At 33.0% G+C, this 72,089-nt stretch overlaps 3 protein-coding genes across 5 annotated transcripts; 2 read left to right on the forward strand and 1 right to left on the reverse strand.

The window, feature by feature from the left end:
• Positions 1 to 3,010: 3,010 nt before the first annotated feature.
• Positions 3,011 to 18,797, forward strand: LOC8282877 (ultraviolet-B receptor UVR8). Of its 3 annotated transcripts, none has more exons than XM_015721628.3 (13): positions 3,011 to 3,166; positions 3,338 to 3,556; positions 3,664 to 3,850; positions 5,142 to 5,288; positions 7,885 to 7,966; positions 8,740 to 8,895; positions 11,422 to 11,595; positions 15,653 to 15,724; positions 16,068 to 16,139; positions 16,295 to 16,413; positions 17,912 to 17,997; positions 18,093 to 18,145; positions 18,539 to 18,797. In XM_015721628.3, the coding sequence occupies exons 2-13, from the start codon at positions 3,466 to 3,468 to the stop codon at positions 18,611 to 18,613; spliced, it is 1,314 nt and encodes a 437-aa protein (XP_015577114.1). In that variant the 5' UTR covers positions 3,011 to 3,166; positions 3,338 to 3,465; the 3' UTR covers positions 18,614 to 18,797. The 3 variants fall into 3 exon arrangements, with proteins under 3 accessions (XP_015577114.1, XP_015577115.1, XP_002522929.1); XM_015721629.3 differs by having other exon boundaries at positions 3,070 to 3,213; XM_002522883.4 differs by having other exon boundaries at positions 3,093 to 3,224.
• A 4,214-nt stretch (positions 18,798 to 23,011) lies between these two features.
• On the reverse strand, positions 23,012 to 25,201 carry LOC107261545. Its single transcript, XM_048376923.1, has 4 exons — positions 24,641 to 25,201; positions 23,668 to 24,552; positions 23,299 to 23,352; positions 23,012 to 23,209 (listed from the first exon to the last, which is right to left on the reverse strand). Exons 1-4 carry the CDS (start codon positions 25,199 to 25,201, stop codon positions 23,012 to 23,014), a joined length of 1,698 nt encoding a protein of 565 aa, XP_048232880.1.
• Positions 25,202 to 54,419: 29,218 nt separating this feature from the next.
• On the forward strand, positions 54,420 to 68,035 carry LOC8282875 (beta-galactosidase 10). Its single transcript, XM_048377006.1, has 19 exons — positions 54,420 to 54,837; positions 55,022 to 55,117; positions 55,220 to 55,332; positions 55,426 to 55,492; positions 55,629 to 55,721; positions 57,262 to 57,405; positions 57,664 to 57,752; positions 58,565 to 58,670; positions 58,803 to 58,890; positions 59,279 to 59,397; positions 60,292 to 60,456; positions 61,839 to 62,035; positions 62,349 to 62,458; positions 63,336 to 63,445; positions 64,752 to 64,859; positions 66,021 to 66,131; positions 66,245 to 66,456; positions 67,060 to 67,396; positions 67,625 to 68,035. The coding sequence occupies exons 1-19, from the start codon at positions 54,664 to 54,666 to the stop codon at positions 67,733 to 67,735; spliced, it is 2,550 nt and encodes an 849-aa protein (XP_048232963.1). The 5' UTR covers positions 54,420 to 54,663; the 3' UTR covers positions 67,736 to 68,035.
• The last annotated feature ends 4,054 nt before the right edge of the window (positions 68,036 to 72,089 follow it).

Genomic DNA, 72,089 nt, shown 5'->3' on the forward strand with positions numbered 1-72,089 from the left:
CGCCACTAGGCAGTGGTTTCGGGCGTGCACTCAAGTGTCTTTAGCCACTACGGCACTGTAAGGCTTTCAATCTAATTGGGAACACGCTAACTTGTCATTGAGACTAGCACAGAGATGGGAGTCACCACCCGGGTAATCACCGGAACACTTTTACTAATGAGTGGCATTTCTCAGATTCCATAAGGAAGCTTACCATAAAATCCAGAGATGGATTCAGAAGCCAACTTTCTTATTTTTGTATATTAATCTTTAATTTTATTGTTTAACAAATTATTTCATATAAATGCAAGCAATTTATATACAGGTATACCAAATAACACACATAATTCACCTAAGTCTAGCCCATTTTATTCAAGCTCAGCCCATATAGGAGTTGTTAGCCTAGTTTATTAGTTAATTTATGTATGTAAGCCACCTAGTCCAGCCTACTTATATATTTTGCTTTTCATTTCTAACCTTTGGACCTAATGAACTACTTATTATGGTAAGGCTCGTTCATTATGATCCTAATTCTAATGAAGCTCAATCCTAACTAAAGCATGCCAAGGCTCGCTAAGTCTATTTAGATTTTAGGGTTTTAGACCTAGTTAATATTGATGAGCCTATTAGACTACAATATTCATGTTGTATCTAGTTTTAACCTTAAGTCTATATGGCCTATGTTAATTAATCAATCACATAAACACATATTTGATACTCATACAGTAAGCAAAATAAACAAAATAAAAGCAGAAAATAAGCTTAATTATTACAACCCGGCCTACAACTAAAATTGCGCAGGAAAAAGGCCTAAAAACTAATACAAAACATCAAAATCATCCAAAAGGCAAAGAATTTGGGGCTAAAGGTTGCACAACTGATTGGCTCTAGAGTTCTTATTATCATATTCAAAATCCAATTAACATGCAGATTCACAGAAATCCTAATCTAATCATACTGATCATAAATAATAACCTAATCATGTTTCTAATTTAATAAATAACAAAAAAATAAAAAAAAGAACGAATGAACCAATTTTAGGAAGATGATGGATGCATGTTTGAAGGAATCCTTAAGCTGTCATTGTAGTTGATGAATCTGCGAGTCTCAAGGGATGAGGATGCATTTGAGTCAAAGACTGGGTAGGAATCCAGCTCTAGATCTAGTGCTAAAAACTTCTGTCGATTCAAATAAAACAAGTTTTCAAAAAAGAGTTCTTTCTGTAGTGGCTTCTATCTTAGTGGCTTAAGTTCTTAAGAACGATAATATTTTCTCTTTGTATGTTCTCTCTGTTTCTTTTTCTTTTCTTTATCTTTCTCAGTGTTTTTTTCATGTTATCAGTTGCTAATTGCCAATTGCCAGTTTCTTTTTTTTTTTTCCAAATTCCAATTAACCCTAACCCTAATCACCTCTTTCTATTTATAAAGGTAGAGTTTTAAGAGAAACCCTAAAGGAGACGATAATTTTAAAAATAATATTGATAAATATCCAATTTTAATTTTTTTAAATCTAAATAATTATCATTAAAAATCATAATTATCATCAAAGAACCTTCTAGAATCTATATTTGAACGTAAAATCGTTAAGAAAAACGATGTTGGATTGCAAAAAACCCAATTAGCTCTATATAGAGAAAGTTTAGAAAATCTTGCAATTAGGTTCCTAAATTTATAAAATTATCATTTTGACCCTCGAACTTTATTTTTCTTAACAATTGAGTTCAAAGGTAATTCCAGCTGGATTAACCTCAATCCTAGCCTCGGATTCGCCTGTCCTTCATATCTGAGACCCGAGAAGGCAGTAACTTTCATCATAGGGCTATTCGTTTTTCCCTCGATATCTAGATTCGGAAAAAGGGATACTGATAGAAAGTTGTAATAATTTAGTTCGCTTTCCTTTGTTTTTTATTTTATGTTTCTGTAAATGGATGAACAAATACCTACTATGTGATTGATAATAAAAATTGGACATCTAGACTTACGGCTACTAATTGAGCTTTGACATATAACTTGTAGCCCATTAGGTTAAAGGATGGTAAACTAGACCTAAAGTATAAATTCATTTGGCTTAGCAGGTTTTGTCATATTAATGAACTAATCCACTTAGATTAGAAAAATTGAATTAGACCTTGGCATGTAAATGTAGCCTATTTAGAATAAATACTTTGTAACTGAAGTATAATTTATAATGGAACTAGACTAGGTGGACCTCTTTGTATATAAGAATAAAATTTAGGCTAATCATATAGATGAGTAATTGCGCTAAATCTACAGTGGGCTAAATTTAGGTGGACCTTACATGCTGTAATACTTGTTGTGTAAAAATTATTATGTTGCATTTATAGGGAGTAGCTATAACTAATAAAATTGAAAGTATGAATACACAAATAAGGAAGTTGACTTTTGGATCCATATTTAGATGTGACGAAACTTTCTTATGGAATCTAATGCGCCACTTAATTAGTAAAAGTTTCATAGAGAATTACTCAGATGGTGACTCTCTTTCTCCACGTTAGTCTCAATGACTAGTTAATGTGTTACTAAATAGATTAAAAAGCCTTGTTGTACCGCAGTCGCTAAATACACTTAAGTGTATACCGAAAACTACCGCTCACATATATATTAATTGATAAATAAATAAATTATTCATTAATTAATAAGTTAATAATTATTCAATAATTAATTCATTAATTTTTTACTTAGTTATCCTAAACTCTATGAAATAAAAAGTAAAATTAATTAAATTAATTAAAATTTAATAAATTTATAATTAAAATTCAAGACAATTCAAATTACTAACTCAATTCAAAATTCTAATTATTCAATCTAAAAATGTAGTGTCAAAAAAGACTCAAACCTAGTCCAATCCGCATATAAACTTACCAGAATTCATAGTTATTGAAATCTAAAATTATATGAATTCAAAATGATCCAAACTCGACCAAATCTAAAATGATTCGAAATTCAAAACTTTTTTGTTCAACCCGACTTGACCCATCCGTTTACCATCACTAATGGTAGCAACAACAATTATTGGCGTGTGGTGGAGAGTGAAATAAGAAGGACAGGGAGCCGCAACTCACAAACGTCAAAAGAAATGGGCCCTTCCGACATCAATGCCGTATTTCCTCTATCACCTAACTGCCCAACTCCAGCTCCACGGCTTCCCTCTCTCATTCCCTGTAAATGTAATCTCAAAAATTCCCAACAGAAAGTCTCGCTCCATAATACTGCTGTATTTTTACTGTTAATTCTTCACTGATCTCTGTTCTTAGTCTCCCTCTATTTATTAATTCTTAACTAATTTCTGTCCTTGCTTGCTTACTTACATTGACTTATCTTGTATTTCTGTCTTATAGATATGAATTCTATGCCCTGCTCATAGCATAGAGCTCGAATTCAGTAGCAGAGAGTGGTTGCAAGAATTTGAGGTCCTTCTCTTTCTTTTTGTAACTTCAATCGTTCACCATCTCAGTCACAAGCAGCAATGGCAGAGGAGGGAGCCTCTGAAGTTACTGCTCCAGTTCGTCGTGTTCTTCTCATTTCTGCCGGTGCTAGCCATTCCGTCGCTCTCCTCTGTGAGCCCGTACTTCATTTCAATTTCACTTTGCTTGTGTGTTTCAGTGTTAAACTGTTTGAACTCACATCAATCAATTGAATAGTGAAAGTTGTTTAAAATTTACAGCTGGAAACGTTGTTTGTACATGGGGAAGAGGGGAGGATGGCCAGTTAGGACACGGTGATGCCCAGGATCGACTTTCTCCCACTATATTGAGTACATTGGAAGGCCTTGAAATTATATCTGTTATTTGTGGTGCTGATCATACAATTGCATATTCTGAGTCCCATACTGATGTTTATAGTTGGGGATGGTTTGTTCTTGAGCTCTTTATCATTATTCTTTTTTAAGTTTTTAAATATTCACTTAATTTCTTAGGAATTTTAAGCAGATTGTCTATTTCGCATAGTCTCCAAAGCCATTTTTTGAAGCTAGCCTAGATAGTCCAAGTATATGTTAACAGCTTATTGACCTGATCTCAAATAATTCGTTGGTTTCAAGAGTTGATAAACTTAAAATTTGTTTAAACTCAAACTAGTTGGACTATATGTGTAAGACGTGCATCTGCTTTTGTGCATGCTTGCAAATTTTGTGTTCCTTTTGACTTTTGGATATAGCTCGACTTTGTCAGCTTTTTGGATGACCTTCGGAAGACCTGTCTGTGTTTGCTCTGAAACTCCATGCTTTAGAACGAGGCATATTTATTTCTATTTGATGATATAATTTGAAAAGTTAGCCCAAATAGTATACATGTGAATTCAGGGATCAAGATTTGGAAAGTAATGTCTTCTAGTATGAAATGAATGCACGGGGAGTTTGTACTCAAATTGAACTTCAAAGAAATTATTAAGGAATTCTTCCTATTGTTCTTCATTTTTTTAACTACATTTTTTTTATTCCATCTGGCTGAAATATTCTACCTCTAGAAATACTTTTTCTTCGACATTTCCCTTCTTGGGTGGCGATAGGGCTCTGTATATAATTTGGGTTCTTGAGGAGGCTTATTAACCTTAATTAGCTCTAGACACATCATTCCATCAACCAAGACTTTCCTTTGTATATTACAGGCCATCAAGAGCTTTTGAGGTTGAACAGGTTTCTACGGATACCTTTCTAGGCTACCCATTTTGAGGGAAATAGTCTACTCTTCTAAATCCTGAAGGGAGCATGTATAGCCATATATCTTGACTGCCAATACTTATATTTTCATGCTAGTCAGATTGATTTATTCACATCTATTTTCATTCAAATAAATACTTCAATTCATATTTCTGATAAAAGCTTTAGTTCATATCCCATAGGCTCTTTCTAACTTTCTTTTAATTGTTGTTGCGATCTTGTTCAGATACTTTTGTAAATAGTAGTTGCTATGTGGGATCATCTTGTGCCTTTTCTATATATCTCATAAATCTGTTGTAAGAACCTGAGATGCAAACATTCTAGATTTTATGTTTCTTATTTCTTTTTGCTTTCATGCATTTTATATACCCAAATTTGAAATCCATTATCATGTAGGTGTCTAGTATGGATTATTGTTCAGTTATGTTTTTGTACGTTCTCATCCAAATTTCATATATAGCATGTAATTTAAGCATTTTCTGCAGGGGAGATTTTGGGAGGTTGGGTCATGGAAATTCCAGCGATTTGTTTACTCCTCAACCAATTAGACAATTACATGGTTTAAAGATAAAGCAAATTGCTTGTGGGGACAGCCATTGCTTAGCAGTGACAATGGAAGGCCAGGTGCAGAGGTTAATACTCTCTATTCTCTATTTCTGTGCCCCAGTATTTTGAATGATGCTGATGTTAATAACTCAGGTTACGGCTAGTGCAGTGCAGCTAGTGCTTGAGATACTAGTGCCTGCTTTGAATTTGCATGTTGAGCAGCATGACTGATATTAGTTGCTTGAACTCAAAGTGGGTTGATATTTAAAGTTCCACTTCCACCTCGTGGGATCCTACTATTTTATTCTTGTATTTAGTGTCCTAGCCTCATGTCCATTCTCCTTAAATAGGGAATAATGGAAAAACCTCAATGATTTTGTCTTGCTGTTTAATTTAGGCCAATATATATTATGGGAGGGAGAAATATTACAACATGGAGGATAAGTAATCCTTCTGAACCATCTAAGAGACAGTGATAAGGACAAAAGAGACTTGAAAAGGTAAAGTCCAATTTTGTTGATATTACTCAAGGATAATACTCCAAAATCCCCCTAAAGCCTTGCCCTTAAAGGAAAAATAAAAATGATCTTATCCCACAAAAGATTGAGACGATATTTGATTTCTAAAAATGCAAGCTTTCCTCATCTGAATGCTTTGTCAAAGCATAATGAAGGCATAAATCTAGAAAGCTGAGAGGGACGAGATGGGGGTAATACTTGAAAAATATTGGGAGCAGAAAAATCCAAAGACCAAATACGACCAACTGCCTTATCCAACAACAGAGCAGAGCCCAACAACAGAAGCAAAACTGGAAAATCTGTTATCTCACTATCGCTAAAGTTGTTTAAAGAAAGTGAAATTTTTAGGAGAATGTGCTGTTTACATGGCAGAAGTGTGAAACAGCAGCATTATGCAAAGTAGAGATACGTAGAGACGGAAGAACAGATGAAAGAAAGAATCTTGTCCACATTGAAATCCTCTCTAACCTAAATATTGTCAAGGAATTAAGTAACATTTACTTAGCCTTTTTTCTTATATGGATTGTTTTCACAGCAGGCATACAGCTAGAATAGCTGAAATCCCTTTTTTACGGGCACAGTTTTTCAGCAAATTAGAAGCCTGATTTATCTCCTAATCTGTCTGTACTAAAGCTGTATATATCGGGACTGAGTCTTTGATGTAATGTACAGAATTTAGTAGAGAATATATTCAGAAATTGTTATTCTTACTCTGAAATAGTCAAATATGTCAAACAGCACCTACTTTATGCTTAATTATTGAAACGAAGGAAAATCACAGGGGCATTAATTCCTGTTATAGCATACAATCCGTTGTGCTATAATTCACATATACCCTTAATAACTTCTATACTGAAGGGATTAAATATCTAATGGGAATAATTATTACCATTTCCCTACAAAGGCAAGATTTCTTAGACATGCAAACTTCTCAAGATTATAGGCCACTCTTTCTAGGACCATAAGCTAGGAAATTTTCTCTGGGGGATTCTAGATAAACAGGCTTGAATCCGAGTGTCAAATCCCTCTAAAGAAGGAGAAAAGCAAAAATCCTGTCTGACCTTTATGCAATCATAGAGAATACTGAGATCCAGGGTTCCTGCCTAAAAGGAACTCTCAAGTAAGCGAGCTCTGATCTCATATAATCTAGTGAGAAAGTTAATCTAGGAAAGCTCTTGCTGAATCAGGTTCATGCCTGCATTCTCAGTTATGATAACATTGAGCCTTGAGACCTTCTGAAAGATGTACTCCCTTGATTTTCATGTAATATTATAATTCAAATTGCTGCCACCACATTTATTTAGCAATTGTTAGTTGGGTGGTGGCGTAGTTATGTAGGACTTATTTGTGGAAGCTAGCGGAATTTGAATATGAAGTTCAGACCAGATTGTAGATGGATAAAGAAAAGAAAATTGTTTTCTGAAGACACTTAGACAATTCAGACGTCACATCCGAGGGTTCCTCCAGCTTCACACCTTAGGGAAGAATTGCATCACACAACTCAAGAAAATAGCAAATCTGCCATAATTTTGTATTAAATTTAACTGTCAACTGAAAAATAAACTATTACAAATCTAGGTACTTATAGACTAGACTAATCCTAACATAATTTGAGTTAGAAATCCTAAAGTACGAGAATTATAAACTAATACTAACTAGAAAATACTAAACCAGTTAAAACTCCTAAATCAGATTTAAAGTAAAAAATAAATACTCCTAAAATAAATTTTAACTATTGTTCCAACAAACTAGTAATTATGGAAATACCCCATGGGTAGTGAAATATACCAAAATTCTACATTTCTTGATTCTTTGAATTTTGTTTTTCTCGACTTCGTCGGACGCATCACATAGCATAGTCACTGATAATTCTAGTACATGTTTTGTTGGAACTAGTTTTCTTCTTCTATCAAAGAGATGCATAGCTGAAATGGTTTAAACAATTCTGCATTGCCTCATCTGCATCTATTTTTCTTCTGTCAAGTTAGTTTTATTCTACTTGTAGTTGTGTTTCAGGTAAGTCTTGTTTATAAGTAGGAGACTAGTTTAGTAAATCCTTGGGTGAAGGCTGTCCCATGACATATCCATGTTTCTTAAATTTGGTTATTTTTTGTGGGATAATGTTCTACTCTGTTGAGATTTCTTTTTTCCTTTTTCCTTGAAGTTGGGGACGGAATCAAAATGGTCAGCTTGGTCTTGGCACCACTGAAGACTCTCTTGTGCCTCAGAAAATTCAAGCTTTCCAGGTACTTTTAGTTCAACCAATGATTTTATGAGATTCTGCGCTTTGTAGGCTCTTGTTTATGTTTTAATTTTTATTAGTCCTTGATAGTTTGAGAGGACTATTTCTTGAACCACACGAGGCCATCCTTCCTCTTTTAAGCACCTTAGCAGGAGCTTTATTTACTTCAAGGAGTTTGGCACTAAGAGTTAGACAGGTTGACTTTATAGTGGAAATATGTCTACGGCCTTGTCATGAATGTATGCTTACTGCTTAATAAGTGCCATGTTTTTACACACTGTATTTTTGGGTGGAGGTTAAATTGTTTATCTTTTAGCAGTGAGATTTGTTCCTTAAGCTGATTTAGGTCAAAAGTGTGCACAAAGGCTAAACAAAATGATTAATCCTTGGATGTATGGACAAATGAATAAATCCCATGGAGAGGAGGTTTATGAATTTGTGTTTTTCATATTTAATTCTTTTTAGTGTGTTGTGTTTGGGTGGGGGCAATTATGGGAAAAAAGGGTGCTGATGCAGCCTATTTAAGATCTTGTATCCTTCTAATATCTTTGGACAAATGACTAAACTTCGTCAGATAGTTGAAGGGTTCCATATTAATGCTTCTGTCATGAGACGTGCAAGTAATGATAAAAAATTTAAAAAGGATGGTGAGCACCTCTGTGGTAGCCAAGAGATTGTACAATTCTGTCTCACCAGAGACAATTTTTCATCAACTGCACTAGGAGATATTGTCTTGCTGTGATATATGAACTGGAAATTGACTGTTGTCATTTGCAGGGAGTTCCAATTAAAATGGTTGCTGCTGGTGCTGAACATACTGCAGCTGTTACAGAAGATGGAGAACTATATGGATGGGGTTGGGGCCGCTACGGGAATTTGGGCCTTGGTGACAGAAAGGATCGTTTGGTGCCTGAGAAAGTATCTCTCCCACATGTATGTCTACAGACTGGTATTATATTTTCACTAGCATTATGCTCATGCACTCCATGTGTATATAATTACATATTTTAAATAAATGGTATAAAATAAAGTATAATTTATTATATTTTTCAAAACTTTATTTAATAAATAAAATCTAAAATAAAAGTTTCAATGAATGGTTTAACGAATAATGTAGATCCCAAATTATATTAGAGACCAATTATATGTGAATAAGAATATATATCGATGACTACTACAAAGGCCACCCAATTGCAAAACTTAAATAACTTCTATATACTATACAAAGGCTACCCAATTGCAAAAACTTGAATAAATTCTATATACTATTTACCTTTTTTCAGTACAAAGCCGAAAATCAAAAAGTAATAATAATAATAATATTAATTGTAATATCTGAAGCAAAAAAAATTATACATATGCCTTCTATAATCCATCAAATTCTGAAAGTACCATTATTTTCGATAAATAGGCTTGAGTAGAACTTATTCCCAAAAGCTAGCTTTACAGGAGAGGTGCCCAGTTCACATATATACACCATAACAGTTCAGTAATTTAGCGATGTGAGACAAATACAACTTCTAACACCCTCCCTCATGCTTAGGGCGACATACAAATGGGTCAAGTCTAAATCCATCATCGCAGACAAGAATCTGGCTCTAATACCATAATAAATGGGCTTGAGTAGAACTCATTCCTAAAAGCTAGCTGAAAAGAAGAGAGTGCCCAATTCACATATATATACCATGACAGTCTAGTAACTTAGTGATGTTGGACAAATACAACATCTAATAATTTTTAAGCAGATAACTAAATATTCTTAAATATTATATCATTATATGTAATAAGAAAATATATGGTCTCTTTATTAAGAATTAAAATCTTAAAAATAAAATATATAGAACTAAAAACATAATAAAATTAAAAGTCATTTCAGAAGGCATGAATTTTGAATATATGTAGATTAGAATATGCGTCTTTAAGAATAATTATTGTAATAAATTTAAAAATTTATTTTTGAACAGAAGTTTGTATTGAATGAATCTAAATTATCATATGTGTAGTCGGATTAACTAAGAAAACTAGACTAGATGTGTCTACCTGATATTTTTTATTATAGATTTAATTTATGTTTCCTTTAGCTTTCATATTCTTTAATAATTTTTTAACGTAATAATTAATAAAGAAATAATTAAAAAAAGAGATCATAGTGGCCATACATCAAATTAGTGACATTATGTAGTCACTAATTTCATTTTGGTATCTAATTTTCTGAATATTACTTATTATTTTATTTTTAATAAGCATTTCATAATATTGTTTTATTTGATTAGCATTTACGCTATGCATGGCAATGAAGAGGTGGAGGGAACGTATTTTAAAGGGATTGGAAGGAGAAAATTTACAATCTTGTGTTTGGTTACATAAAAATAATCATTGAAGGGAAGGAGGGAAATTAATTAAATTTTGAATATTTTTATTACAACAATAGAGACAAAAGGATAATTAATTAAATTTAATTTCTTTCCATGAGTTGAAATTTTTTACCCTACAATTAATTTCAACTTCTATAAGGAAAAAGGGAATATTCTCCTCCCCTCTTAAAAAATTTTAATAGCCAAACATGATTAAACTAATTCTGCTTCTATTCCCTTCCTTTCCCTTTCAATTTCCCTTCATCCATGCACAATATTAATACTGTAATAAACTTTTATGGAAACATGCCACATTAAAGCCACATGTATCTTTTCTATTGGAACTCTATATGATGTAGCTTCATAAAATATTAATAAATGGAATTTCATGAAAAACTTGGCCTACTTTATATATATGTTAAACATTACCAGATTGACTAATGTCATAACCCTCTATAGATAAAGGAGTGAGGACAAAATTATCCAATCTTTATGCATATGTTTACCATTTTCCCCTTGTTTAAAGACGCTAACTATTAAATTGTTAAGGTTATGGACTTTAGCAAAATCTAATAAGTGAAGGTAGCTTTAAAGAGAATAGTAGCTACCGTGGAGTCAATTATAACCCGTAGGCTTTATGCAATGGCTGTCCCATGTAGTTGTGGCTCGTAGGAAGGTTTTAGAACCTGCTTTGCTTTTAAAGTCATGTATTGTGAGTTAGGGGGCTTTGGTTTGGTTTTGCAAAAATGGTTGGCACGAGATTTCTTTTCTTTGCTTTCAAATATATCTTAAATTAGCTGTCTGCTAGGGAAGTTTGAAATGACATGGAGACGAATATGAGACAGAAGTATCTATTTTTTACAAGAATATGAACAGTAACATGGCCCTTGTAGAAGCTTTATTGCTACAAACTCGTTGTTGAACTTGTCAATTGAACTACTTGTCTAGTATTTCTCCAAGACACTTTGTTTGAGTAAGAAAGTCAGGTTGAACTACTTGTCTAAATGTATGGTTGCAATTGCTAATTCTTTGTTCAAATATGCATGTATTCCACTTCTGCTTTGTTGGTTTGATGATTGTATTAATGATGTAATGAAAATTGCAGGGAGAGAAGATGGTTATGGTTGCTTGTGGATGGCGGCATACAATATCAGTTTCTTCTTCTGGTGGATTATACACTTATGGATGGAGTAAATATGGTCAACTAGGGCATGGAGACTATGCAGATCATCTTATTCCTCATCAGCTTGAAGCATTGCAAGGCAGTTTTATATCTCAGGTAACCTTTCTCCTTCCTTTAAAATAGTAATAGTTTTCATATATTTTTGTAGATTAACCGAGTTTCAAGATTTTATTTCAAATAATAGTTTCCTTATCCAGTATGTTAGTTTTTTAATATATTAGATTTTATTTTTCAATTATTATTCGGTTATCCAGCCTCCACAACTTCCGTTAAGAAAAATTTAATTTCTTCAACTTAAAATGATATGGCTCAGTCTTTTTTTTTAATCATTGGTCTAATTTGTTAGTAATAATATATTAAATATAAACAGATGCTAAAATCAAAACTCAAAGATAAATAATAATTACCAAGATTATAAGGACAATAGTATACAAATATATGAACAACAAAGTAATAATATCGGACACAGATGTAAGAAAAATAGGACGCCAATAATCTGAGAATTTCTGAATTCAAAGAGAGACATTAAAGCATAAATTTTGGCACACCAGCATAACGAGATGAAGACACTAGTGAAGAGAAATTAGGACATTAGAAATCCGAGGCTTGTGTATCACACAATCTCCTTAAAATAGATTCGCCCCTCACCGTTGGTGTTTGAGGATGATATGACCTCTGTTTCCTAGGATACAACAGATCAACACAGTTGATGAACACCACAACAACTGTACCAACGAACTTGAAGTATATTTAAGCTTTATCACACTTGAAAGTAAAGAAGAGAAGATACGAGGATCTTTTTTCACTTTTTGAATGAAAGAAATATGGATGATATATATACGAAATGCTTAATGTAGGGAAATAACATTTGACATATCTTGAGACCTTTGATATATCATGATTAATTATAATTAATCTATGACCTTTGGCATTACCATGATTAATTCATAATTAATTTATGACCTTTGGCAATTTCATGATCAATTCATCATTAATCTATGACCTTTGATATATGATATCACCTTTGGTATTTCATATGACTTTTCCATGTCAATATTCAATAGGTATCAATTTATTATTTACCCATAATTCATTTTGAATGGGCCTTCTTCAAAATAAGTCATCATATATGTCACAGAAATTGTCAATTTTCCAACAATCCCCCACATGAATGAAAATTGATAAAAGAAACACAATTTTTTTATAAAAACCTGGTAATATAGCTCAATAGTCAAGCATAGGATAGGTAGGGTTAGCCTTTGAACCTTCCCTTATAAAATTGTATTTACTTTACTAGCTAAATAGTAGACTTGGTGTCCTTGAACTATTCTGTCATTTATGTAATGATGATACATTTCACACACGAGTTTTTCCTAACACACTTCAGTTCTCATTGTTATGTTCGTTTTGGCCATGAACATCTCCTTGGTTCTGTGAGAGTTTCTAAGGGATTGAACCCTAGACAACTCTCCTTTGAAGCGGCCCACTTCTCCCTTACATAGGTGATTTCTTATGACATCCTCCATAAGAATCACTAAAAGAAGATCCTTATTTCACGTCATTATCATTGTATTCATCATAGGAATAGGCAGAGGAATTACCCCCACAATGATCTAAGCATGTTTGTACAACTTAGTTTTCCCTTTGAACTTAGATCTTGGGATCTCTAGTCAACTAGGTTGGGTTTCCATTGCAATGACATCTTCTTGCATGGGCTTTAGTCCTATTCCGTTCGATGATTTATCAACTAACTCTCTGTTCAACCCTTTAGTTAGCGGATCCGCGATATTATCCTTTGACTTGGCGGCATAATAAGATGCCACATCATCCATATAAAAACAATATATTTGTTGAAGTCCGTGGCGGGTTTGAACTTGGTACCTCATAATCTTAAAGAGGGTTTTATTCACCAAGCTACTGTGATTTTTATGAGCTACTTTTTCAAATTACTATTAATATAACTCTTCAGAATCATTATTAGTATAAGAGTTGGGTTAATTAGCTCCATATTGTCTCTTTTTTGTAATGAGCTCAGCGTTATCTTATTCCAAGATGAAATTATTATATTTACTTATTTTTTAAACTAGATTTAATACATAAAATTATTAGTTTGAAATATGTAGAATTATTCTCTAAAAAGACAAGACTTAAAGTTATAATAAATATTTATCAATATTATTTATGTTATTAAAGTTTTTCATTAATTTAATATTTATTTATTTTATTACTTATTAATTTAATATAATCTATATAATTGAGCATATTTTAATTCAATTGTATTTTCAGTAGACAATTATGAGATTTATATAATATTTAATTTGAAAACATTTGTAATTTGGAATAACTCTAAAAGCCTTAAAAATCTACCAATTTTTCCTTATTTTTAGTCTTCCAAAGTTAAGAGCCTATTCAATGTGGATTATACCTAAGGGAATAAATTATTTGACTAAAGTAAAATAAATTGTTTTAAGGTTTTTTAATTTGCTTAGAAATAAGGCTATCTATTCTGGGTTTATTATTGAGTTTAATCACTTTGCTAATTGCTTATCAAAATCACAGTAGCAGCAACCATTGCGCTCCTATTCAATATGATAACATTGCAGCACTTCCAATACCAGTATACTTCAGATACTGTTATTTAAGAACCTGGATATGAGCATCATAGCGTACTTAAGTTGCACTAAAATTTTTTGTGTGGAGTTAAAAGTATGGTTGGTAGCTACTCGCTGGTTTTGCCTCATTTCCTGTAGTATATTCCTGCAAACCTCTAGCTTGAATGAACAATAAATAAGATCTTGACCAAACAAGGTAATTGGTTCAAAGAGATGGAAAAAGTTATGCCCATATGATATGATATCGTATCATAAAGATGGTGATCTCTCCTATGGTTATACTTTCTTTTAGAGAGGGGGTCTAGGAGGAGTTAGTATGCCTTAGTTCTATTTTTGGACGTGATATTGTGTCATAAAGATGGTTGTCTCTCCCTAGGTTATACTTTCTTGTAGAGAGGGGGTCTAGGACAAGTTAATATGCCTTGGTTCTATTTTTGCAGATCCACTTATTATTATAACGTTGTTTAAATTGGAAGAAGTCTAGGGTTTTGATAATTATTTCCTCCATAGTGAGTAATTGCAAAGTGCAATCTAAAATTACTTATGTAGCTTCCTTTTGGATTGGAGGAGAAACATCTCCCTTTGACTGTAAATGTTCCTCCCTTGCCCCCATTTACTAGTAGGATATAGCCACATATGATATATTGTGATTATAACATTTTGCAAGAAGTATAAAAATAAATATCGGCTGCTTGATTTTTCACTTTGGGTGTTGTGATTTAGTCAATAAATAACTTAAATCAATTAAGCCTTAATGCCAAACTAGTTATATAATGCAGTCAATACCCAATAGAGAAAGTTGCATATTATTTTCTAGAATAATTATGCTGGAAGTAATGTGATACAGAACCACAAAGGTCAAACAAACACAAATGAAAGGTACAAAGCTAAAGGAAAACATTGAAGATTCGTTGAAGGTTCATACTTTTCTTAAATTAATGAATTACAACTTGAGAAAATAGCTACCTTAGATGAGGTATCAAAGTTTGTAGAGGGAATGGTCTCCTTTTCATTATGACATTAAAGGAGCATGCTAGTGTAGAATTTGTGAGAGCTAGCGAACGTTCATGTATTGTTGTTAGTCTTCCATGCTTTTTTTTTTCTGCAACTATTATTAAACATAGATGTTATTTTCTTGACTTGATCTATGTCATGTTCACAAAGGAGTAATGCTACTGATGGCTCAAGGCTCTCCTTGTTTCCATTATGACATTCTTTTCCACTTTTTCCAATAATTTACATATATATGCTGATGTAGTGATTCTGACTGTAAGGAGATGTGAGTTATACTCATTCCTGTTAGGATTATTGTGCTTGGGTTTTGAATACCTCACTGTACAAAAATTGGAAGTTGAGCATCTACTCAGAAAAGAAAAGCGGAATACACACACACATATATATATATATGTAGTGCTTGGTTTTCCATTACCTCATATGTTAAACAATTGAAGTTGAGAATATAATATGGTGGATCTAATTGTCTGTTTTTCTAGATTCTATCATTTCAAGTTGTTTTTTTTTATTTTATTTTATTTTTCTAGATATCAGGCGGTTGGAGACACACTATGGCAGTCACATCTGATGGAAAACTTTATGGCTGGGGATGGAATAAGGTACTTCAATTTTTTTTCTTTTAATTTCTACTTATGATTCTATATCATTTAGTCAATTTTATGTTGGTTTCTTGGTGAAATATAAGTCCTTTAATAGTGAGATGTTATTGTTGACCGAGTGAAATGGGGACCCATGAAAAGTCTAAAAAAGAAAAAAAATGAATAGGAGCAATTAACTATTGTTTTGGCCATGTAAACATCTTGAACTATCTCCCCGTTCCATTATTGTTCTTTCTATATTTGGCTTTCTACTGACTAGTTTTATTGATTTGAATTCTTTGTCAGCTCTCAAGTTATTTATCTATTAGTTTATTTGTTGGCTTTGTCTTTCTTTTATGAACAGTTTGGACAAGTTGGAGTTGGTGACAATGTGGACCGTAGTTCTCCTGTGCAAGTTAAACTTCCCCTTGAGCAGGCACATTCTTGTTACTGTAGTTCTGGGTTTCTAGATAGTTGATGACATTGATTTTCAGTTCTGTAGGAAGTTCCTTCTTTTTAATTCTTTTTCAAGAGGGTTGTTCTCTGTCTCATAGTTCAATTTATGTGCATACTTATTTGGGCGCTTGGCAGAAAGTAATTCTGATCTCATGTGGCTGGAGGCACACACTTGCTGTTACCGAACGGCAGAATGTTTTTTCTTGGGGAAGAGGTACAAATGGACAGCTTGGTAACGGCGAGTGTACTGACCGGTAATAGCATAAACATATATATTGTTAAACATTTTCTTTGAAGTAGATTCTTTTCTTCATTTTGTTGTCTTTATCTATATGTGCTGTTAGAGAGCTTGGGTTTAAAAGATTGAGAAGAAAATAAACTTGTAACTTTGTAAGATTATTTGCAAGGCAAAATCAAGTATCGTGCATAGACTTGAGAAACAAATACTCTAAGGCTTTTACTCTGTAGTTAAGTATTAATTACTCTCAAATTTAACCGTAATAAGTATAGATTTGCCATTCCAAATGATAATGTCTTGTTAAAACTTCAAATTGAAACTTCATAAATCCTAAGTTTCTACCCAGGGTGTGTTTAGGATTGTTGTTGGGTGTTAAAAAAGCAAGCTTAGTATTTTTTTGATTTACTATATTGATTTTTTTAAAATATTTTCATAAAATGCTTTTCTCAAACTTGCTTTTGGAAAAACATTAATTTACTTTGCTTTTTACAAAAGTAATTTTCAAAACTCAAACAATAAAATAAAATAAAATAAATTGTTTTTCAACCTCAATGCTAAACAACCCTTCAGTCTACCAAACAATGTTTAACTTCCATACGTAACAGGGTGCTCATTGGCCTCTCCAACAAATCCTGAATTGCCAAATTTGAAAGACTAGGTACTAATAGATTGCAAGTAATTTTTCATGGTTTCCTCATGTTCTATGCAATGAAAGACATTCAACTTTGGTTTTGCAATGTCAATGTAAAAAAATCTTAAAAATTAACATGAATAAGCATGAAATTTTGAAACTTGCTTGACTTCTTGTTTAGTATGATGATGATACCGATAAAACTTTCTTCACTAATCTAAAATATGGTATTAGATGATATCAAGTGTTGAAATAAGCTGCACATGTGGTCTTCCAAATTAACTTTGTGTTAGAGTTGCGTGCCTTGCTCCCTTTAGATATTGATCGTCTTTAATAGCATCCTTGGATTCCTTTTAAATTTTAATATTTTCTTCTCTGTTGTAGATGTTGAGTTCTCTGTGCTTGAACTTCACACTATATATGTAATATGTCAGAATTGAAAGCTTTTTTCTCTTTCTTTTTTATGAGGTCATGTATTTTGCCTATTGAGCATGCTTTTCTTGCCTTGCTTGTTTCTGGATAAAGTTCTTAATTAGCAAAGCTATGACAGTAGCATTTAAATTTGCTTTCTCTTAGATAATTTGTTCTGTGGCTTATGTGTCGTACCTCACCTTTAAGACGCCTTATATATGTCTTCCTCACTGAATAATAAATGATGCATGAAGTTTGCCAAACTGCAGCTCTTTGTCAGCATGCACATGAAGTTTGCCAAATAGCATTGGGGGCTATTTGCCAAGACTATTGAGTGAACCTAAAATATCTCTACTATTTATTGATTACTCCACTGATGTCATATAGTCATCCAGTTGCTATGTTTCTGGAATAAACCTGTGTTGTTTCTCGAATGTCTATTAAACTAATAATATTTGTTTGGCTTTCAAAGGAATGTACCAGTGATCATAAAAGCTTTAAGTGTTGATGGGTCTTGTGGCCAGCACATAGAATCCTCAATGGTCGATTCATCATCAGGTGTTTGAACTCTCCTCATTATTCTGCTTTCATTTATACACAAAAAATTGCTTATGTTCTTGGATTTAAATTTTATATGATACTTCCCTTGGCAGGGAAAACGTGGGTGTTGCCATCTGAGAGATATGCTGTTGTGCCCGATGAATCTGTAAGCTCCTTTTTAACTTTTCTGGCCACTATCGAAGTTAGGAGAGAATTAAGATATATGTGCTTGTCTGATTATGTTCAAGATCTGGATTGTAGTATGCGAGACTGTTGAAAGTAAATCTTTAAGTGAATGCTATTACAGTTTAAGGATGGAAAACATGTCAATATGTATTTATAGTGAACCATCGGAAACAAAATATAAATTCCCTCTGCATTCCCTATCATATGCTGAATATTATCGTCAAAATTTAGCTCTAGAATTTTTTATATGTTCTATTTTCTTAGTTAATGCCCCTGATGTGAAGAACTGAAGAATATTTTAAATGGTATATGAGTCCTCCAGACTACCATATGTTTTTCTTTTTCCTGTTTTCTAAAGAAAATGCTGGTGCAGGCACAAACAGATGGTTCAGGCAAGGGGAGTGATGTAAGTGTTCCGGAGGGTGATGTCAAACGCATAAGAATTTGATATTCTAAATGCAGATCATGTAGCTGAATAACCTGATGTAGATAGTCTGGTCTCTGGCTTCCAGGATGACTCTGTCTAATAAGTCCATGTAAATTGTACTTCCTTGCCAGTGTTGCCTTTTGCTGTTGTACAATGTTAATGCGAGAAGTATGTCAATCCTATGCTGATTTAACTTTTTCTTTCATGCTAGTATTCTTGTGCCTTTTATTGTCCAGTCATTGCAGGCTTCCTATTTTTGTTGTGCCTTAGGATTCTTTAGTGCAATCTTTGTGTTGGCAGCATGATGGTGTTTTGTTCCCTCCACCAGTTTACCCCTTAACTCCTAAATATTTTACTTCTTACCTAGATCTGGTGTTTACATTACAACTAATAGAAAAGTGACACGTATATATGAGTATTACACTTTGGTAATAGATGATTGACACATATTCATTATGTGTCAATTATTTATTATTTTAGTATATAAGTGGAGACATGCACCAAATTTAAGTAAGACTTTCTTATATTTTCTTATTTTACTTTTTTTTTTTTTATATTTCTGTTAACTAAAAATCCGGTTAAGATTTAAACAATCTCTTATCACTTGGTATAATTAATGATCATAAAATGAAATTTCATTATTATTTTTATTCTTAAGAAATTCTTCCTTATTAACTGAATAAAATTTGAAAATAAAAATAAGTAATACAAAAACTCTTAAGTCTCTTTTCACTGTTCATTCTTCTATTTCTTTCCTTTTGTTAATGGCTATCTATCCACCATTAACATTATCAAAATTCCATTTCAACAAATGCCCATCCCACTCTCTCAATAACACCATTTTCATTTTCCCCCACTCTGCGCCATCACTTTATCAATCTACCCGAGTTGCTTTGTTACAAAAACTCTTTGCTGAATGGGTTGCCAAAATTGGATTCCATTTGGAGATAGTACATGATACGTATCTGTTAGCTAGTGTACTAGGTCTTCAGCATTTTACTCGATCTTTAGCATATTTCTTAGTTGAATTATTCTATTGTTATTCTAGCTCAGTAGTAGCTGCGTTTCCCTATTTTTAGCTTTGTTGGTTGAAATCCTAACCACCAGACTATTGTAAATAGTTGGTTTTGATTGAATAAAAGCACAATAATTATTATCAGTATTTCCTTCCCTTTAGCTTTCTCTTATTCTTGCTCCTGTCTTCTCTCTCTCTCTCTCTTTCAATTACTTTTAACAACCATCCTCGAACGATCTGTGTCTTAGGCAAACTCAAAAACAAGTATGTGAGAGTTCTCATTGATGGGGGCAACACTCATAATTTCATTGATCATGCCATTGTCACCAAATTTGGAGTACCAATTATGCGAGATAAGAAGTTCCAAGTCACAATAGCCAATGGTGACCAAATTGAATGCATGGGTCTTTGCCAAGCTCTTACTGTATACATCCAAGGCAAATCTATAATTGCTGATTGTTGTGTGCTTCCAGTGGCAGGTTGTCAAGTGGTTTTAGGAGTAGGGTGGTTGCAGGCCATTGGTCCCATAAAGATGGATTACAAGCAGCTAACCATGTCCTTTAAAATTTAAGGAGAACAACACATATTCCATGGACTTAGGCAAGATACGATAGAAGCTTTGTCTGAAAAGGAATCAAATTGCATTCAAGGTACATGATTCTTTTTCCAAATATCACTTTCCATTGATACTTATCCTCCAAAATCCCTACCATTAGATATATCTAAAATCCTAATCAAGTTCTCTGAGATATTTAATACACCTGCCCACTTACCCCCTAAAAGACCACATGATCATCGCATTCCCCTACAACCAAAGACTGAACCTATAAGTGTTCAGCCATACCGTTACCCTTACTACCAGAAAACAGAAATAGAGATGATGGTGAGAGAGCTGCTACAATCTGGTTTGATAAGGCCAAGCAACAGTCCATTTCCATCACCTGTCTTATTGGTAAAAAAAGCGGATGGCAATTGGCGATTTTGCATGGATTATCGAGCCCTGAATCACATCACAATCAAGGATAGATATCCCATTCCAGTAATTGATGAACTCCTTGATGAGCTCTATGGGCTAAATTTTTTCTCAAAGTTGCACTTAACGACGGGGTACAATCAAATTCGAGTAGATGAGAATGATATTTCAAAAACAGCTTTCAGGACGCACGAAGGGCACTACGAGTTCATGGTGATGCCATTTGGTCTTACAAATGCACCTGCCACTTTCCAAAGCCTCATGAATGACCTCTTTCGCACATATCTTGAGAAGTTCATTTTGGTCTTCCTTGACGATATCTTGGTGTATTCAAAAACATGGGAAGAACATCTATCACATCTTTGAATTATTTTTAAAATTTTGAAGGCTAACCAATTATTTGTTAAAGAAAAAAAAATGCAGGTTTGGTGTTTCTGAGGTAGAATACTTGGGTCATATAATTTCTGATCAAGGTGTAGCAGTAGATCCAACAAAAATATAGGTTGTTCTTGAATGGCCAACCCCGACCACTGCAAGAGAAGTACGTGGCTTCCTTGGGTTAGCAGGATATTATCGAAAATTTATTCATCAATTTGGTGTCAATTCAGCTCCATTAAATCATCTCTTATCTAAAGATCGGGTAAAATGCTGAAGACCTGGTACACTAACTAACAGATATGTATCAGTACACCATGTTGAATTCAAGGAAAAGAAAGGTTACTGAAGTTTTCATAAAGAAAAAAAATGAAAGTGAGGGACGATGGTGGTGATAGTAACGGTAGTGCTGATGCCGTTATGGTGGCTGATTTTGAAAGAGACAGTTATTAATTGAATTTGAAATTGTGAATTTTTTATCATTATAGGTGTCTGTTAGTTACTTGCTGCTTAGTTTTTAGTTTGTATATCTAGCTTTGCATTTTTTTATTTGGTATAAACTGTAGTTATCAAAAATTAAAAGATTTGGACATAATTATCACATAAAAGTTCATAATTTTTGAATCTTTAGATCAATAATTTTTAAGCTTAATTACAAAAGAATACTCGACCTTTGGTATTTTCTTCAATGTAATCACGTGTTTTTAATTGTAACAATGTCATGCCCGACCTTATCAATTTTTTCAAATCGATACATAAATGAGATTTTCAGTGAAGTTTATCCCACGTGGCTACCGGAGTTCTGGTAAATTAAACACGTAGAAATGGTGCGTTTTAAAGCCAAATCAGAAACTGTGAGTTTTGGACAAGAGAAATGGTGTGCTTTTGATATCTTAAATCGAAGCTCCTTGTTTCTTCAATCTCTAACCCTAATTTCCATCTGCATAACTGAATACTCCAATAAAAAGCTCTAGTTATTCTTATTCTCGTGCTTCATATGCCCCCAAATCCACATTTGTCTACTAGTTTGAAGCTAATGGTGTTGTATTAGGTTGATTGAAAGTAATTCATTCCTTGTTCTGGTAGTTTGATGCTTCATATGCGAGCTCGATAAGTAGTTCGATGGCTTCACCCTGACATACCAATGGCTTCCTTATATGAAAGAGGTGATGAATCATTTGAAGGCTGAAAGGGACGCATTAGAAGAGGTAATGAAGGTGAAGAAGGTAATGGAGAAACCGATGGTTGAGAAAGTATGTAGCTATAGAGAAAAGAAGGAATAGTTTGAATTACTGCAGAAAACTATTGATCCCTGTAGAAAACTATTGATGACTGCAGAAAACTATTGGTGAGCTCAATTCAAGTAACTCCAATTTGGTGAAGATATTTTATCATATGAGGGCAATGAATTTAGAGTTTGATTCTGAGAAGAAAAGGCCACAAGTGAGTGTCTTCTTTTGCAATTAAGCCAACTCAATTCAAGTAACTCTGATTTGGTGAAGATGGTTTATCACATGAGGGCAATGAATTTAGAGCTTAATTTTGAGAAGAAAATGCTACAGGAGAATGTCCTGATGTGGCATAAGTCAACTATTGGTTTGAGAAGACTTTGTATTCTACTATTGGTATTGTAATACCTATGAGTTTAGCTTAACTGTTAGTTTGAGAAAGCAGATGATGCTACCTGAAATGTTTGTATTGTGATTTGAACTAAAATGTTGAATAAATGACAATGTTAATTTATGATTATTAAGCATTTTTACTTATAACATGTAACTTGAAGTTGGATACCTTGCACATATATGGTACTAGTATAAATCATAAATAGAGAATACAAGTGTTTAAGAATAGTATTTTCTGATGAAAATAAAGGCATTATCTGCTTTCAAAACATTATGTTCACAGGTGTGAAAATAAAGACAATATTTGTCTATAAAAAATAGTATAAAGACTGCTACAAAGAAAGGCACAAGTCTGCAAATAAAATAACAGACACAATATTTGCCTAAAAAAGGAAATGTCATGCTCTACATTTAATCACAATAGTAATAACTAATCAAATTGCTCGACTCTCTTGAGTTCCAACAGGTGCAGCACCTCTCCCACCATTTTTAGCTCCTATGCCACGACCTCCACCCTCTCCTCTTCCATCTCTATTGTTTGCTGAACTTGCAATTGTTGGTCTGGCATAAGAGGGAACTAATTTACCCTTACTGTTTCCCGCTAGCTGCTTTGCCTTTGGAATTTCACTCTCCTTGATTCAGGCATCTAGAAACTAAACACAATTGTTCCATTAGACTAGGCATAAAATAATAAGAAATAAAAAAGTAGATATTATATTACCCTCAAATACATGTCGGAATCTTTAAAGATTCTTACTCCATAACCTTGGTTAACCTGTTCGTACAACCATAGTGAATATAAATTGGGCTTCCCACTATTTAAATGTAAACCAAATACAAGTGTTCAAATAACTTACTAATGCAATTTCTTTTTTCCTGCTTTAAGACCCATTTTTGGTTGTTAAGCTAGATTGAGGTCCATTTGAAGGTGTGCCAGCAAATTGACTTGATCCACTTGAGCTAGGGACATCAAACTGAGTTATTGGGGAAGTTGCAATAGATCCAAGTCTAAAAATTGCTTTTCGTGGCCTGCCATGCTTGACTGGCAGTTTATGAGGCCTTTTGAAAGATGGATCATTTTTCATCTTACAACTCCTTCACAAACTGCACAAGTCATTTGAATTCCTTGTCTGAACAGCTTATTAGGATTCTTTAGATCTTCAGTGATATCTCTCTTCCTATTCTTCTTAGGTCTGCCAGGTATTTTCTTAAATTTAGGTGCCTTGATTGGAAGCCTATCAACTTGTGGCCATATTTTTCTGCCATTCAGTGGCTCAAGAGCATTTTTGTAGGTTTCAATATAAGTTTCTACAATATAGTACTTGTCCATAAAGGTTGCACTATCTTGGTTCATCCAATGAATGCTAAAATAGGCATGGATACAAGGAATACCTGTTATCTGCCATGCTCTACAAGTACAAGTGTGCATATTTATATCAACCACAAACTGATCCTCTCCTATATTCACTTGGAACTTGCCACCAACAGCAGGTTTGCAAGTATATAATCTGCTACTGTACTTGATTTCTTCAAGCTTAGTTCTAATTCTAGGTGTGATGGAGTTAGTTAAACCACTAGCATGCATCAACTTACTGTGCATTCTCAATATTAATGCACATCTAATCTCTTCTAGCATGTCTATAATGGTCATACTCCTAAATTTCACAATGTAATCATTGAAGGTTTCACTGATATTATTATCAATCGCATCACACTTAGGAAGCTCACAGATAAATGACTTACAGAATTTGGATGGATCCCTCTGTAAAAAATTGTTATAAGCAGCTTCATTCTCTGCTTTAATATGATCAATGGCTTCCTTATAAGCAGCTTCATAAGTACTTCTAGCTGCACTCCAAAACATGTTTTTTAATACTTGCCCCTTAAACTCCTTCTTCCAATTATAATAAACATGTCTAGCACAATTTCTATGTTCAGTAAGATGTGCTAGGTTCTTTATAGCATTAATAAGACCCTGTACAATAAACCAAATATAAATATTCAGCAAATACTAATAACTAATATAAAACAAAACAGTAGTTAAAACTGTCAAGAAAAATCACCTTTTGTTGGTTTGATATAAAGGTCCTGCCTAAACTATCTATAATTTGCAGCTCCTCTAAAATAATAGTTAAAAACCAAGTCCAAAAGTACTCATTTTCGCATTCAACTACAGCCCAAAAGATGGGAAACATTTGATTGTTCCCATCTTTAGCAACTGCACATAATAATGCCCCACCTAAAAAAGGTTTCAAAAAACACCTATCAAATCCAATAATGGGCCTACAACACTTCAAAAACCCTTTCCTCAAGGAACTAAACCCTATAAAGAATCCTTTAAAAGTATAGTCTTCATCAAGGAGGAAATCAAATCTGCCTTCCTTATCCACCCTTAGCAATTCAGCTTTATAGCCTCTTAACTTAGCATAATGTTCCTGTGCAGACCCTCTTAGCATATTAAGTGCTTTCCATTTTGCCCTATAGCACTTTGTTCTTGACACTTGAACACAGAACTTATCAAGTAAGTCATCCTCCAAGTCCTTCACACTGCAATTGGCATTTCTTCTGAATCTATGTATATATTCCTTAGCTATCCATTCAGAGGTAGCTTGCCTATTTTTCATCTCCCTAGGACACCTATGCTCACCAACATATGTCTTAATAGTAAAGGTATTCTCTTTTTTAATCATGCTTTCATACAGTCTCCATGGGCATCCCTTGTCACAAAATCATTACATGAATAAGACACTGCAGACCATGATAAACTCAAATAAATTAATACCAAAATCACAGTACCCTAGAATGACAAACTCAAATAAATTTTGACAAACCCAAAAGTACAGTGATAAAAAATCGATTCATGCCCTACCCCACACATATCGCACTTATCTTGTTAATGTAAAAGCTTTTCTGTAAAAGCTTCTTAGAAAAGCCATTAACAATATAATAACTTACTTGTCCTTTTTCAGTAGTCGGTACTTTAAAGGACCATAATATCTAATCTTCTTTAATGTCTTTACTACTTCAAAGGACCATAGTGTCTTTGATTCTTCAAAGCACTACAATGTCTTTGCTTCTTCAAACAAATGGATTCAGTAACAAATGATTTCCTCTTTCACTTTCACTCTATTTAAAGAAATGGTTTCAGTAACAAATAACGGTTATTTCAATTTTAGGGATTTAGAATTTTCTTACACCATATACGCTGCCGTTTTTTTTTTCGTTTCTGATTAGGATGTAAAAAATGCATTGTTTCTCCTGTCCAAAATGCACAGTTTCTGATTTGACTTTAAAACGCATCGTTTCTACGTGTTTAATTTACTAGAGCTCTGGTAGCCACGTGGGATAAACTTCATCGGAAATCTCATTTATTTATCGATTTAAAAAAATTGATAAGGTCGCGTATGACATTGTTACAATTAAAAATACGTGATTAAATTGAAAAAAACGCCAAAGGGCGAGTATTCTTTTGTAATTAAGCCTAACTTTTATTATGTGTGTTTGTCATGTTACGATTTTTTTACATGCGTTTGCCGCGTCATTCAATTTTAACTAGTAAAAATAAAAAGTATTTTCAATTTTGATCAAAATTATCAAAATTAAAAAAATTAAATAAAGTCATTAAAATATATAAAATAATTGAGTTTTTCTTAAGCAATTAAGCCTAAATAATATCAATGACGATATTTAGCTTTAATAGTAAAAATAACTTAAATAGAATAATAACATTAGCTAATAAAGATGTCAAAATTCATTTATGAAAGGATACTATTATTATTTTCTATTCTGTTTAATAGTAATTTAACTAAAATCTTAACAGTATTTTAGTATAAAATTATAAAAAATAGGATAAATTGATATTATATTTAAATAACAAGAAATAAATAGTATAATATAATAAAATAGAAAGGATTAGGAGTAATTAAACCTTTCTTTTATCATCCTTCAGAAACCTAGCTTTATACATATTTAAAATTCATAACCATACTATCTCATTACTATAAATTGTGTACTATATATATATATATATATATATATATATATATATATATATATAAGTAAGAGAAAAGATAAAATTTTAACTGAATAAAATATCTCTATAATCAATTAATAATTAGTCTAATTTAATTATAGTTCTATTATAATTTCATATATATATATTCTTAAATCTATAATAAATTGATAAATTACTAAAATACTAAACTTTTTTCTTTATTAACATGATAATTTTAATTTAATATTTTCAATTAAATATTTATTAAAATAACATAATTTATTTATTTAAAAAATAAATATAAAATAACTACTCAACTAGAATAAATGATTTTTGATAAATAATAATTTTTAGAAAAATATAATTGAATAAAATAAACATATAAAGCTTAGTATTATAATGAATCATGAAAAAATTTAAATGTTTTGTGATATTATTTAAATTTCTTTGAAATCTAAGCATTCATTAAATCTGTAAAGTATATAATAACAATATATATATATATATATATAATCTTAATTAAAAATTATTGAACATACCAAGTACGTAGATATATGAACCATTTAAGAATTAATATGTCTTAAATGACTTCTAAATAAGATAACTTTTATGAATTTCTAAATTCTTTTGTCCCAATTTGTTTAGATCATCGATAATAAATTGATAGTAATCGTAGTAGATAATTGAAAATAAATAAAGGTGAGAAACTTATATTAAATTTGCTGAAAACTCATTAAATAAATGGTGCTTGGATAAACAGTAAATACGCAAGACATGAAATGACATTGATTTGTTGGAGTCGTAGAATTGCTTTTAGAGGTCCAAATGTTTGGTGGGGTTGATGTTGTTTTTATTGTTTTGATGCCCCATGTTAAGTTTTAGTTCGTTGTTTTTATAAAGTTCTCTAAGTTCCACTTATCTTGAAGTTACATTTTCCTTTTCAACTAGGAGAGCTTCGTTATTTCTGTTATTTGGGAAGTTAGAGTGCAGAATAGTTCCTGACTTGGTACAAACTTACATCCATATTCCCGGATCTATCCTCACTTGCTAACTCATTTTCTCTTCTGACTATTGCAATTAATACCTTTCGGTTAATTAATTGAATTAATTACTCAACTAATTAATATTCATAGACTTGCTAATAATCTGAACTTTTATTACTATTTGTACTAGACTTGGATCTAAAGAAATAATAATTTTAATAATTGGTCCTCTTATATATATATATATATATATATATATATATATATATATATATATATAAGAGGACCAATTATTAAAATTATTATTTCTATATATATGAAATATTTTCTTTAGAATCTATAACCTCATTTCCAAATCCAATCCAAATGTAATGAAAGTATAGGCTCAATTTATCAAACTAAAATAATGTTTAAGAAAATAATAAGTCCACATAAAAATAGATGGTTAATACAATATCAAAACACATAAATAATTCTTAAAACAACTATATATTCAGGACTATTAAACAATTTATATAAATAAATTAACAGGGTAAGCTAGTGTAACCTATTTATTCATTTATTTATTAATTTAAGTAAGGGATAAGTATATTTGGTCTCATGGTTGTATGGTTGTCGGCTCACCGACGCAAGCGGGAACATAAAATCGTGTGGAGCCTTCCCCATGTACAAGCTTTGTGTTGACAACTCACGTGCTGTTATTAAGTTATCACTTAAAAATATCTATGGAAATCACTCGCTCTTCGAAACTCGAAGATCTTAGATTCGTTTTTTTTTTTTTTTTTTTATAAAGAAAATCTCAGATTCGCTAACTTTGATGTTAATAATTGACCTGTCGGCGCAACGTTTTCGCGTATCATGTTTCACTAATTATTATTTTTTTCCTAATTTAGCCTCTGATATAGTATATTTATATATTGGTATATTAGATCATTCAACAGGTAAAACAATTTTATTTTTTCTGCAGTTTTATAAAAATTAATATTATTTTAATTTTATTAATTTATTGACATAATTAAATATTAAATTAATCAATTATATATAGTACTTGAATATTAATGAATTAAATATTTTATTTTTATTTATTGAAGAATTTACTCTATTTTTTAAATTTAATTGGTGGTACTTGACAATTATGAAATTAACTTCTATAATTAAAAGTTATAAATGAACTCATTGATATTCTAAATTAGTAGAATGATGTATAAAACTAATAAATATTTAAAATATTATTGATTGATTGTCTATAACTAAGACATAAAACTTATAATGGTAGAGTATTATAATAGTATTTGATGTGTCTTTTTTAGCATTCGCAAGCGTACGAATAGTTATTATAGTAAGAGTAAGTTCACAACGAGGTCGATTTCTCAAGGAACAATGAGACCACTTATTATAAAAATTAATTATCAACACAAAACAATAAAAGTAAATCTAAACACTCTAAATCAGTATTTTCGAGAGAGTAATATTTATAAAGTAAAGTAACTAAATAATAATTAAATATGCAATGCAAATTCAAATGCTTATGATATAAAACTATATGCTAAAATAATATTTAATCTAGCCATTTACTTAGTAATTTTCTCGTTTTACTTTAAGCCTAGATCTAATGAATGAGATGGTGATGTGCCTTTTTCTTAAGTCACTCAAACTAATGATGCAACCTAGGTTTCTTATATCAACATAGATTAAAGTAAAGATGATGTTTCTAATACTTTTAACCTAAAGATTTTCATAACAAATATTACTACTAACTTGATATGATGGTGAACCAATAATAATAGATGAAACTAATACATATATGAAGGTAAAGAAATCATTCATTAAATAAATAAATAACAAGATTCATACAAAAGTAAAAAGGCTAAACTAAACACTTATGAAGACTAGCCCAACAAATTTAATCCAATGATCATGGTATTAAATAGAAAGACATAAAACAAGAGTGAAATTTAAAGCTTCCTCTAGATCTAGAATTTCTTCAAGTAGGAAGAAGATTGGTTCTCACTCTCCACTTCTTGAAAAGCTCCTTAGATCTTAAAAAGAGTAATGAAAACTAAATTAAAATGTTTATGGAAGATAATTATGGAGAGAATAACAGTGGGCATGTGTAGAGAGCATATAGGAGAAAACTTCCCTCCCTTGTTTTAGGTTTTGCAGAGATATATATAGAGGAGAGTCCTCCTCTAAATAAATCTCCCTAGAGATGTATACCTAATATAAGTCTATCTAATATATAAGATTTTAAGTATCTTTATCTCCACCAAATACTATCCCATAAATAACTCTTAGTATAAATCCTAATAATTATACAAAATGACTAAAATATCAATTGGGCCTTGTAATTATTAATCCATGCGTCTTAATCTTGGGCCTTGACACGAACATGTCCAATTAAACTTCTTTTCGAGTATTTAGCTCCATATTTTCTTCTTTTGGCTAATATTACCTGAAATTAGACAATTAAACTTAAGTGAGGTAAAGACACATATTTTACCATTTTATATATAAAAATATATCATTAAAGCTCTAAAATATCCTTAAATATCTATATATAATTTGGATCGATCAGTATTCTAACAGGAGAATCAATGTCATTATTAAGGGCATACTGATGGAACTCAATTTTGAATTTTGAGAAGAATAATTGCATGATAAATTCAATGAATTAGTTATATCAAAATGAAAGGATCTGATTATCATATTAATCACTGTAATTGAAATAGTTCTATATTTGGTAAATTCAACCAATCAAAGTGTTAATATATAACATCTGATCAATTAATAGATCCAATCAGTAAATTATTGAAATGAGAATATCTTATTATTATATTGATAGATGTAATTAAGATAGTTTGATTATTAGTAAGTTCATTAAATTAATAGTTTGATTATATTTATAATGATCGATATAATTGAAATTGTGCGACTACTAGTAATATCAATTGAAATTGTGCGGTTATTAGTAATATCAATTGAACTAAGCAACCATTGTTCGATTATTAGCAAGTTTAATCAATTAGTTCAAGTGATTAATCCAATTGAAATATTTCAATTATTAGCAAGTTGAATTGATTAGTTTTTTTTTATTATTATGGGAGGAAAAGTGAAAGTTCAAACTTGAGACATCGATCCAAGTTTCATAAAGCTTTTCTACTAGGTCTAAAGTTTATTAGTTTAATTAATTTTATTGATTGATCCAAAGTAATTAATTTTTTATTCTTACAGTATGTTCAATTAATTTGTAATACCAATTTATTATGTTGACCTAAGGATCAATTGATCTCTATTTTAATTTTAACACCCAAATTGAGAGTTGCTAATGAATTATTTAAGTGTTCATATGATAGCATCTTAAGGGGATAAAGATTGGATAAAAGTGTCATAACCTTATCAAAGAGCATTTTGGAAGTACCTAAAAGCGCGAGGGCGCTTGAGAAGTGTGAGGGCAGTTTTCAAGTGGTCAAAGTTGACAGTCTATGTGAAAAGATATCCTAGAAAATTTCCAATCTTATGATGATACCTAGCAGTCAAAAGAGTCTTCTTTTTGAAAAGTGCGAGGGTACTTGTGGAGCACAAGGGCGTCTCAAATCAAGGAAAAAAACCAAATTTTAGCAAAGGGTTTTGCAAACTGAAGCGCTAGGGCGCTCCTAAGCACGAAATGGACATCCGCGAGGGTAGTTTATATAATTAATGCTAGGTCAGTAATCGTTATAAGGACAACCGCTATTGCAATGCCACGTGTCTGGAGCCGTTGCAGATCCAACAACTATATTTAGAAAGCACAAGGACGCTTTTCAAGCAGAAAGTTACTTTTTGTCAAATCATCAAGGTTTGCACTCTGTAACCTTTTTAAGGGATTAGTATGAGTATAAATATCCATTATAAATACACAAGACATAAGTGTGTAAAAATATTAGTACTCGAACTCTTACAAATTTATTTCTCAACTTACTACACTTAATTCTTTCTTTTTATAGTATTCTAAGTTGAATTTCTTTATTTAACTACACCAAAAAGAGTTGTTGTGTGAGTCTAGGTCTTAAAAATACAAAGAATTAGTTGTTGAGTTTTCATTAAATTTCAAGGGTTAAGGGACTTAGTGAGAGATTGATATACTAAGGGAAAATGTTTAGTGTTAGTCTGTTATAATACCAAGTTGTTTGTTAAGCTTGTTAAAACCCAAGGTTTGTAATCAAATTTGATTATAGTGAAATACTCAAGTGTGATATTGAGGAGTGAACGTAGGGAGGATTGTTCCCAAACCACTATAAATCCCTTCAATTTTTCTAATCCTAACTCTCTACTTATGTTCTTGTTGAACTATTGTGATTCTTGAGCTAGCATACTTCATCTAATTTATGCGGTTTGAAGTCACCAATTCAACCTCCCTTTTTGGTTCTAAAGGACAATACATTCAAGCTATTTTTTTTATAATTAACAAGTTCATTAATTAGTAATATTGATTAATCTAATTGAAATAGTCTAATGATTAATACGTTCAATTAATTAGTACTATTCTAGAAAATTATTATTTAATTATTTTAAGTTCCATTAATTAATAGAAACTTTTCATGAGTTAATCAATTCAATCTGTTAGACTTATAAAAGTTATTAATTAAGCATCACTCCTTCTTTAATGTTATATTTGGTTGAAATCTATAAAATAATTCATTTCATTTGAAAAAAAGATATGAGAGAGAAAGCAAAATTGAAATAATTAAGTTGAAAGAGGTTTTTTTAGTGTTGTGGAATATATTGACTTACTAATGTGGAATTTATTTGGAAATTCTACATATTTTCTTAGAATTTAGTTTAGTTATAACCAATTCCATATAAATTTAATTGTGTAAAACCTTTATTTCATTCAAAGCATAAAAACTTTAGATCTGCAAATAGGTTTTATAAATTTTATGAATTTCCAAACAAAACATAAGCCTAAATTCAATTAAAAGGATTGTTGACAAATCTAATTGCAACTGCTAGAGATCCCTTATTCAAATTATTGAATGATAAATTCAATATGATATTAATAAATCTTATATTTAGTTTTATGGATTTATTGATAATTTTAATTGGAATTGAAACATTATTTCAATTAAATTATATTTTTTTATTTTAAGATAATTATCTTGCTTGTCATTAATAGGAATAAATTTGTACATCTTAATATAAATTACATCATTATAAGAATGAATCGAAGATCATCAATCATGTTAACAAAGTCTTGAAATATTTTTTCGTTAGATGCGCTCCACTTGATGACTTCTTTTTTCTTTATATGAGTCTGATTAAAGAAGAATCGTTATAGATTTTTTTATCCAATTATCCAAATTTCCATTGAAGAAAATGAAAAACTCCCATGAAGAAAAATGAAGAAACTCCCATAAAGGTAGATATTAAAACTTCCATAAAGAAAGACATTAAGAACATACTTAATAGAAAAAACAAACATCATGACAACTCGGTCAATAAAGGTGAGCTATCAACAAGATCTTCAAAGGCTGACCCAATCTTTAAAGTACCTGCAAGGATAGTTAGGAAGAGTCGGAAGGAGTTGTTTGGCCATTTACTCCGATGATTAAATCAGTAATTTGTGAAAAGATAGCTTAAAGTATAATGAGTATGTAAAGTAGCATGTACCTGTAAATATTATATTATAGTTTTTTATATAGATGTTGAAAGTCTCCTCGTTCTATTAGGAGAAGAAGAACTCCGTAGATGTAGGTCGTCAGTAGAGTTCTAAGTCGGGTTGGACCCTTCAATTAGATTTCGATCATGACACAGTCTCTAAGACTCCACGTTGCAATAGGATATAGACTTGGTCAAATCTTATATTTTTTAGGCATATGACAGGTTGGCTTATAATGTTTGGTTATTATTAGAACCCCCTCTTGCTTGAGAGTATTTATGCTCGGTATTATTTGTTTGCTCATACTCTGTTAACTTTGTCATATGATGAGCTTGACATTTTTTTAATAAACAGGATCAAGGAATGTTTCACTTGTGCTTGATCAGATCTTTAGCAAGAGATAAGCTCAGTCATTTCATTTGAATTTTAAAGTTTGAGATGCCTGACATGCATATGACGCTTCATACATCGTCCATAACTTAATGAATGCACTTTTTTATGTTACCTTGTGTAATTATTATTTTATCCTTGCTTTTTGGAATGTTCCCTCTTTGATGCCTGAAGGCATTTTTAGTATTCCAATTTCCTATAAATTTTGGTTTTTTCTCTTATCAAAGACACTGTCATTTTTTTGTCTCTAACTCTTATAACATTTTTTGCTTCTACCTTCTGAGCGTGTTTGGACCTTTTCTGGCTTTTGCTTGTTCCTTTCGCAAGCTCCAAATCTTTCACTAGCAAGTGCATTTATTCTTTTATTTTGTGTTTTTTCATTTCTAAAACTTCTACTCTCTTCTTCTTGTTTTCATTTTCTATTTCTATGGAGTTGTCCTAACTTTCTTTCCAAAAAACCTAGTCTTTGTGTCTATTGATAAGAACGAGTCTATCCAAACTCATTCCCAAAACCTTTCTAACAATTCCACTAGTAGAGAGGGGCCCTCCTCTCATTAGGAAAAGGTTGAGAGTCTTAACTCCTCTTTAGAGGATGGGGAGAACGATCACCACCTCTATCCATCTAAGATGAATTTTTCTCGCTTGAATTACCTTCAAGCTCGGTATAATATTCCCTCAGAATTTACCTTAAAGGAGTTCCCCGAGCATTTCCTCGGTAATATTACCTTCGAGGCTGATCATATTATTTTATATGAAGAATATTTGAAAGCCGACCTTGGACTGCCTTTAGATAGCTTTGTAAAAGTTGTTCTTTTAGATACAAACATATCAATAGCTTAACTTCATTCTAACTCGGTTTATATGCTCATTGCTTTTAAACAACTTTGCAAAACCTTTAAGACTGTTCCTACTCCGTATTTCTTTTCTGCTTTTTACTTGGTTGCTTGGGAAACCGCGTATGCTTTCATTTACCTTCGAGCTTGTTCTGGTCATAAAATTTTGGATGGCCTTATTTCATCCGTTCACAATTAGCATGATCGGTATTTCTTGGTCTTCCATGCCTCTAACTTTAATAACCTCTCAAGGAGGCGGGATGTCCCCCATGCTAGAAAACCAACTATTCTTACCACAAGGAAGGACATCTTAAATAAATGGATTTTGATGAGTGTTAGGAAGAGAATAGCCCCCCCTTCATGTTTCTCCTTTAATTTCATAATATTTAGCTGAGCTTGAGGCGCCCGAACAAGAGACTAAGCTAGGTGTCAGCTCTCTAAGTATACCTACTTGGGTACTTCTTATTCGGTGTGCTTTTAGTTTTATTTGATCTTGACTTCTCAACTTACATTATTATTCCATTGTTTTTATAGTGATAAATCTAAAGCAACTGAAAAGGACCAAGCAAAATAAGGGCAATAGAACCGTTGGTACAAGTTCTACTCTCCCTACTCTTCAGTCCAACCGTCTTGAAGATGGACCTCCCGAGAATATCTCAATGGCGGTTGCTCCTAACTCAATGGTTTCCACTCGGACCACCAATCAGTCTTTGGTGCTGATCTCTCCTTCTTATGCTTCAAATTTTAAGAAACGTCCTCGACTAGTAGACGAGGATGATTATTAAAGTGGGTGCCCTTCAATCTTCTTTTCGGTGTCTTGATCCTCGACCCTTTCTGGAAAAGAAATATAGGACAACCCTAACTGTTCAAATGCCTCCATTGGCCGAAGAACTAGCACATTTAATAAATCTCAAAGCTGACCTGTAGGAGCTAGAGAATGTCCATCCTTCTAAACTCCATGCTCAGTAAATATCTCTCATCTTACAGATAAACATCTATTAGTTGACCTTTAGTCTATTCTTATTTTCTTTCTTTTCCTTAATTAACGCATTATTCTTTATAGGCTGTGTGGCAATGCTCAAAAGCATTATAAGAGGCAGTTGAGCAAACAAGCCTTTCATGATCATGTAAAGGCCGAGAATGCCGAGCATATTCTTCAGAAATAGTTTGAAGACTTTGCTGCCAAGGAGCGAAAATGGAAGGCGAGCTCCGAGCTGCCAATACTTAGGCTGTGAGCGCTACAACTTAGCTAAGTTCAATTACAGCAAGAAGAAGAATGTAGACCTACAGATCATCAAGCTGGAGTTGGAGTGTGCTTCCATCACCTCTCTAAGCTTGTTGATCAAATTTTGATAAGCGAAAAAATAAAAGCTGAGAATGAGCGCTTTTATTTTGAGATATCTTTTCTTCTTATTAGCTATAAGGAGGCAGTAAAAGAGGTTGTCAAGAACAAGTTTCCAGATGCCGACTTGAGCTTCCTAGAAGAACTGAACATTGAGGAGATTGGAAAAAAACCTCAAGAGAAAGCTGATCAGGAAGTTGTAGGATGGCAGGCAAGCTAAGGAGGCTTGCAGTGAGGTTGCCAATGTAATTCCTCCTTACATGTAATCAAAAGACTTATTGAGAAGTCGATGTCTTACAGAATGACAATTACTTAAATACGTTTGTATTGCCGCAAAAGCCAAAGGGTCTCATATGTAGTTTCTTTGTTTGTTTTAATTTTCACAGGCACCGCCGAAGGCATTGAAAGTCCGGTAAGAAAAAAAATATTCAATCGTAATTTGCGTGTCCTTGGACTGAGGATGAGCAGCAGAGCTAAACCTTAGGTTGATTTTCATATGAGTATAGAACCCTTTGAACTCCTTGTTATCAAACTGCTTTCCATTTTCGGTCATAGCGGTAATGAGGAATCTCATATCTGTACATGATTTCTCTTTAAAAGGAGTTAGTTGTTCTCTTTTCTGTGATGGTCGCCACAACTTCTGCCTCAACCCACTTTATGAAGTGGTCAATGACTACAAATAAGAACTTCTTCTAGCCTGCTGCAGTCGGGAAAGGCCTGAGAATATCCATGCTCCAAACTGCGAAGGGCCACAAACTAGTGATCGAACATTGCAGTGCAATAGGTAGATGAGACACATTTTGATACTCTTGAGATTTTTATGCAACTCCGTACGAGCTTCTTTGCATCTTTATACATGGTCGACCAAAAGTATCCATGGAGGATGGCTTTTCTGGCTATGGTGCTAGTTGCTTCATAAGCACCACAGATCCCTTTATGGATCTTTCTAAGGATATAATATGCTTTTTCCTTCGAGATACACCTAGACTAAGGATGAAATATTCATTTTCTATACAAGATACTCTTCTAAAAAAAGTACATGGCCGAGGTCTTTAGAATTTTAATCGCAACATTCTTGTCCTCTCATAACTTCTCTTCCTCAATGCACTGAATAATTTCTCTCATTTAAGGGTCATATTCTTCAATAACTAATACCTCTTCTTTTGCTATGCTCGGTTCTTCAAGTATGCCAAATAGGACATTATTGCAAGGCTCACCCTACAAAGCGAGCTTGGCTAAGAAATCTACCTCTTTGTTCTCATCTTATGGGACCTAGATGATACTCCATTAGCCCCTACCATCTTCAATTCTTTACAACATTTCCTTTGCCTGACTTACATACATAGTGAGATCAGGGTCTTTAACTTTGAAAACCTCTTTTATCTTATTGATCACCAACTGTGAATTACTGATGACGCTCAGATGCTCAATTCGCACTGTTAGAGCCATCTTTAACCCTGCAAGTATTGCTTCATATTTGGCAACATATATTATAAGCTTTAAACTTAATTTTTACCAAGCTTTTGAGTTGAACATTATTCGTTCCCTCAAGAAGTATACCTGCTCCTACTCCATCAACATTAGATGTTCTGTCAACATGCAATGTCCATTTGACAAGGGCTTCATCAAATTATTCTGCACTTTCAGGCATGCTCATCTCAATGATGAGCTAATGATGTAGCTACAATCTAAGACAGTGAACCTATTGATGCAGACTAGCACTAATGGTGATTATCAAGGTCGTATTCTCGGGAAAGGATGAGCCTAAAACTACTCCGGCGTCTTATGTTATCTACCCTTAAATTAATAGTGAAGAAGTTACTAATCCATGATTAGGTGCAAGCTAAATGATTAACTAAATGCCAAGTAATCTGCAAAGGTTTAATGAAACAATCAAGGAAAGAAGGCAAACCCAAGAGGGACCTAAGCTAGTTAGATTTTAACAAAGGTAGAAATTAGATTGATTACCAATTATGATTACCTATAGGCAGTTTCTAAATGGAATTCGAGTTCCCTCTCGAGAACACCGAATTCCTAAGCCTAAGAACCTAAATGACGAAATCTCTTCCTAACGATTGATTTTAGGTTAGCCTTAAGATTAATCCGCTGCTATTAAGAGTTGTTAATTCTTAATCTGGCTAATTACCCTTATCTCTAAGTGATATTAACCAGTTCTTGCTATTCAAAATTCCAATTACTTAATGAATTTCTCAATTACAGAATGCAATTTAAAGAACACAATTCACAACGTCTCATGAATAATACAATATCTTATTAATGCTGAAAGCAAGAAGAATACAAGAATTAATAATCAATATCTCATAAACATGAAGTACAATCCAACAAATAAAGGAACTCCAATGGGTTCAGCAGCTCTAGCTACTCATGCTAATGAATAAAACAAAATAAAAAATAGATACATAAGAGAAAATTGGAAACATGTACACCCTTCCTCTTCAAATCAGATGAACAGTCTTCAATCTCCAAGTCTGAATAATGAACCTCGAATTTCCTTTTGAATACTTCAAAATCCACTATTGATCTTTAATACAATGCTCGAACCACTAAAATCCGTCCTTTAATGCGTGAAATGGTCTCCCAAAGTCAAGCGTCGAAGTTTGAAAAGAGATGGCTCGCGTGCGTATATGAGTTCCAAGGTCAGGAAATGCTCAACTCTTTAAAACAAAGCGAAAAAACCTATATAATTAATTCAGCACGGCCGTGGTCAAGCCCCTGCTAGTCAGCACGGGTAAATTCCAGGCTGTGCTGAGCCACCACGAGCCGTGGTGGCCTCAAAAACTGTGCCAAAAAGCCAAATTTGAAGATCCAGGGCCAATGGTTCAAGACGGCCGAGTCCGCAGTCCAGTCGCCGATCGCGATCCGCGCCTTTAACCTAGGTCGTGCTCAACCTTGAAATGCAAGCATTTGTTAAATTTTGATGAATTCCAGTCCGTTTTCGCACGTATCACCCTCAAACACTAATAATGTTCATCAATGATCACTTGAAATATGAAAGGAACCAAGCACAGGTCATTCTTGCATAAAACATGATAAATATGCACAAAAACACAAGTAATTGGGCATATAAACATGTGTAAAACAATGCACATCACTCAGCCATAAAGTCGGCTAATATCTATGCTTTCATAGCCCTTCTAAGCTCATACCGAACATTAAAAGCTCCTACCTGGACTAACCAATGAATAAGTTACCCATATGTTTTTAGCCTTTGCAATGCCTTTCTCAGTGGCTGATTCGTTCTCACTATTACTGCATGTGCTTGAAGATACTGTCTGAGCTTAGTAATAATGGTGATGATAGCTAGAGCTAACTTTTCTATTATGAGGTACTTAGTATTTGCCCCTTTTAAAACCTTACTCGTATAATAAATAGGCTTTTGCTTGCCATCATCCTCCTTGAAAAGGACAGAGCTGATGGTTTCCTTGGTCGTTGCTAGATACAAATACAAATTCTCCTCACTTAAAGGTCTACTGAGTAGGGGTGGCGAGCTTAGGAACTTCTTCATCTCTTCGAAAGCCTTCTAATATTCCTCTGCCCATTCAAAATTCTTAACATTCTTCAAAGTCTTGAAGAATAACAAACATCTTCTAGCCGAGCAAGGATGAATCAACCAAGAGATATTATCCTACCATTAACTTATACACCTTATTGATACTATTTGGTGGTCTCATCTCTATAATTGCTATAATTTTCTCAGGGTTAACCTCTATCCCTCTTTGCGAGATCATAAATCCTAGGAACTTTTTAGCCTTAACACCAAAAGCACATTTATCAAGGTTTAACTTGAGCTGATAATTCTCTAGGATGTTGAATGCTTCCTTTAGATATCTAGCATGATCCTCGGCCCTAGTCGACTTGATGATCATATCATCCATATATACCTCCATAGTTTCTTAGATATGATCTTTGAACATAGTGTTTACCTGATAGGAAATCATCATCTTAGCAACCATACACCCCAATAACTAATGAGTTACGATACATATGGAATGCAAGAAAACACCCTCCAATCAAGATGATTCCAAAACCCAAGGATCTCCTCAAGTGAAGTTAGGAAAAACTAGTTCCAACAATGAAACTAGCACTTGAATTCAACTCCAAACGCCATAAACCAAGTATGATTTGATAAGTTATGAATCAAACACAAGATTTTGGTTAGAGAATGCCACAAACTAAAAATAGTTTGATAAGTTCAAAGTTCATGCAAGAACTTAAGCAAAAACACTCACAAAGAGCAAACAAAGATTATCATTCAAAATTCTATATTTACAAATGGATTTGGCTTTGATATTTATAGCCAAAACAAGACAAAGAAACCTAAATGGATGTCTTTTGAGCTTCCCCACGTTTTTCCCTTTAATTCCCCTTAAAACTTATTAAAAGTGGCTATTTTTACATTGATGTCACTCATTTTTGTAACTCCCAAATGACAACTAATTATGTGCATCCATTTTGTAACTCCAAATTATGACTAATTATGTGCATCTATTTTGTAACTCTAAAAGACAACTAATCACACCATAACTTAAGAAAAACCTAATAAAATGAAAATAAAAAAAGGCTTCAAATGAATCTTATTGGACCTATGAGTTCAGCCCAAACTTATTGCACTAAATTGATGATTTTGGATCCTTTTTGTAATCCTAAATCTTGGACTGAGCCTTGTTGTGTTTGAACACTCCAAATGTCTTTAATTAAGCCCAACAAAGCTTCTTGCATACTTTTGGACTTGGATCTTGTCATTGGACCTCCTTGAAAGCTTAAAGGATCATTTGTAATTCTTGTCTTTATTGCATCATTACCAATCTTTGGTATGTTGCTCATTTTAGGCTAAAAGGCGTTACTATGTAATAAAATGTACCTATATCCGTAATAAAAGAATTCTTCTCTTCATCTTGATCTAATCATACCCCTGAGCAGCGTCAATAAAGCTATAGACCTTATAAACACTTTTTAAATCCATTAACTTATCAATATTGGGGAGTAGATAGCTATCTTTCAGACAAGCCTTATCCAGATCTATAAAATCTACACACATCCTCCACCTTCCATTTGACTTCTTAACCAAAACCATATTTGCTACCCTAACATGATACATTTCCAGCCTAATAAACCCAGCCTTCAACAGCTTATTGACCTCTTCAACTATAGTGATCTGCCTCTCAGTGGCAAAACTTCTCTTCTTTTGCTTAATTGGCTTAAAGCCTAGATGGACATTTAATTGATAGGAGATTATACTCGGATCAACCCCGATTATCTCAGAAGGCGAGCTAGCAAACATGTGCTTTTTCTCAGTAAGAACTTGCTCTATACTTTGAGTCACTTGACTGGACAACTCGATGCCGACCTGAACTGCCTTTTCTGAATCTTCGCCTAAAGAGGACTTTCTTAACTCTTCTATTGGCTCTGCTTTTACTTGATCTTCCACTATTGGATGCATTAAAGCTTTTACAGGGAGTGTTTGGGTTGTCCCTTTTAATGTAGTAAGATAGCACTCCCTCACCATCTTCTGATTATCAAGCACAATTATGATCCCTTTAGAAGTCAAAATTTTCAGCTTTATAGAGTTGATACTCATGGCTGTCTTTGCTTCCATCAACATAGGATGTCCAAAGACTAGTATGCAAATGGAATATCGATTACCATAAAGGAAATCTGCCACTTCTTGGTCAGTCTCTTAATTCTGTAGTTTTCCCTGTCTTTTCCTTGAGCTCTACTGTTAGCTCAGTTATCCTTAAGGGTGCACTGGCTAGCTACCTAAGTCGACAAGTGGAGTTGTGCATGGCTTCAGATTCATCCCCCCACTAATATCCTTGTAGCACTATAGAGTCATGATGTTAATCGCACTTTCATGGTCAATAAATAGTCTCCTTACCCAATAGTTCTCAATGAATCCCGAGATTACTAGGCATTTCAATTTATTCTCCATCCTTTTCTGAGAAAACTATATTTGGGAGTTTCTCATTCTCGACTATTATAACTCGGCCTCTTTTTCTCTTGGAGCTCTTAGCAGTAAAGGTAGCTCCTCCAAAAATCATATAGACATCATATTTCTTTTGGAATCTCTATTTCTTAGGGATTCCTCCCGATCTCTATCTCTTGATCCTTTAGAGCCCCTAGAACCTTTGTCCCTGTCCGATTGACCATCTTTTCTAGTAATAAATCTCGTAAGGTGCCCTCTCTCAATCACCCTGTCAATCTCTCTCTTGAGCTGAATGCAATCCTTTATATTATGACCATGACCATTATGAAACTTGCAAAACTTGTTTTTATTCTTGAAATCTGTAGTTTGCTCCCTCATTTGGTTTAGATACTGAATATCTCCCTTATTCTTCTAAACACACATCAAGATATTGGTCCTTAATGTGTTCAGAGGAACAGAGTCTTTCTCACTACTGCTCCTAAGGTCACTCTTCCTCTTGTCATCCTTATACCTTGCTTAGGCTGATTGGATTTACCTTTTGACCGATTATCATGATCAATCATTCTGCTAACTTGGTAATCTTTGTCTAACCTGATGAAGCTATGAGCTCAGTCCATGAGCTCGGCATATGACACTGGCAGGTCTATGGTTAGTGAATTTTTAAATTTATTTGTACAAGTATTGTTGGTCATTGCATCTATAGTTGTGTCCTCGTTGAGTTTCTCTACCTAGATAGCTTCCTTGTTGAACCTTTCCACAAAATTTTTCAAACTACCATTATTCCTATGAATACAATTCTTTATATCACTAGACCTCTTCTTTAGAGGTATGCTGGTGATGAACCGAGCTTTAAACAATTCAGCAAGTGTAGGAAAATCGTATATAGAGCCATCTAGTAAACTTTGATGCCACTTCTAAGCACTTTCCTTTCGAGTTGTCGGAAAAATCATGCACCTGATTAGATCTGAAAATTATGCAATCCCATCTTAATATTAAAATTATTAACATGACCTAGTGGATCCCATAAACCATTGTAGGAATCCAAAGGTGGCAATCTCAGCTTCTCAATGAAGTGCTTTGCTAGGATGCTCAGACATAAAGGATTACCCTTAGAGAGGACCTCATCCCTTATTATCCTCCCCTTAGGTTAATTATTCAGAGCATCATTTCTTCTCTTATTGATAGTCTCCTTGATCCATGCAATATCTTGAGTTTGAGAACCATAACTCTTTTCCTTGATATCTCTAGCTCGGTTATTCCTTTTCCGAGACCTATTATCTTTTATCTGAATATTTGTTGTCCTCGAAATTTGTATGGTTGGTGGTGGACCAATATCAATGTTATGAGCAGGAGTTCGACTGGTGCTTGCTAGCGTAGCTTGCCTCACAAGTGTCTAAGCTATAACACTTTCATAATACTTCTTCATCTCCTCCACCTGTCGATTATACATAATAATAATGGTTGCAAAGGACTTTGAGAAAGATTAGGAGGTAGAGGTCAGCTCTGAGGTGTAACAGGCGACAGGAAGAATGGAGCCTGAGACATGGGTGTCGGAGGTCTATAACCCATCTCCCTTTTCCAAGCAGCAGATAGATCTTTAATGGGTAGTGGACCTCTCCAGGTATAGTTTTCACTGAAGATCTGCTCAAGTGTAAGTTGTTGTGAAAAGGATTTCTCCTCCAAGGCTAGGAAGATGGTATGATCAGTCCAAGAGGACCTATTGATAGTTGACTGACCTGCGAAGGAATTAGAGGTCTAGTAGGTGGAACAATAGCTCTAACTCAAGTTCCTGGAGGGAGAACATCTCCAATTTGATTTTAGCTAGATGCATTTAGCTTGATAAGGTAGGAAAATAAACTTTTTTTTGCTCAAAGTTCCCCACAGACGACGCTAATTGATAACTCCGTCAATAAAGGTAAGCTATCAATATGATCTTCAAGGGCTGACCCGATCTCTAGAGTACATGCAAGCATGGTTAAAAAGCACCGGACAGGTTTTCCGCCACTTACTCCAATTATTAAGTTACTTTTTATGAAAGGGTGGCTTAAAGTATAATAAGTGTGTAAATAATGTATTATAATTTCTTATATAGACGTTGAGTGTCTCCTCATCCTATTAGGAGAAGAGTTCTATAGATGTAAGTCATCCTAATTATATTAGGACTTGTCTTCTTGACTGTCAGCAGAGTTTTAAGTCAGGTCAGACTCTTCAATTGGAGTCCAATCATGACACGATCTCTAAAACTCCACGTTGCAATAAGATATAGATTTGGTCAGCCCCATCTTTCTCGGGCATGACAAGTTGGCTTATAATGCTCGGCTATCACATCATAATAATGAAACTTACGAACTAAATTAGATCTAGACATTTAAGATTATTGAAATAAAAAATTAAAGACATAAATGAAAGACTGATCACCATCCTTTAAACTTCTTTGTTTTTTTAAAAAATAAAGAATAAAAACTTACATAACAAAAGAAAGAATTTGTGCTCTTATTGAAAGCTTTTTTCTTTCTCTTTAATAACTCCCTCTTGAAACGAATTTTAACCCATCAAGTATGTTATGATTTTCTAACAGCTCATATTTATTCATTAAAGGGCTAACAAAATAAAGTTTAAATAAAATTAAAGAGTATTAGACATTTTATTTGATATGATAGAAGAAGGGAGAAAGAAAATCTATTTTAAATTAGATTGTTGAATGCTTAATTAAATATAACAATAATCAAAGTCTGAATTTAATTTAAGGGAACGGATGCAAATATAATTAATAAAGTCCTAACTCCACTAGTGAGAATGATTAATGAATTTAATTAAAATTATTTATAATTAAATTAAATAACTAACTCTAATTTTTACATAGATTTATTCAAAAAAATAAATTTATTCTATCAAATCTTCCATTACAAATAAATTAGAATAGATGGCAAATTTAGTTAATTTTATTTTGAAATTCAACAATCAATCCTCTCTAAGAGAATTGAGACTTTTAATAACAAATCCAATTAATCAATCAATAATCTAAACTTCGAACATTTTCTCATAATTTAGTTATGCTTATATCTATTTATATAAACTAGTTTTCATCCGCGTGCACCCAAATGGACTAGCTACTATAGCATTGTAAGGCTTTGTAACCTAATTAAAAACACGTTGGAGTCGCCATCTGAGTCATCACCAAGACACTTTTCCTATTTGTGGCACAACTAGATTTCTTAAGGAAGTATCGCCAAATTAGAGATATATTCGAAAATCAATTTCCCTAATTGTGTATTTTTACCTTTAATTTTATTAGTTAATAATTTATTCCCTATAAATGCAGCATATTATTTTCTATAAATAATTAATACAACATGGCAAAAAGTGTATCTAGTTCTAGTCTAATTTCATTGAGTTCAATCCAACCTTACCATTCATTGATCTAATGGACTACTATATTTCATACGCTTAGCCCACTTAGTCTAGCCAAATTCGTATTTAATTTTAGCCCAAGTTTGTCATCTCTTAATCTAAAGGACTACCACTTGCATGCACGAGTCATATTTTAAGCCTACAGTCTATGTGGGTTGATTTTAGTTAGCAATCACATCGATCAATCACATATTCTTCCACTAATTATCATAAAGTACAAAAATAAAGGAAAGAAAAATAAAAAAAGAAAGCAAAAGAAATTTTAAAAAATTATAACCCTCCTACAATTACTGGCAAAAAAGAAAGCAAAAATAGACTAAAAATACTAAAAAGCAAAATCAAGTGATCTAGGTGCTGAACAGTCAATCGGTTGTACAGTGGTTTTATCTAATTTCAGCGCTTCTAAGCTCTAGAAACATCCAAAAACGTAAAATATGAATAAAAATATAAAAAAATGATTGGTAAAAATGTTAAAATCCAACAATATAAAATAAAAAACTATCAACACAAAAAGATTAACCCTAGCATATGAGAACAAACAGCAACAAAGGCAAATAGGCAATGATTTAGCCAATCAGAAAACAAGATCTAATCCTATTATCATGTTGACTTAGCTATTCATCATGTGAATAATAATAGAAAAACTAATAGGTCCTTAAACATACCGATTACTAAAAGTAAGTTGTCCAAATAGGCATATTTGATAGATGGTAAATCAAATAAGGAAACTATCTAAAAACGTATGAGAATGACATATTCATTAAAGCAGATAACCAAAATAAAATAGACTAATTTAAAAAACATAAGATATAGTCATGGTAAAACTCATTTATTGATTAACTATCCTAAACATGCATATAAGATCATGGCAAAATACCAATGTTGATTAACAATCCTAAACATGCAGATCTATTGAAATAAGACCTAAACATTTATAATCATGGCAAAACTAACAGATCTAGCTTAGAAAATCATGGATCTTTAATAAAAAAAACAAACAGAGATAAACCTAACATATTGAGATTCAAAAAAACTAGGCATGTGAAAATACTAGCACATCAAAAGCTTAAATCAACATATCATATCTAGACATATGAATAAAAGCAAACAGAAAAAAAGGGTAAATTAAATGGAATGAGATGAGATGATAGAGAAACCCCTAGGTTTTCACCATATTGTACAGACTCGTGAATCTCATGACAAGAGGTTAGTTCAAAGATTAGGTATGAGTTTGTGTCTTCTAAGGTGTTTTGAAAATTTGAGTACGTTCAAAATGTGTTTGCCCAAAAAATTACCAAAAATTCTCCAGCCTCCAAGTCTAGGGTTTCCTTTTCTATTTATAGCAAAGTGAGAAAACCTTAAGAACTAGGATCAAGACCAAGTTAATTATTATTAATAAAAATAATTAGAGATAATTACTAGCTTATTATATCTGTTCTTAAATAATAAATTAAGAGGTTTCTTTTAAAATTCAAATAATGTCCAATAAATCAAACCTGATAATCAATATGTAAAAGCTTTTAAAATATATATAATATCAAGTTAAAAAATCAAATCTGATAATTAGGGCGTTTAATTTTTCAAAATAATCGATAAATGCCTGTAAAAACCGACGGTTGACTGCACAACCGATCGAATGTGTATTCATAACCAATCGGTTGTGGAGCCAACAACTGTACTCCATAGCCGGTCGGCTCTATGTACAGCAAATTGATTATATGAGATGGCAGGAGTGAAAAAATTTCAGTTTTTGACCCATTTTAGACTCCATTTTGACTATTTCAATCAATTTTGACCAATTGTGATTACTCTTCTTAATTTTTATAAAAATATTCACAAAATAACCTTTCTAGCTTAATCAACGCGTAACCCTAACTGAGAATTTAACCTTTCAAACTTTGTGAGATTCGGGATGAATATCAATTTTTATTATCAAATTTTTTGTAATTCTCTTGATATCTAAATTCAAAATTCGATGCTTACAATTTGCTCTCGGTTTGTCAAGATTCATGAAAAATAACTTTAAATAAATTGAGACAAAGCATAAATATCAAGGATATTGTAAAACGCTTTGTATTTATTGGAAGTTTTATTTTGTATTGCTTGTAAAATTTTGAATGCCTCCCTTCAAAATAAATGTACAGAAAGACTTCTCTTTGGCTTTTGGTATTTTCTAAAACTGATCCGGTATGCTTTGAAGATTCAAAATAGATGCAAAGTTTTCTATCTGGCTTGCTGTTGATTTAAGGATTTCACCCATTAAGACTTGCTAAAGATTTAAGGACTTCCCCTTAAAATTTTGGTTAGTTGGCTCTTCCGCCATTGATTGTCTGGAGTTTTTCAATTGTTTTTTACTTCAGGACCTCCTTTTTTTAGAAGTAATTGATTTTACACTTTTGGATCTTCTACTTCGGGAAGTAAATTAGTTCTCCAATTCAAGATCTTCTGCTTCGAGAAGTAAATTGGCAATCTTTCGCTTTGAGAAGTAAGCTGATTATATTCTACTTCGGGATGTAAGATGATAACCTTCCACTTCGAAAAATAAACTGGTGATCTTTCGCTTCGGGAAGTAAGGTAATCGTATTCTGCTTCGAGATGTAAGATGATGATATTCTGCTTCTGGATGTAACTAACTCTCTACTTCGAGAGATTAATTTGTGTGCTTCCACTTCATAAAATAAAATTAATAAACTTTCACTTCGAGAAGTAAACTAATTCTCCAGTTTAGCAAATAAGCTCGTCATCTTTCACTTTAGGAAGTAAACGAATGATATTCCACTTCGGGATGTATGCTGATTCTCTACTTCAAAAGATAAACTTGTGAGTTTCCACTTCAAAAAGTAAACTAAGTCACCACTTTGGGAAGTAAACTAAGTCTCCATTTTGAGATTTTTCACTTTAGGAAGTAAATTGACAATATTACGCTTCAGGAAATAAACTTGAGTGTAGATCAAGTATTTTCTTTCTTTTTAAACTTCTTTTCATTTTTCTATTATATGTTAATGATATATACAAGTAAACAAAGATCACATCAAGCAAAAGATAGTGAAGGTATGTGAAATGCATGTTATGTATATGACATGTAATGCATTTCTAAAGATCATCCTTTAGTTTAGCAGAGGCATACTAGCGCTCATAAGTATTGACATTTTGAGAGTTCAATCGTATGTTCTTCGAGCATATGGCATAGAGCCTGATGGTTTATGGAGAGGATATGGACGATGATGTGACATTGGTGCATATCGGATATCTGAAAGTCATTGTGACAATAGGAAGCTAGAGATAACTTGAATATGCAAGGACTAAATAATTTGCCTTAGGTTGTGTTGAGACTTGTGCAATGATAGTTGTGCCTTCCCATAATCTCATGTAAACAATAACAAAATATTTTCCTTTCTTATGCCTTGCCTTTGCTTAAGCCACTTTTTTAGGTTTTCAACTTAGCAGACTTTTTCTTTTTCTTCTTTTTTACCTTAATTTTTGCCTAAGTCAGCCTTTCAGGTTTTCGACTTAACAAGCTTTTCTTTTTTCTTTCTCTTTTATTTTCTTTTTTTGCCTTAATTTTCGTATAAGCCGCCCTTTTAGGTTTTCGACTTAGCAAGCTTGTTTCTTTTCTTTTATTTTCTTCTTCTTTTTCTTCTTTGCTCTTTTTATGAGATTCGGTTCCATGAGAAGTATGAACTAAAGCACTCGCAGTCCCTTTTGTCAAGCTTATAGATAATTCTACTGATTTTCAGGATTTTTTCTAAGATAAGATTTCTTGGATTTAACTTGAAAGACTCTAGCTCTGCTGATTCATTGAGTGTGATGGCAAGATTGATGGAGACTTAAGTGCTACCAAAATGCAAGAACAATAGAGCTAAAAGAAATGATCTTGCTTCTCTTCAAATCTCATAAATTTAACTTCTTATTTTATTTTTCCTTCTGGTAGTGCATAAGCAATGAAAACTTATGTGCAAAATTTAACAAGAATTCTAATCGAATTTCCTTCATTTAATAAAGGCAATGAACGAGTGCTGTTTCTATTTCATATGGAACCACTCTTGTTATCAGCTAGTCCATTTGGATTTTCTAGTCGAGTATTGTTTTCACTTTATTTCCTTAAATTTTGCTTGACTAGCCTATACAGGTCTTCTAATCAGCATAATCTTTTTCTATTTTTCTTTTTTCTGTTTTTTTTCTCTTTCTTTTCCTTTTCTTTTGTAGATAGTATCTGAAACAGTCCAGATTAACTTGTAAACTTATTACCCCCGAGATTTGAACTCCTTTTTGTTAATAATTTTTTCTTTCTTTGATATGAAAATTTCCAATTCGATCTAAATTTCTCTTTGAGTTAAATGTAATGGGCCTTGCATGTTTCAAGATTAGAGCATCAATCTTTCTTCTCTTAGATCTTCAGAGGTCCTTATTATCCTCAAGGTTGTTATATGATGAGGGATGAACTCGGCCTTCTTGTTGGTTTGCCACCGGCATGGTGAATAATTTTGCTATCTTGAATTCAATCCTGCGTATCAAATACTATCTCTTTTTTTTCTTTATCTCTCTCTCTATCTGTCTCTCTCTTTATTTTCATTCTCTCACTTTTCTCTCTTCAAGAGTTATATCATGTGTAATAGAAGTGTACCTAGGATTATCATTTTTGTCCAAATTAAAAAAATCAATTTAAATAGAATTAAAGTTAAATATACTCATGTAGTAATCATTATAACACACACTACTATTAGGATAAATATAATAAAAATAAGCAAAATCAGAGTTATATCATTGATCCTAAAAGCAAAATCACGTCACTATCTTAAAACAAATCAACATCCGAATCTTGTGAAGCTTCAACATCTTCAGATGGTAGGTTTTCAATCTCTCTAGCTTGATAGTTTCCATATTCTCTCAAGCTCTAGCATTTTCAATTTCTTCTACTTGTAAGCCAACATCATACAAGCTTACAAAAGTCTTAGAATTCATCATCTACAGTCTCTTACTCAAGATGAAGAATATTTCGAACTACCATTCAAACTTAATCCTTTTCAGAAGGCTTGTTCTTCATTAATCTTGCTTTATTTCTCAATCTAGTCAAGAAATTAGAAAAGAAACTCATTGGGATGTTGCTTTCTCAATTCCAAATCCCTCATAAAGACTTCTAGGTGATTGTTGTAGTCATATTACTTCACAAAATTATTACAAAGCTTTTTATAATCAGACTTAATAAGCTTTTCTAACATGTGGTACCAATTCACAACTAGCCCTTCAAATGAAAGTAAAAACAGCTTAACAATTTGAGTCTTGGCCAATTGAATGATACCCATGATAGTAGCATATTGCTTCATGTGCACTATTGGATCTCCAATTCCATTGAACTTATGTATTTCAAGCATGTAAAATTTAGGAGGCAAATTATCTTCTCCAGTTAACATCAATTCATCAAAATCATAGGTCTCGATCTTCGTGGCATATCCGAATTTACGATATCCTCTGCGAGCCTTAGACATGGCGCCACAATCTTAGATTCTATAATGCGATGCTTTTATAGATACTTTGCTTCCTCCAATTGTGATAGTCATCAGATTAGACTCGTAGCTACCTTCTTTTCACATCATGAGAATGCAGTAGTGTTAGTTTAGCAGGAGTAGCTCTTTGGATTATCTGTTTTCCAAAACTCTCAGTCAAAGCTTACTTAAGTTCCTTTGGGACCAATCCTCACTGTCAATTTCACCGATGATTGCAATGCAATAACATCATCCCTCAATGTGATCATCATGTTTTGAATCTTTACCTTTAGGCTTTTATCGAGTTGTCTGATCACCTTTGGTAAAATGTCCTCCTCTCACTTTCACCACCATATTCTTGTCTCTTCCAAACTAAAAGTGATGAATCTAGATGTCTTCAAGACAAGGAATAAGTATGATCCATGATATGCATGATGTACATGTTATAAGTCAATCAAGTAAAGAACAATAAGGGATATACAACAATTCTTTCCAACCTTATTACTCACACACATGGTTTATAGTGAATATCTTTCTTTAGAATTTTTGGTCTTGGTTTTACTATTAACATGGGATAGTTAAAACCGACTTGCATGCCAAAACTCTCGAAGTAAGAAATAAACAAGGTGGTATTTTCAAGTATAAAAGCAAAGCTTGTATGTTATGGGCCAAGGCCTTCCAAGATCTGGGCTTCAAACTCTTATAAAGGAAAATACCTCAAGTAGCAAGCAATTAGGTACATAGTGAAGATTTATATTGTCATCACCATAGGTTAAGTATTAGGTAAGGAGAAAGGCGCCCACAATAAATACCCTTCATTGGCTCGTCTCCCCACTCAATGATCAATGCGACAGAGAAAATTTACTTGACTGTGAGTGATGGTTAGCGAGTATGGTAATTGTAAGATACTTGTAGAACCAAAGAACTACTAGTTGACGCCATCAGAGCTATAGGAATGCCATGAACGACGTCTAGTCTTCTTTCAAAAAAAGGTTTACAAATGGTACCTTATTGGTGGAATTAGCCTTCTTTCAAAAGAAAAGTTAATAAATTTGAAAATGTCATCGCACATCTAAGAGAGCAAAATTTTAGAAAAGGAAAAACGCAAAAGATACATAAAACTCAAAAGAATTTTTTAATAGCCATATTTATTTTTAAGGGTCTGTTTGACTAAATTATTGTTGATAGATAGTAGTTGATAATGGTTGCTAGTAACTTATAGTTTATAACTGATAGCTGATTTAATTAAGGATTTATTTCATTCAAGGTCGGAAATGGAAATAGAAATTGAAAAGGAGTGAGAATAGGAATGATTATATTTTAAATGTCGTTTGGTTGAACAAGAAATGTGAATCAAAATCATTTATGATTGATACCAATAATAATACTTAATTATAGTTAAAAATAATATATTTAATTGATAATTATTAAATGTAATAAATATACAAAAATAATATTTATAGAAACAACAAGTTATTATTTCACTTGTTTGACCATTTATAATTGATTTTCAATAAATGAACTTTTCATTTCTTAAGAGAAATGGTGGAATGAGGGATTATGGTTGATGGGATAATTTCATTAGCATTTCAGGATGATTTTTGATGAACCAAATACCAACAATGAAAATCATCGATTCTCATTTCCATTCCTATCTTATTTTTTCACGAACCAAGATACCCCTAAGTGTTTGATAAATTAATTAGTTCTTATTGTTTAAATACTTAATGATGCCGATTTGATGGTTTGAAAGAAATAAAATTATATTTTTATTATTATATTGAATAAGTTAAATATAATTTAGTTAATGTATCTAATTTATGTATATACATAAACAAATAATTTTTATTTATAAAATATAAATATAAAAATAATATAATGTATTGTTTATATTAATTTAAATAAATTGGAATGTAAAAAGTCATCCTTTTAGTTTATATTTTTTCTAGCTTAAAGTTATATAAGTTACTCTACATTTAAATAAAAGATATATTAAATTAATTTTTTTATTTTATGGTCATTATAATAGGTTTAAAGCCGTTAATGTTTTAAAATGATAATATATGATGCATATAATAATACTGAGATTACATTAGGTACATACACTATTACAAATAGGATAGTAACATGTATATATAAGTGTTTTATATTTTAATATTGGATAACTAACATATACCCAAGTATTTATAGCTAAGCTAATTCTAATTATCTACATTGGGTGTATATACTTGTTTACACCCAAATTTATAGTACTGGCCCAAGCTTAGACCCATAGAGAAAACTCATTTAATTTTTATCCAAATTCTAAAGCTTATAGATTTTGGCTCATATTCGGATTCTTGATCCATTGATAAATCTTCGGCCCACTGGCTAAGAGTTGGTTTAATAATTTATAAGGATTATTGATATATGAAAAATAAGTAAGCAGCAAGGTGGAAAAATAGTTACCAAGTCTTTTAGAAGCTTGAAGCACATTTTTATAAAGTGGGAAAGAAGGAATATAAGTGTCAGTAGTAGGAAGTGGTATGGAAGTAAAACATATCTAGAAAGAAAAAATATGGTTATGTTATGTGAAGAAGGTAGTTAGCAGAAGAAGGAAGCATAGTGAAATGTTGACAAAAAGTTGAGAAGAGTGAAAAGAAGAAGGAAGTTACGTCCTTATCAACATGTACAAAATGTGAAAAACAACAGTATGTACTCTCAAGATGCGGAGTTAATTGAGGATAAAGCCAATGATGAAGAATACTCCAAAAAGATTCTACAAACCATAAAAATCAATAAATAGGCAAACACTCCTTAATGAGAAAATCTCAACCAATCAAATATCAAATCAAAATAGACCTAGAGTCGGTAAACTTTATCTTTACATAGTCAAACTATCCTTAGAGTAGAAAATTTATCCTTAGATTAGATTAACAATCTTTAGTCTGGAAAAATAATTCTTAGTTATAGTCTACAATATGATCAAACTTTCAATTATTCTTCAGTGATCATTTATATTTTATAATTCATTTATTTTATGCAATTAAAATCCAAAGTTATTCAATTACTACTTGAGCGTTTATTTATTGCAATTAAATTCCTTAGCTCGCATAATTATATCATCACTTTTAACTTACAGTAATTTAAATCTTAGTTTTATTCCTTAAACTCATTTTTACATTCTGAGTTCATTAAATACATGTTCTTAGCTCATATTTATATCTTTAGCTCTTTATTAATTTATCTTTAGCTTATTAATTAGCTCCGTACAATGATTTGATAAAATTGCATTAACTTAGTTAAGAACTCAAAATAGTTTAGATCATTTTATTACCCGCACAATCATCTAGATTAGTAGTCAAACGATCCCGCATTTTATATTTATTGCATCAGCTATAATTATTTGATGTAATTAGCTTCTGGCACCTTTAACAATCAAACGCACATGAAAGAGTCAAAATACTGACCAACAATATCATAACGAATAGAGAAGTGGATATATATAATTTACAATTAAATGATTGAATAAACTTTTTTTTAATATAATTAAAAGAAGGGAAAGAATGGATGACTAATGTATTATAAAATATTCATAGGGCTATAACTAGCTTCAAATAACTACAAACCGGTTATTGCAACACTAACCTCAGTCTTGAAGAAAGAAATCCAACTAAAGCATGACCTGAGTGATTTTGTAGGAGGGATAATTGACCACCCAAATAGACAATTAATACTGAAAAAATGAGTCATTCATTGATGGAGCTAGTGTACGGGCAGGTATATATACCAATAGCAGTGAAGAATTTTCCATCAAAAGAACTAATGTGACGGAGCAGTAAGAAAGTGAGTGTAGCTAGCTAGTTTTCCTCCAAACAAATAACTCAAATGACACCCCACAGTATTGATTGAACCCGGGTCCCCAGGCCTTTGTCTTCGGTGGTAAACTACATTATATAAATAACACTGCACTAAAATACACTTCACATGGAGCTATTAGTGTCTCTGCATCTACTGGTACTAGGATAGATACTAAGAGCTAGGATAGATACTAAGAGCATAGATCTTTCGCTTAATTATCTCCAAGTAAACATGTCCACTATCCTTCTACAACTTTCATCATTATCCTTCTTCTTCTTCTTCTTCTTGTCCTTTACATTGTGTTGTGGAGGGAATATAACTTATGATTCTCGCTCTCTAATCATTGATGGCCAACGGAAGCTTCTCATTTCTGCTGCTATTCATTATCCCCGTAGCGTCCCTGGGGTCAGTAGTGCTCTGTCTTATGTTTTACTTTGAGCTTTACTTTGCTTGAAAATGTATTGATAAAAAGCTCAATTGGGTTCGTATTCCTATTAATTTTCACATTCTTATTGGATAAGTTGATTTTGTGTGTTTCTAGTACCAATATTTAGGTCTTATCTATTAAGTGAAATGTGGTGTCTTGTAGATGTGGCCGGAGCTGGTCCAGACGGCGAAGGAAGGAGGGGTGGATGTGATAGAAACATATGTATTTTGGAATGGTCATGAGCCTTCTCCTTCCAATGTGAGTGTAATGTTATTAAAAAATTGCTCCACACTGTTTCATTTTATTTTATTTAATCTCTCCACTGACTATTTGCCGCAAATCTCTTTTGGAAAATGATAGTATTATTTTGAGAAGCGATACGATCTGGTCAAGTTTGTGAAGATTGTCCAGCAGGCTGGGATGTATTTAATTCTTCGCATTGGCCCCTTTGTTGCAGCAGAGTGGAATTTTGGGTATCACATTCACCCATTTTAATATTTATCTATGTACAGTTAATATGTTAAAATTTCATCTGACCATCTTAATATGTAACTTTGTGAATGAAGAGGAGTACCTGTTTGGTTGCATTATGTTCCTGGAACAGTCTTTCGAACTGATAATTATAACTTCAAGGTTTGAAAGTGGGATCTTTAGGTTTCTTTCTTTTCAATAATATCTCCAAATTTCCTATATCAGGATTTGTGTTTTATATATGGAACGGAATGTGGTTGCATTTGCTGATTTTGTTACCTGTTGGCCTTTGCTTCAGTATCACATGCAAAAATTCATGACTTACATAGTGAACCTAATGAAGAAAGAGAAGCTTTTTGCATCGCAGGGAGGTCCCATCATCTTAGCTCAGGCAAGTTATAACTATTGTTCCCTTTGTCTAATACTTTCTAATTAAACTGAGTTCCAGTAGCAACTTTATGTCATTCTATTTTCTCTACTTTGATTTCAGCACTTTCGTTTTGCTGTATGGATATGGTCTTGGCTCTTGAGACTTGAATTTTTTAAAATTTCCATAATGGAGCCAAATCAACTAATCTATGCCTATATAAGTAATATAAAGCTGGACTCTACAAAAGAAGTTGATAGGAGATGGTCAAGTGGTGCTTCTTAATGCTAGAGTGCTGACATAGATTGATAACATTTAATCTTTTCTTTAAGTGACCCTTCGTATCTTCAGCCATTAAGTATTTCAGATTTTTAACCTTTCTCCTCTCTCATTAATTGTGATTTATGTTGCTTTAAGCCTCTTCCTGTTTTGTTTCTTTAAACTCTCTGCTCCCTTTTTTTGCTTGCCTATAGATGCTCATCTTCCAATTCTCATTTTCTATTATTCACCCACACAAAATTTAAATAGAACCTGCAAGTCATCCTTGTTTTGCATTCTTCGCCCACAAATGAGTGGTATTAATGTGTTAGATTTTTTGATTGAAAGTTTGGCTTTTATTTTTTCACATAGTACAAGGTATTCTTTTTTTCTTACAATAAATTTTTTGTAGTTTGATTATATCTACTAAACATTTTTGTTACAGCCCCTACAATATGCGGGTCAATGCCTGGTTATTATATTATTGCATTCCTAGAAATAATCACAAACTTGTCCACCTAAAGAGAGTAGCACTTTCATTGTAGGATCTTAATAGAATTGGGCTTCAACCATCTCATGCCTATTTACTTGTGAAAACTGAAACAATTATGTGAAAAACTTTCCACATGAAAAGAGATATGAAATTTTGCTTAAAATGTATTCGTGTCCCAAATTCTCAGAAAATTGAGAACAAGTTCTGTATTTCCTCAATTTACACTGATTACTGATAAAAATGTCTCCTAGTTGTTCCTTTCTTTATTCTTTCTAATAGTTTCCCAATGAACATCTAAAGCTAGAATTAGAAAAGAAAACTGGAAAATATCTCTTTAACTAAAGAAGGCCTGAATTTTCAAATTATACTTCAGTTATGTGCCATGTGTATCTGGACTATTCGTGAAGATTTACCTATTAATTGGCTTGCAATCTTTTCTTCTTCTTCCAATTATGATCTCTTGACTTCAGCTGTTCTTGCATTGCAATGACTACAAATGGAAAGCTTCATTCTGTAGATCTCCTGGATAATAATAAAATTATAGTCCATCATTGTTTAGGCGGAGATATGTAGTGAACTTGAAATAAATATGGAATTTTCAAGTTTAAAACTCTGTAAGATAACAGTCATAAATATATGACAGGAAGTGAGATGCATGTTCCTACCCTATGTCTTTCTATAGTACTTGTACTTTTGAATAAACAGGTTACTGCTTTTTAGATATTCTTGTGGTGGACCAATAGATAGTTTATAATTTGTTCTAAATGCTACAAAAAAATTGAGATCAAATGCATAATTTTCTTATGATTGTAGGTTGAAAATGAATATGGATTTTATGAAAGTGCTTATGGAGAAGGCGGAAAGCGATATGCCATGTGGGCTGCTCAAATGGCTGTTTCTCAGAATATTGGTGTACCTTGGATAATGTGCCAGCAGTTTGATGCTCCTAACTCTGTGGTGAGAGTTTATCAAATTTTCAATGGATAAGAGTGCATGAGATTAGGCATACTCTAGATTCAGTTTTGAAAAGAAAGTATCAATAGATTCATGTCAACGCAAGTGGTGGCATTTGATTGTGCAGGATTATTTAGCAAGCAGAGATTTCTTCGATTTGGTCCATTAGGCTAAAAATTTGGAAACTAAGAATTTCTAAGTTCTAGCATGACCCGCCTGTTTTTGGTTTTTCACATTTTCTTGTTTTTCACTTTGGTGCAGATAAATACTTGTAATTCCTTTTACTGCGATCAATTTAAACCTATCTTTCCAGACAAGCCAAAAATTTGGACTGAGAATTGGCCTGGATGGTAATTTTGTTTTTGCTCTCTTATCTATGTTTATTATATGCTTTCTGAATTAGCTTCTACAAGTTTATCAACTTATGGGACCCCCCGAATAACATTATGTTTGACAAAAATGAGGGTAAGGTAAGGCAAGGTAAGTAAATAGAGGTAATATTAGGAGATAAGGTAGAGTTTTTATTTTTACTTTGAAAAAACTAGATGGTAAATGAAGTTTTAGAAGGTAATGCAGAGTTTTTTAAAGTATAATCTCCTCAACCCACTGATTTGGTGGGTTGAGATTTTAAGGGTTCTGAAAATTCTTAAAACCTCCAAAATTCTTACCTCCTAATTAGTACTTCCTTCTTAAACAGGGGTTAGAGATTCCTTCACACACAAGACTGCCGCATGGTTGAACTTTTGTCTAAATAACTTAATCTTTTCTTAGGTCTGCATACATCTTATATCATCCTGAAATAGAAATTATTGATTGGAGGCTTTCATAGAAGTAATACATCTTAAGCCTGCAGGCTTACCTTGATATGCTGCTGCTACTTTGCTTCTTATGTGTGTGTGTGTCTGCACGCCCATATTGTGTATTTATGTGTAGGTTCTTAGCAAATTTCTCTTCTGCTGACTTAAACTTATTTTTGTTTACTTAAGTTAATGAGATCAAAGATTGTACTTGGTTTAGGAGATCCTGGGGGAGGAAAAAGGCTTTGAAGTTATGGTGTTGTCTTCTATACTTGCACTAGTTTGGTGAATGCATACTTGATCGAAGCTTCAGAGAATGTTTAATTTTTTTTTACTCAGTATGATCAATGCTTTTTCTTTTCCAGGTTTCAAACATTTGGGGCCCCTAATCCTCACAGGCCAGCTGAAGATATTGCCTTTTCTGTTGCTCGTTTCTTTCAAAAAGGTGGCAGTGTACAAAATTATTATATGGTAATTCAGATAATCATTTAATGTTCTAAACTTATTTGTGGGTTATACTTTCATGTTTGTAAACAAGATTTATTAATCACTTAAAGTCTTATGTTATTTTTGTTATACTTTCATTACTGCCTTTTCTGCTAGTATCATGGTGGAACAAACTTTGGTCGCACTTCAGGTGGACCGTTCATTACGACAAGTTATGACTATGAGGCACCGATTGATGAATATGGTAAATACTTTAGATACCATATTTAGATATTTAGATAAAGTAAGGGCTCTAAAAGGACTTCTTCAACTAAATATTCCAATCAATTAATCAATATGAAGAATGTTGATTGATAAAATATAAAAAAAGTAAAATTAAAACTAAAAAGAATTAATAATAACTTATTGTATTCTCTCCTTCTAAGTTTTTATCATGGAAAGCGATCTCTTTTTATAATTAATGCATGATGCATAATATAAACTTATTATAATGCTTAATGGATGAATATAGAGAGTGCTAAAATCTTTCCCTTCCTGTCATGTTGCAAATCAGTAATATGGAAATACTGAGTACTTATTTTAATGAATGGGTGGTGCTTAATAAATCTGATGTGATCTCATGTGGTTGACAGGGTTAGCTAGGCTTCCAAAATGGGCACACCTTAAGGAACTCCACAAGGCAATAAAGTTATGCGAGCTTACATTATTAAACAGTGTTCCAGTTAATTTGTCACTAGGTCCTTCCCAAGAGGTGACTTTTTCTCTTATTGAGTTACTAACTTGTATAAATGCAATAATGGATTATCTTTTTTCCCCTTTTGTTCTTCATTGTACAAACTTTTCTACCACATTAGAAGTAGTTGTGATGTAGTCAAAGAAAATTGTATCGAGGAATCTATTGGCCATAAAACTTGATTACGAAATTTCATAGTCTTGTAACTATTGGTTATTTTGAGGACATGGAGAGAGTAATGCTGCTCTAATGTCAAAGGCAGCCAAATAAATTAGCTTCTTGAATAATAATGCAAATTAACTTAAAAATGCTTGTCACTAACTCAGAATGGTTTTAGCTAATTTGCATGTTAAAAAACCCAAAAGATGTATGTGGTGATGATAAAATAAAAAACTTTTTAGCCCCAAGGGAAAAAAAAGTTTGGAGAGAGATAGAGAGCGCAAATAGTCTATCATTGAGGTATCTAGCAAATTTCCTTGTCAACATTTTCAAGATTTGAAATTTAGATTTTATTTGTTAATACTTGATCAACCCATACAGCAGAGGAAATTGGGTATATTTACCAAGACTTGGTTGTGCAGTGAAACCATCTTTCTATTTTTGGCGTCTCTCCTTACATTCCTATTAATTTTGGATAGTAAGTTGCATTAATTTGGCTGAGAATAGTATGTCATTTGGCTTCACATTTTGGATAGTAAGTTGCATTAATTTGAGGAACTGTTTTCAGTTTGCTACATGCCTATATCTATCAATTTCCTATTATATTATTTGATCGCTTAACAAGATGACAAGCTTCCTGCAGTTTTCAACTCTGGTGGTTCTTCTGTTCCAAGCTCTGTTATGTTTGAACATGCCTGAGTCCAAACCTAAGCATGCAACTCATTATCATTTGTTGGTGATCACTTACTGCAGGCTGATGTCTATGCTGAAGAGTCCGGAGCATGTGCTGCCTTTCTTGCTAACATGGATGAAAAGAATGACAAGACTGTTGTATTTCGAAACATGTCATACCACCTGCCTGCTTGGTCAGTTAGCATTCTTCCTGATTGCAAGAATGTGGTTTTCAACACTGCGAAGGTAACTCTTCATATTACCAAATGCCAGTATTCTGCTAAACATTCTTGCAGTAGCTCCATTGCCAGGAAATAATTTTGACATTTATTTCTATTTGAAACAATATCAGTGTTGCCTTATTAACACAATGGGTTAGAAATATAGAGGTTAAATGCAAGCAAACCTTAATGTAGTGTAATCCGAGAATATGAATGAAACTCAGAAATTCTCTTGTTGCACAATAAAGTCCATAGTCTCAATTGTACATAGGCATCTGCCCAACCCTAAGCACAGTCTTCAACTGACCCAAAAGAATTAAAATCAAATTCAAAACGATACTGGGGAAACCGGACTAAAATTCGGCTAGGGCCCTAAATGGGCAGAGATTTTGGACTTAACAAAGAATAGCCTAAAAATGTATGTAAACACTAGATTTTGACACAAAAATGACTTGAACCAGGTACAGCCTACTTGAGAGGATCTGCAGCTCTGAATTTAACTTTCTGTTGAGTTTTATGGGTCTCATACTCTGTCTAAACTGGATGTTAAAGTTTTTTCAATTCTCGATACTTTGTGCACTGCTCATTTGTGCTTCTAGCAATTAGCTCTACCTAGGACCTCTTACACAACGTATTATATGCCATTGATTATGCTTTCTAAAATGATTTGATTTTAGATTTCAGACTACAAGCTTAGTATCAACTTTGGCTGAAAATGAGATTAATATGTGATTGATCTATTCAGTTATAAAATGCTAAGTTGTTGTGTTCAGACTCTTTTCTCATGCCTAATTGCTTCTGGTTTCTGCATGAGCAACAATGCAACTGACATGGCGTTTCTACAATAAATTGAAATCAGACATGGCTGTCAATGCAGTTTGTTATCTGAGAAGCTTACATCTCAGATTGCTGGCAAAGATGAGATGGTGAAAGAGTGTCTCCTTATCCCCACTTCCTTAATGTTAAATGTATAATTACCAGAAAGGAAACGAAAAACTAGGAGTTTAACAGTGATGAGAAATTTTAAAACCAAAGCTAATTTTAAAACTGAAGCTAAGGCCCTATCTTTTCAGAATACTTAATAGTTATCCAATGCAAAGAAAATGAAAAAGATCATCAAATTAGAAGATCAGCAACATTTCCCACCAGCAAACCACAAAACATCAAGCAAAAGTTTCAGAGTAGTTGTTTTAGTCATTATTACATCAGACTTAACAATTTATACCGTTCTGTTAGTAAAAAGATCATCAAATTAGAATATCAGAAACCCCATAATCAAACCGAAGAAAACCGACCGCAATTTTGGAATAGAAAATACGATAAATCTTACACTAGTAATGAATATACCTGTTCTTTATCCTGTCGTTCTTTATCTGAATTTGGCTTTGAACTTCTGCATGTCAACAGGTAAATTCCCAGACATCTATAGTTGAAATGGTACCTGACGACTTGCGCTCATCAGATAAAGGCACCAAAGCTCTTAAATGGGAAACTTTTGTGGAGAATGCTGGGATTTGGGGGACTTCTGACTTGGTTAAAAATGGCTTTGTGGATCACATTAATACCACTAAGGATACTACTGATTACCTCTGGTATACAACAAGGTTAGTCCTGCTTGATAGAAACCAAACAGCATAAATAATTATAGCTTACTTGTGGATATATGTCTTGATTATTCAAATATGAATTTTGAGTGAATAGGGCTGAGAGAACAGGTTTACTTGTAGCTGTCTTTCATTTCTACAATATAGGCTCGACGAATAGGCTTTAGGCTTTTGATCCTTCACAAGTCACCTTAAGTTTTCTGTGTGAGTGTGAATGTAATTGATCTGTGCTAAAAATGATAATGCCTATATGAGAGGTGTCTTTGCAAGAACTTACCAATTTTGAAACTAACACAATACACTTCATTGGCAGTATTTTTGTTGGTGAAAATGAAGAGTTCTTGAAAAAGGGAGGTCGACCAGTTCTGCTGATTGAGTCAAAGGGTCATGCTCTCCATGCTTTTGTTAATCAGGAACTTCAAGGTTATTAACTTGTTTTCTTCACATGGTTAATTTGGCTGCAATTCTTTTTAATTGTGATCCAGTTATTGTAGAAGTAATAGATAGATGCAAATATAAAGCACCATTTTATATGTCACTACTTTCTGCTCTTATGACTGCTAGTTAATTGTGGTACAACCTAGTTGCCTTAGGTTCCTCAGTCGTATCATATAGACATGATCTATGCCTATGGTTAGTATATATAATTTAACCAAGAGTTATAGTTCCGTTGGTCTGGGGGGAGATGCAAGTCTTTTGGTCATGCAGCCTCTGGCAGAGTGATCTTGAAACCTTATCAATTGGTCTACCATATTTCTGAAGGTCTGCAGTACCCCTTGATCTTTGAGAGTACATATCCCCTCCTTGCTCAGCAAGTAATATGTTTTTGATTGGTGACATTGGACAAAACTATAGAAATAACTCTCATTTGCTCACCTGCATTGATGCAGCAATGAATTAACTAAAAGGAAAAGAATTGCAATTATAACTGACTAATCAGCTTCTGCTGAGTTTGATAATGTAGCAATAGCAGAAAACCTAGATGGTGTGAAAAAGATGGACTTTTAATCACCAATGGTATGCTTGTTTATGTACAACTGAGAAAGTTGAAATTTGTACATTATGCAGGCCTGGCCCTTTAATTCAAAGGGTGGAAAACTCAGAGGAAAACATAAATTTTAATTACTAGGGCGAGGATAGTTACAAGGATTTTTTATGCTTTATTACTGCTACTTAAGTTTCTAGATACCATTAATTCGCATGCCATTCATGATACAATGATTTCATGTTTGATTTACGTGAATTATGCATAACAAGTTAATGGGACTAACAATATTTAGGTATACCTGCAAATAATCAGGCACTGCATCTGGAAATGGCACACACTCGCCCTTCAAGTTTAAGAAGCCTGTATCTCTTGTGGCAGGGAAGAATGATATTGCGCTCCTGAGCATGACTGTTGGTTTACAAGTGAGCAGTATTCTTCAATTGCTTACCTACTTTAATGCCAAGCTTTTCTTTTGTTGGGGGGCTTCATGAGTTTTGTCAATTGTTAAATAGTCTTGCATGTTTATTAAAAATGCTCTAAGTCTATAAATAAAGCAGTAGCAGGAGGAGGTAGCAATTGGAAGGGAAGGGAAGGGAGGTGCCTGGACTATAACACACTGGATAATAAGAACAAGTAGTATATATAAAGGAAGCAGGTAGCAGAGCTCCAACATGCACATAACACAAGTATACAATTATAGCCCTGCTACCTCTCTATCTCAAGGGTTTGTCATTCCTACTCTCTAGGGGGCCAGTTGGGTCCTATCCCTTCTTCTACTCAAAAAAATAAAAAATAAAAAATAATTAGTCAATGATCAAAGCATGTCAACATAGAGGATTCCTTTGTCTCTTTGCATTATTCCTTGTTTTGAAATGAATGGATGCCAGCCCGAACTGTGAGATGTATGCTTTTTTTCTCAATGTTCTGCCTGGTCGCTTTGCCTTCTGCACAAATTCTTCAAATAGATACTTGTACATTTATCTCCTGAGAATGTGAACTGTTGGAGCTAGGAATACCTGTGTGCTTCCCAATCTCTGATTCTTTGGAAGTCATGCTTCATTTGCATGTTGGATAGAAAACTTTCTTGAGGTGTTTTGAACATTAAAATTTTTTCCTATATCTTTAAATAAATTGTGAAATTGTTTATATTTGCATTCTTGAGGGTAAGTTGAAAGCAGGCCTGAAGACTGGAGTCCATGTATATGAGCATCTAGTCATTTGCTTAATTCTTCTTTCTTTTCTGAGTTTCTTGGATGCATTCATGATTTTTGAACAGAATGTGGTTAAATCCAACTGTTGCATTTTGTGGGTTAATGGACATATCTACTTATCTTGACAAATGATGATTAGCAACATTTAAACAGGGCTATATAGCATTGGAAATTTAGAATTCAGTTATACAAGTGGCCATTCTTGTTAAGAATTCGGGTTTTGAGGACTCTGCAATCTTCTTCCTCATTAAAATTTTTGTTCTTGCTGCATTTGCCTGCATTTCACTAGTCTTACCATCATTCTGTTAGCCATTAGACACATCTTAAACATTGCTACCAACTAGAATTCAGATGTGCTATTTTTTTGCAGCAGTTCACATCTCTAGATATATCTAGAATCATGAAGGCTCCTGCTTGATAATTGCTCTCATCCAATGCATTTCTGATCTTTCTTTGCATCTCTTTCCATTAAATGATACAATATTAAAACTGATAACTATTTCTCCGCTGCTTTCAGAATGCCGGCTCATTTTATGAATGGGTAGGAGCTGGATTAACAAGTGTCAAGATGAAGGGGTTCAACAATGGGACAATAGACTTGTCTACATTTAATTGGACATATAAGGTATTGCATTTGTTCATATTCACTTTTTGTATATATTCTTTGTTCACGTATTCTTGGTGTACATTTAGAATCTCTCCTTTGGAGGAGATTTGGTAGGCAATGCCTTGCCTGTGTGTATTCCTTTGTGTCTTACACTAGGTACACTAAAAAATACCTATTTTTGGTAGAAAGAGATAGATATTGTAGCATTTATATCATAAGTAATTCATAGGTGTTTATCCCAAAAATAGAGGCAATTGTAACAGCTTAGAGTTTGAATTTTGAGGATCAATGCTATTTGTCCTAAGTTCAAACTCATCCCACCTCCCAGTTTAAATAAAACCTCCTACATGTTACTCATGGAAAGTTGTAGATGTTATTTGCTAATGAGATGGACTGATAGAAAATATGTTTCCATATTAGGTCACAACACAATGCCCTTACTACAGAAGATTATCCAGAAAATAAAGAAAAGAAATAAGATTTGTATTCAACCAATGTATCTTTAGGTCACGACCCAAACTCGGGGCCGAACCGGCATTAGGACACGGAAGATGCAGGTGGCTACCGTTTCCCATAGCAAGCCTAAAAACATATTATTCTAAATCAAATTCTCACATTACTCTTCATAACTCAACTATACCCTTAGGATTTAGGAGGTAACAAATCCCAATTAATTAATAATTTACTTATTATCCAACTCATTTTTATTCATCCGTAATTCATTCACAAATAAACCTCGACCAATACTCATAAGGCTCGGAAGTAACACACAAGTATGATTATTCAATAATATAAGACTATTTGTTACATAATCAAATCACAATATAGTTGTTATTCATTAATGCATACAATTTTATCATTCGAGACATAACTATAATAAACCAAATAACTAATACTGCAAAATTTAAGACGTTTGATAACCACAACATGACGTCTTAATTCAATAGAGGCGTCCCACAGAGAAGGAATGTATTGTCCTAGTATTAATGGATCACACATTCATACAATATATATTTAACAATATTATATACACGCATATTCATAACACCAATAAGGCTCCATTATATTTAAAAAGGAAACTGCAATTTACTGAAACTCAAGCTGCAGGCTACAAGACCTTTAAGGTATGTAATATTTAAATCTTAGAAAATGTTCTTTCTCCGGTCTTGTGTTTCCCAGATTGGATTGCAAGGAGAAAAGCTTGGTATGTATAACGGTATTGCAGTGGAAACTGTAAATTGGGTTGCAACCTCAAAACCACCGAAGGATCAGCCACTGACATGGTATAAGGTATTTTGGTAAAAATCACCTTTTTTCAGATGCTAATATATCCAAATTTTCTCGTTTTTCGAATGGCCTATGCAATTGCATCTTTTATTTTCTAAATACCTGGAGTTTCTCAGGTTGTTGTGGACCCACCAGCAGGTGATGAACCCATTGGGCTTGATATGCTTCATATGGGGAAAGGTCTAGCTTGGTTGAACGGAGAAGAAATTGGAAGATACTGGCCCAGAAAAAGTTCTATACATGATAAGTGTGTTCAAGAATGCGATTACAGAGGCAAATTCATGCCAGACAAATGCTTAACTGGATGTGGAGAATCAACTCAGAGATGGTAAACTGAAAATACTTATTCTAGTGGAGAAGTAGAATAATGGTTTCCATTTATTGTCTTTTCTTATCAATTGCAATGAAGTTGAATATGAGTGGAGCTATCATGATCAACTTCAACAATTAATAGTGAAAGTGATAATCAAATACAAGTGAGGAAGATATTTTATTTGCTATCCACATGTCCGTGAAATATTGAATATTTTTATTCTAGCTACCAGAAGTTGCTGAAGTTTGTGCTCAGATTCTATTGGTTTTCACTGATCTCTATATTAGCCCATCTTATTCAGCATGAAAGGTTCTTGTGCATATTGAAGTAATTCTTGAATTACCACACGCTACACTAACTGTAATACCAAAGGAGTTACTTTTGGTAAAAAAAAAAGGTCATGCACTCCACTTATTTAGAAATTTTTTATTCAAGCGTTATTAAGTGATCGCACTTCTAATATAGGGCAGTTGTTTCTTATTGGATTCTTTTGAACTGTAAAATTTCTTTCCATTCTTGGATGGAAATTTATTGTCGATCCAATTCTGTTTATATTTTCTTTCTAGAAGAGTCTAGCAAATGATTCCAAACTATGTGACAGATTCTTGTGTGGACCAGGTATCATGTTCCACGGTCTTGGTTCAAACCGTCTGGAAACATTCTGGTGATCTTTGAGGAGAAAGGTGGAGATCCCACCAAAATAACATTCTCGAGACGGAAAATCTCTGGTGTGTGCGCTCTTGTTGCTGAGGATTATCCAATGGCTAACCTTGAATCACTGGAGAATGCTGGAAGTGGAAGTTCCAATTACAAGGCTTCTGTCCATCTCAAGTGTCCCAAAAGTAGTATTATATCGGCTATAAAATTTGCTAGTTTTGGATCTCCTGCTGGAGCATGTGGATCCTACAGTGAGGGAGAATGCCATGATCCTAAATCCATATCTGTGGTTGAAAAGGTAAATTCCAATTTAACAATGATATTGTATACCTACCTTGACAATTGGTTGTGCGTTCATTTACTCCACTTAAAATTCTGCATTTGTTTGAGCGCATCCCATGGGTTTTTTTTTTTTTTTTTTGCTTTTACTTTCCTTGAAGAGTTCTCTTGAGAATTTTCTTCGACTTTCCGAATATGTTATTCAGTGTGGTTAGATTGTCCTGAAAAGCAATGAAAAAATTATCAGGTGTGCCTGAACAAAAATAAGTGTGTCGTAGAAGTAACAGAAGAGAACTTCAGCAAGGGTTTGTGCCCTGGCAAGATGAAGAAACTTGCTGTGGAAGCAGTGTGCAGCTGAAATTATCAGTTCCATCATCAAGCAGCTTCAAAGATGCAGCATTTCATCCCTGCTAAAGTAGAAACGAGAAGCTGAGAATAAAGATAGAGAAAGAGAAAGAGCAAGAAACATTTATTCTGCAATTCATGCAAGCGAAGGCTATGCTGCTGTTATGTATTGTTAATATACGGAAATAGCCAGCAAGGCAACCATGTGTACTCAATTACAAGTCGAGTATTAAATGATGAAATGTTGTCAATGAGAATTTTGTAATCACATTTTGCCTATATATTAAAATAATTCTTTTTTGAATTCCACATATTTTCCATCTCTAATGATATCAAAGTGCTGCAGTAAGCATTCATATGCAGTATGAGCTTTCTACTTCGTACAAGGGCCATTTGGGATTGCTGTCGAGTATGTAAAGGTGCTTTTAATTTTAATTTTTTTAATTTAATATTAAATTCTTTTATTTCCTGTAAAATATTTTTGTAAATATATTTTTCAAATAAAATATCAGGTTATTGTGCTCAACCCTGATGTAGTTAAGCTGGAAACCCTAACAGATTGAAAGAGGGAATAAACGATAGAGTGAGAGAGAAGTGTGAGCTGAAAAATGAATTCTGTAATAACTGCTACATGGCATCACATGCTTTACATGCATATATACTAGCTGCCAACCTCTCTATAATAGACACGTATCCTCTGCTCATGCTGAATATAATTAATACACTTTACATGCCTAACATCCCCCTTCAAACTTAGTGTTGAAGAATCTTCTACTCTTAAGTTTGATTTTAACATCATGAAACATATAACTCGAAATTGCGTTGGTAAAGAGCAGAGGCTAGAACATGTCTGACGTCAACTTCTTTACCTATGACTTTGTCTCGAACAAAGTATAAATCAATTTCTATATGTTTGGAATGAGCATGAAGAATTGGATTGCAGTGAGCAATACTGTGCTAAGGTTATCACACTAGATTATAGGGGGAAAAACTATAGGAACTTGGAGCTTATATAAGAGTTGAACCAAGTAACTTTAGCTACAACATTGGCAAGACTCCTATACTCAGCTTCAATGCTAGACTGAGAGATGGTGCTTTATTTCTTTGAAGATGAAGAAACAAGGTTGGATCCAAGAAAGATACAATGACCCGAAGTTGATCTCTTGTCATTTGGATTAGAGGTCCATTCAGTATCACAAAAGCTTACTGAAACAACCTTACAAACCTTCGCATGTGTAAATCATGCTGAATTATTCTTTGAAGTTACCTCAATATGCGCTTGACAACCTACCAGTATTGTTTAAAAGGAGCTTGCATGAATTCACAAACCTTGTTAACACCGAATGCAATTCCAAGTCTAGTAATTGTTGCTATTGTAAAGCTTCAACTGTCCTCCTATAATGTTGGACATCTGAGAAAGGAGTACCTCTATGAGCACTTAACTTCAAGTCACTAGTCATGGGAGTTGTCATGCACAGAGTCATGCATTTTGGTCTTGTGTATTATATTAGAAATGTATTTTGCTTGAGACAAAAGAATGCTATCAACAGTCTTTGTAACTTGAATACCTAGAAAGTAACTGAGATCACCAAGGTCTTTCAAAGAAAAGGCACTATTGAGTTGCTGAACTAAGACACTCAAGGTTGTGTGACAATTGCCAGTGAGTACGATGTCATCAACATAAACAAGAATATAAGTGACATGAGCTGCAGTCACCCTAATGAATTAGGGGCTGGGCTTTTTGCTCCTCTCCAACCAGTCGAGCTTCAATTCCCCTATTCATATAAATAAATGAGAGGAGAATACAAATCATGCTATAAGAAACGAAGCATGTTGCCCTTTTTCTATAGGTTCACATCACATCAGGAGGAGTCGTATGAGATGAAAATATCACATACAGTTCTGGAACGGAGATTCTTTGAATCGAATGAGTTCGACGTGGTTCTTTGCTCTACGGGCTCTGATTCAACTCCCTGTATTGCAATTACAGCTCGTGCCTAGGACTAATTAGACTTTGCAAAGTGAAAACCAAGATTAACCAATGCATAATAAAGCTTTTCAAACCAGGCCCTTAGTGCATGTTTAAGACCATATAAAGCCTTATAAAGTTTACACACAAGATGAGAATTCTGATAATTTATAACTGATCAATAAAAGATATTAATAAATGTGCTTGTCTATTTTTGTTTACAAGGTAATATTAACTATGTTTTATACTTTTTATATTGTGTGGTTATTCGTTAGGGACTACTAAATATGGTCAGAAAATTTGCCCCATAAGTAGAGGACAAAAACTGTATTAGGCATATATATGCCAATTGGAAAAAATAGTCAGTGGGCCAAAGTTTAAGAAACTTTTTTGGATATTGTCAAGTCAATATTGTTTGGGTATTGCCCTATAGACAATGAGTAGTTAGATAATATGTGTTAAGTTATATATCATGTTGATGGCATAAAATTATACTAAAGGTTTTGTTCAACTCTTAATGGTTTGATTTACCATGATATTATCAAGACTATTAGAGATGAACTTCGTAGAATGTAAACCTGAAGAAAGAAAAATTCTAAAGCTAATTTATAATGATGAGATTTCATACATTCCTAAACTATATATATAGTTAATATTTGATCAGGAATAAGATTTTGGTCATTGGATATTGATCAAACGTTTAAGACTACCATAATATGTTGTCACTTATTTATGAAGTAAGCAATCTGTCTCATAAGGTTGAGGTATGTGGATACTGAGATAAGCATACATGTGCTTGCTACAAAAATAAGTTCATTGAACATAACCTTATTGATAGTCCATATGGCATATACCGAAAGTGTCTATGGATAAAAGCTCTAGTGATAATCGTGTAAGATGTGATCCTTAGACTTGAGATAACAATATATTATCTTATATGAGGATTGCTATACTTTGATTTTATCTTATGTCTTTCTAGCCATTAAGGACTTAAGGAATAATCATTGGGTATAGAAAAATTAATGTGAAGATGGTAAGTTATCAATATAGAATCTATTGTCCAAGGTTGTATGTCATGGGACTTTATCCTAATGATTCTTAATATGCTTCAACATAGATATCATTGGCTAAGATTGTGTGAATGAACAGTGTTTCATAGATCTTATTCAAAATGTTATATACATTTATCAAGGATAAATGTAGTTGTTTCAATTATAACCTAGGCATGGACATGGGAAGCTTGAAGATGATGGACAAGAGTTGCTAGATAATGGTTGAATAAAGAAAGCTAAGGATCTTGATACATTGTCTTGCAGGCATGTGATTAAGTATAAGCAAGGTAAAGAAAACATTATGGATGATGCATTGTCTCGCATGTATACCTTACTTAATACTCTTAATTGTAAGTTATTAGATTTTAAGTTTATTAAAGTGTTATATTCACATGATAATGGCTTTGGTGAAGTTTATGATGCTTGCACTAGTGGGACTGCCTTTAATGAGTTTTATGGGTACTTATTTAAAAAGAACTCTCTATATTTCCTTCTTGTTCTTTGCATGATCTATTTATTAAAGAAGCACTTGAGGCGGTTTAATAGGGCACTTTAGGTTTCATAAGACTTATGAGATTTTGATTGAACATTTCTTTTAGCCTAGAATGAAAAATGATGTGCACAAGGTGTATGATCATTGTATTACATAAGAGAAAGCTAAGTCTAAATTAAAACCTCATGAGTTATGTACACTTTTGCCTACTCCTAGTTCACCTTGGACTTATTCATTTGTCTATGAATTTTATACTTGGATTGCCTAAAACTATAAGAGACTGAGATAGTTCTTTGTTGTAGTGGATATAGGTTTAGTAAGATGACTCACTTTTTACAATGTCATAAAACTAAAGATGCTACTAACATTGCTGATTTGTTCTTTAAAAAGGTGGTGCATTTCAATAGCACACATAGGAGCATTATTAATGATAGGGATGTTAATTTTCTTAGTCATTTTTGGTTTATATTATAGGGGAAACTTAGTAGTAAGCTTCTATTTTCTAATACTTGCAATTCCCAAACCGATGGGCAAATTGAAATGGTTAATAGGACTTTAATCACTTTGCTTAAGGCAATTATTCTAAGGAATACTCTGACTTGGGAGGATTTTTTCCTTTTGTGGAGTTTGCTTATAATAGAGTTATTCATAGCACTACTAATTGTTCTATGTTTGAGGTTGTTTATGGTTTTAACCCGCTAGCACCTCTTAATTTATTGCCTTTGCCTCTTAATAAGTTTGTAAATTTAGATGGAACAGTTAAGGCCGATTATATGAAGTGGCTACATAAGCAAGTCAATTAGAGGATTAAAAAGAAAAATGCTAAGGTGGTGGATCATGTTGATAAAGTAAG

This window comes from Ricinus communis, chromosome 7, assembly GCF_019578655.1.
Source record: "Ricinus communis isolate WT05 ecotype wild-type chromosome 7, ASM1957865v1, whole genome shotgun sequence".
Lineage (NCBI taxonomy): Eukaryota > Viridiplantae > Streptophyta > Magnoliopsida > Malpighiales > Euphorbiaceae > Ricinus > Ricinus communis.

Coding starts and splice junctions, on each gene's coding strand:
- LOC107261545 (XM_048376923.1), bottom strand. CDS start 25,201: ATGAAAAATAGGCAAGCTACCTCTGAATGGATAGCTAAGGAATATATA. Junction 24,553..24,640: donor TTATATCAAACCAACAAAAG/GTGATTTTTCTT, acceptor TTTATTGTACAG/GGTCTTATTAATGCTATAAA. Junction 23,210..23,298: donor ATTCCGACATGTATTTGAGG/GTAATATAATAT, acceptor GCCTGAATCAAG/GAGAGTGAAATTCCAAAGGC.
- LOC8282877 (XM_015721628.3), top strand. CDS start 3,466: ATGGCAGAGGAGGGAGCCTCTGAAGTTACTGCTCCAGTTCGTCGTGTT. Junction 3,851..5,141: donor GATGTTTATAGTTGGGGATG/GTTTGTTCTTGA, acceptor CATTTTCTGCAG/GGGAGATTTTGGGAGGTTGG. Junction 16,414..17,911: donor AACGGCGAGTGTACTGACCG/GTAATAGCATAA, acceptor TGGCTTTCAAAG/GAATGTACCAGTGATCATAA.
- LOC8282875 (XM_048377006.1), top strand. CDS start 54,664: ATGTCCACTATCCTTCTACAACTTTCATCATTATCCTTCTTCTTCTTC. Junction 54,838..55,021: donor ATCCCCGTAGCGTCCCTGGG/GTCAGTAGTGCT, acceptor GGTGTCTTGTAG/ATGTGGCCGGAGCTGGTCCA. Junction 55,493..55,628: donor CTGATAATTATAACTTCAAG/GTTTGAAAGTGG, acceptor CCTTTGCTTCAG/TATCACATGCAAAAATTCAT.